The following is a 71,919-nucleotide window of genomic DNA, read 5'->3' as shown; positions in this document are numbered from 1 at the left end:
CCAGCTGTCCCACTTGAGGCATTTACCCCAGAGAAATGAAAACATGTGTCCACCCAAAGACATGGACATGAAGGTTTACAGGGACTTCATTCACAAAGTCCAAAGTTGGAAACAATGCAAATGTCCATCAATTGGCAAATGGATAAACAGATTGTGATGCAGCATAGGGCAGAATTCTACTCAGCCATAAAAAGGAATAAACTACTGATAACATGCAACAATATGGATGAATCTCGAAAGCATTATGCTAAGTGAAAACCAGATACAAGCGGCCGCATACTGTATGATTCTGTTGTGTGGCATTCTGTAAAATGCACAGCACATCAGCAGTTCACCCATACAAACAATACCCAGGGGTGGGGGAGGACTGATTGCAAAGGGACATGAAGTGTACTATTTTTTTAAATAGACTTTATTTTTTTAGAGTAGTTTTAGGTTCACAGCATATTTGAGCATAGAGTACGGAGAGTTCCATATACTTCCTGTCTCCAAACATGCACAACCTTCCCATTATTGACATTCTGCAACAGAGAGATGCATTTGTTACATTCAAAGAATCTACACTGACATCATTATCACCCTAAATCCATAATTCACATTAGGGTTCACTCTTCATTTTGTACATTCCATGGGTTGGGAGAAATGTTTAAGGACATGTATCCACCACTATAGTACCATTCAGAATTGTTTCACTGCTCTAAAAATTCTCTCTTCTCCACCTGTTCAGCCCTCTCTCCCACTAATCCCTGGCAACCACTGATCTTTTACTGTCACCGCAGTTTTGCCTTCTAGAATGTTATATACGTGGAATCATACAGTCTTGTAGCTTCTTCTGACTGGCTTCTTTCACTTAGTATCTGCATTTAGGTTCCTCTGTGTCTTTCATGGCCTGATGGCTCATTCTTTTTAGTGCTGTATAATATTCCAGTATCTGGGCATACCACCATTTATTTATCCATTCATCTATTGAAGGGTATTTTGCCTGCTTCTGAGTTTTGCAATCATGTATGAAGCTGCTGTGCAACCTGTGTGTGGGTTTTTCAGTGGACATATGTTTTCAACTCATTTGGATAAATACCAAGGAGTGTGACTGGTGGATCACATGGTAAGAGTAGATTTAGTTTTGTAAGAAACTGTCAAACTGGCTCTTTCAAAGTGGCTTTCATTTTGCACCCCAAAAAAGAGTGAAGGGGCATTCCTGTTGTCCCACAGCCTCGCCAGTGCTTGGGGCTGTCTGTGCCCTGGATCCTGGTCACTCTGATAGGCATGCGGTGGTGACTCACTGCTGTTTCAGTCTGCAGTTCCCTGATGACATCTGCTATTAAGCGTCTCTTCATGTGCTGACATACTATCTGTGTGTCTGCTTTGGTGAGGTGGGTGCTTGTGTCAGAAGACGATTTCTTAATCAGGCTGCCCATTTTCTTATTGTTGAGCCTTAAGAGTTCCTGGTACACCTTAGATAACAGTCCTCTCTCAGGTGTGTCTTGGTTGATGTTCTCATTCTCTTGACATTGTTTCTTTCAGTACATAAGTTTTTTCATTTTAATGAAGTCCAGCTTATCAATTATATCTTTCACAGATCATGCCTTCAGTGTTGAATCTAAGAAGTCATTGTCTTATCCAAGGTCCTCTAGATTTTCTCCTATGTTATCTTCTAGGAGTTTCACAGCTTTGCGTTTTTCATTTAGCTCTGTGACCTGTTTTTTGTGAGGGGTGTGAGGTCTGTGTCTGGGTTCATTTTTTTGCACATGGATGTGCAGTTGTTCCAACACCATTTGTTGAAAAGACCATTTTTGCTCCATTGTGTTGCCTTTATTCCTTTGCCACAAATCAGTTGAATATATTTATGTGGGTCTATTTCTGGGTTCTCTGTCCTCCTCCATTAATGTACTTGTCTATTCTCCCACCAGTACCACACTGTCTGGATTCCTGTAACTTTACAGTAAGTCTGAAGATATGTACTATGAGTCCTCTGACTTTGTTCTCCTTCAACATCATGTTGGATGTTCTGAGTCTTTTGCTTCCCCAAAAAACTTTAGAGTTAGTTTGTCAATATACACAAAATAACTTGCAGGGACTCTGATTGGGATTGCATCAAATCTATAGATGGAAAGAACTGACATCTTGACAATATTGAGCCTTTCTACCTATGAACATGGAACAGCTCACTATTTCTTTAGGTCTTCTTTGATTTCTTTCATTAGCATTTTGCAGTTTTCCTCACAACAGTACGGATACAGTCAGCTTCATTTATTTCTTCCCTGATGCTCTTCCTCTCCTTAGGTAAATGTGAGTTTCTGGTTTATATCATTTTCCTTCTCTCTGAAGAACTTCTCTTAACATTTCTTGCAAGGCAGGTCTACTGACAATAAACTCCCTTTATTGTATGTCCAAGAGCAGCCGTATTTCCCCTTCACTTCTGAAGGATAATTTTGCAGGGTAAAAAAATGTAGATCAGTGGTTTTTTTCTCTCAATGCTTTAAATATTTCACTCTACTCTCTTCTTGCTTGCATTGTTTCTGAGAAGCTGTATATATATAATTCTGTATATAATTATACATATATATATGTATACATACATAATTATATATATATATATATATATATATATATATATATATATATACACACACACACACACAATAAATGTATGTAATTCTTAAATTTGTTCCACTATAGGTAAGGCTTCTTTTTCCCTCTGGCCTCTTTCAAGAATCTTTATATTTTATTTTCTGCAGTCTGAATATGACATGAACAGGTGTGGGTTTTGTACTATTTTGGTTTGCCTTTATGGTACCTGGTGTTCTTTAAGCTTCCCAGATCTGTTACTTGGTGTTTGACATTAATTTGAGGGAAATTCTCATAATTATTGCTTGAAGTAGTATTCTGTTCCTCTCTTCTGCTTCTGGCACTCCTATTACGCATATGTTATACTTTTAGTAGTTGTCCATGGCTCTTGGATATTCTGTTCCCCTTTTCAGGTCTTTTTTCTTTGCTTCTCAGTTTTGGAAGTTTCTACTGAAACACCCTCAAGCATAGAGATTATTCTTCAGCTGGGTCCAGCCCACATAATGAGCCCATTAAAGGCATTCTGCATTTCACTTTACCTCTAGTATTTCTTTTTAATTCTTAGAATTTTTACCTTTCTGCTTACATTATCCATCTGCTTTTGTATTCTGTCTACTTTTTCCAGTAGAGCTCTCAGCATACTGATCGTGGTTGTTTTACACTCCTGGTCTGGTAATTCTAACCTTGCCATGTTTGGTTCTGATGTTCACTCTATCTCTTCAAGCTGTGTTTGCCTTTAATATTCCTTGTGAATTCACACATGGAATACATGGAATGCAGTTTCATATGGGTAAAAGGAACTGTGGTAAACAGGTCTCCGGTTTGTGGTGGTGAGGTGGGGGTGGGGGGAGACTCCCCCAGCCCTGTGGTTGGGTCTCAGCCTGTGGACTGGGGACTGTAGCTTCACCATAGCTTCTGATTTTCCTTCCGTAAGTGGGACAGGACAACTAGGCAGGGTATTTCCCTCCCCCAGGCCGGCTGGGCTCTGATAACACCCCAGCAATGTAAGCTCTAGTAAAAGTTTCTCTTGAGGGCAGGCCTTATTAAGAATAGAATATTCTGGTGTACTTCAAAAATAGTTACTTTTTTCCTCCCCCTACCAGAAGTATGAGGCCATTCTTCCCTAAGCTTCACTGGGCCCCCACGGAGCCTTTTGGGGTGATGGAAATGTTCTCTGTCTTGATTGTGGTGGTGAGTATCCTTTAAGGAGGTCAATTTCATTGATTTTAAAATATATTTTAATAAGCCCGATGCAAAAATAAAATAGTAGTAAGGGTGATTTTTAAAGGCTATTCAGATTTCTGCCAAATTGCCGAACAGAAGCTTTAATCAGTTTATTTCCATCATCCATATGTGAACATTCTGGTTTCACCAAACATTTACCAATGCTAGTTGTTATAATTTTTAAATGATTATCATTCTAATAGGAAAAAAATCAATTTCAAGTATAATTTCTTTACAATAAAGTTAAGTAATCCATGCCCATGTTCAGTGTAGTTTCTTGCTCTCAGAGAACGTCCTATTGTGTCCACAGCGAGCTCTCCACGGGGTGTCATTGTTTCCCACAGGCGTAAGTCTTTCAAGTCACCTCCATGGCAACTGTTAAGCCCATCTAGACCTTTGTCATGTCCCAGTTTCCGTGCTCATCGTATCCCATCTGGATCACTGCAGCAGGCACCCGGGCCTTCACAGAGTTCCACCGACGACCTCCCCCCACAGGGACACGGCGGGTACTCAGAAACACAGCGGGATTTAGGATGGCTTTGCTTAAAAACCCACCAAAGGCCTCGTGGAGCCTGTGGCCTAAAGTGCACGCTCCTGGTTCCTGAAAGCCCTGCCTGCCCACTCAGCCTCATACCTCCTGACCCCAAGCCCCACCCTCCTAGGGCCCTCTATAGCTTCTCCTCATACCCCACTCACCCTCCAAGCTCCTTTCCATGCCTCTCTCCTGCAATCCCTCCCCTGCCATGCCCCTCTCCCCTGGAGTCCCTCTCCCCTGTAATGCCTCCCCTGCATCCCTATGAGGATGATAAAACGATCTCGTCTAAGCAGAAGAATAGGGTTAATTTTGGAATTACCAGCCATCTGAACAGCCAGTTTTTAAACGTATAATTCACATGACGTAAAATCCACCAATTTAAAGTGTACAGTCCGGTGGTTTTTAATATTTCCCCCTTACCTAGGTATGGCCCATCTTGCTAAAGGTCCCATGTGCAATGGACAAGAACTGGTATCTGCTGGTTTTGTGTGGGGTGTTATATAAATGTTAATTCAGTCAAGCTGGCTGCCAATGCTGTTCAAGGCTTATCCATCCTGGCTTACTTTTGTCTATTTATCCTATCAGTTATTAAGGCAGGAATATTAACATCTCCAACAATTCTGAATTTGACTACTTCTCCTTGCAGTTCAGTTTTTTTGTTTTTTGTTTTTTTAGTTTTACTCAATTTATTTAAACTGAAAGCAAGACAACAAAACCCACCCCCTGCCTCTTGCAATTACCAATCCATGCTCTATATATGAACTTGGGTTTTTATCTTATTTTGATTTGATTTTTAGATCCCACATATACGAAGGATCATATGGTATTTGTCTTTCTTTGATTTATTTTATTTAGCATACTCCCTTGAGGTCCATCCATGTTGTTGCCGATGGCAACATTATTTACATGTTATATATGTATATATATTTCATTATATACATGTACCAAAATTTATTTATCTACTCATCCGTCAGTGGACACTTAGGTTGTTTCCAAATCCTAGCTATTATAAATAATGCTGCAAAGAACATAGGGGTACATATATCTTTCCAAGTTAGTGTTTTCATTTCTTTGAATACCCAAAAGTAAAATTGCTGGATCATATGATGGTTCTATTTTTAATTTTATGAGGAACCTCCATACTATTTTCCATAGTGGCTGCACCAATTTACATTCCCACCAATAGTATATGAGGGTTCCCTTTCTCCACATCCTCACCAACACTTGTTATTGCTTGTTTGGTTTTTCTGCTATAAGAGCCATTACAATAGCTGTAAAGTGATGCCTCATTTTGGCTTTGATGTGCAGCTCCCTGATGACTGATGATGTGGAGCATATTTCCATGTGCCTGTTGGCCATCTGTATGTCTTCTTTGGAAAAATGTCCATTCAGGTCCTGTTTTAATTAGATTATTTGTTTTTTGATACTGAGTTGTGTAAGGTCTTTTGGATATTAGCTCCTTGTAAGACATGATTTGAAATTATTTTCTCCCCATCAGTAGGCTGCCTTTTCACTTTGTGGACGGCATCCTTTGCTGGGCAGAAGCTTTTTGATCTGATGCAGTCCCACTTGTGTATGTTTGCTTTTGTTTTGGTGTCAGATTAAAAAAATCACCACCAAGACCTATGTCAAGGAGCTTACCACCTACATTTTGTTCTAGTAGTTTTATGGTTTCAGATGTTATATTCAAGTCTTTAATCCATTTTGAGTTAATTTCTGTGTATGGTGTAAGACAGTAATCCAGTAGTCATTCTTTTACATGTGGCTGTCCAATTTTCCCAACACCATTTACTGAAGAGACTGTCCTTCCCCCATTGTATATTCTTGACTTTTTTATTGTAATTTAACTGAACATATATGCATGGGTTTACTTCTGGGCTCTCTATTCTGTTCTATTGATCTGTGTGTCTGTTTTTATGCCAATACCATGCTGCCTTAATTACTATAGCTCTGTAATAGAGTTTGAAATCAGAGACCTTGATGCCTTCAGTTTTGTTCTTCTTTCTCAAGATTGTTTTGGCCATGCAGTGTCTTTTGTGGTTCCATACAAATTTTAGAATTATTTGTTCTATTTCTGTGAAAAATACCATTGGAATTTTGATCGGGACTGCAATGAGTCTGTAAATTGTTTAGGGTATATGGACATTTTAACAAATTAATTCTTCCTACTATGAGCACAGAGTATTTTTCCATTTATTTGTGTCTTCTTCAATTTCTTTCATTAATGTCATGTAGTTTTCAATATACAGGTCTTTCACCTTCTTGGTTAAATTTATCCTTAGGTATTTTATTCCTTTTGATGCAATTGTAAATGGGATTGTTTTCTTAATTTCTCTTATAGTTTGTTATTAATATAAAGAAGCACAACAGATTCTTGTATATTGGTTTCATATCCTGCAACTTTGCTGTTATTAGTTCTAACAGTTTTTTGATGGAGTCTTTAGGGTTTTCTATATATAACATCCTGTCATCTGCAAATGGCGATAGTTTAACTTCTTGCTTTCCAATATAGATGACTTTCATTTCTTTTTCTTGCCTAATTGCTCTGCCTAGGACTTCTAATACTATGTTGAATAAAAATGGTGAGAATGAACATTCTTATCTTGTTTCTGCTCTTGGAGGAAAATCTTCCAGCTTTTCGTCATTGAGATTGAGGTAGCTGAGGGTTTAACATACGTGACCTTTATTATGTTGAGGTACATTTCCTTTGTGCCTGCTTTATGAAGAGTTTTTATCATAAATGGGTGTTAAATTTTGTTAAATGATTTTTCTGCACCTACAATGATGATCCTATGGTTTTTTATCCTTCCTTTTCTTAATGTGCTGTATCACATGGATTTATGAATGTTGCACCATCCTTCAAGCCCTGGAATGCATCCCACTTGGTGGTGCTGGATGATCCTTTTGATGTATTTTCTAATTCAGCTTGCTATTTTGTTGAGAATTTTTGCATCTGTGTTCATCAGGGATACTGGTGTCCAATCTTCTTTTTTTGTGGCATCCTTGTCTTTAGTTTCAGAGTAATGCTGCCTCATAAAATGTGTTTGGAAGAGCCCTCCTCCTCCTATTTTACGGAAGAGTTTGAGAAGGGTTGGCACTAATTCTTCCTTGACTGTTTGGGAGAATTCGCCAGTGACACCATTTGTTCCAGACTTTTGTTTGCAGGGAGGTTGTTGATTACTGATACAATCCCCTTGTTTGTAATCAGTCAGTTCAGATTTTCTATTTCATCATGTTTTAGTCTTGGTAGGTTGTTTATTTCTAGGACTTTATCCATTTCTTCTATTGTCCAATTTGTTGGTGTATAATCATTCATAGTAATCTCTTATGATCCTTTGTATTTCTGTGGTATTGGTTAAAACATCTCTTTCATTTCTGACTTTGAGTCCTCTCTCTTTTCCTTGGTGTATTTTTTTTTATACTACTGAGGACTGTTTCCTTTTATTCCACTTTATAGTCGCTTTTGATATATAACTCACATACTGTAAAATTCACCAATTTAAAGTTTATGATTCCATGATTTTTCAGCAATCCACTATGTTTTGCAACCATTACCTATTTAATTCCAGAATATTTACAAATCTAGTGCCAAAAAGAAACCCTATGCCAATTGCCATGAACAGCTAGATTTTTATAAATATGGGTTGGGCCAAAACATGCCATGAGCCTCAGCCTTAAACTACTGGGTGGCACACAAAGCGGGAGGTATAACCAGACACAGGCTTTGAGGTGCCAGAAGCACGGCTCTCCCACTGCTCCCCAAAGAACCTATGGTTTCTCTTGGCCGCAAATGGAAGTCATGTGCCTTTTAGTGTAAGTCTTACAAGAGGCCCATATCCTGGGAGCAGATGTGAAATACATGATGGAATTTAACTTTTTATCTTCTTAAATTTTAAAAAAATGGACTTTTTAAATTTAAGGTTCAGGAAAGAGGCTCAATTAAGGGGTGGAAATGTTTAACCACCATAACATTCCAAGCATCTCATTTAATCCCCCTTGTTGAAGTAATAGTAAAATGTCATGCCTTAATTTGAGGAATTTACCACGGAATTTTTTAAATCTCTACTTGGGGAAAGAATAGTAGTTTCATGCTAGTTAAGTTCCAACTTAAGGGGTGTTAGAAAAGGAAGGCAGTGCAGCACAGAGGCTCAGAGCACAGGCTCTGGAGCCAGGTGGCCTGAGCCTGACTCAACATTTCTTGCTGCTGACCTTGAGCAAGTGCCTTGACCCCTCTGCCTCAGTTTCCTCATCTGTAAAATGGGAATAATGAGACTACCTATTTCAAAGGGCTACTGTGAAGATTAAAAAGGTCATTACAGGTAAAGCCCTCGCCTGCGTATACTACCAATCCATGAGTTAGCTAGTATGGAGCGAGCTTAGGTTTAAAATGTCAGCAAGCTCCAGGCAGAAAGAAGGTCCTGATACCCTGGATATCACCCAGCTTTGACTCCCTAGATATGATAAAGAAGTTGAGCTCATAGCAATTAGTTTTCCCTCCTTTGATTGGGTCTTGAGAAGAATCAGCTAAGGAGAAAGGCTCCCACTTCTGATGCCAACAGCTGATGCTGCTCTGGTGGGCAGGAGTGGAGGTAGGAACTCTGTGAAAGGCCTGGTCTTGAGCACCAACCTTGGCTGCCAATGGGGCAAAATACCCAACCTCTGCAGACAATGTCCTGAGACTGGTCCCAGCCCTTCAACACTCACTCCGCCCTAGGCACAGGGCACAGGAACCATCACACCCACCTGCCCCCAACCTCAGATGGATGGCAGCAGTGCCATCTACAAGGGACAGGGGGTGCGGAGAGGGGCAGAGGAGGTGGCTAGAGCTACTTTTCCTTTCCTGTCCTCACATGACAGAGTCAGCCCACCTTCCCCTCTGTCTTAGTTCCAGGAGAGAGGTATCAACATGACAGTGTTAGGAGACAGGACAAGCTCACACCCCCAGCCAACCCCACATTTTAGCTAGGCCCTACAGACACCAGTGAACAAAATTCACCCAGACTTCCTCAAACACACTCCCCATTTTCCCATCTTCATGTCTTCGTTCAGAGTCCTGTTCCCTGCACTGATTGACCGTACATAGCCCAGCCTGGCCCCGTTTGGGCGGTGCTCTGCCCACTGCCAGCACAGACGTAACAATATATGCTCCCTGTGGTGTGTGTCACAATCTACCTCTCCTGTGGGACCCAGGAATTCTATTTCTTGGAATTAACACTATGGACATAATCATACAAAGATTTATTTACAAGATGACAAAAGCTGTTAGCAATCATGTTTTCGAAGAATATTTAGTGATGAAAAAAGGCTAAAAATACATTAGGTAGAAAAAGGATACTAAACCATATGAGATTTAAGATTCGTTAAAATATGTGTACTTTATTAAAGAAATACTAGAAACTGGCATCAAAGAAGAACTACAAAAACACATCAAAATATTAACAGTGTTTCTGCCACTAGGTGGTAAGATTGTAGCCAGGGGCTTCTGTCACCCTTTTCCTTTGTCATAGTCAGGGCACCCACCATCACCCAACCTTTCCTCTGGCAACAGCGCCTCATTTTTTCTCTGAAAAGCCACCCCCCCTTAATGGGACATCAGCCAGGATGCCCATTCTCCCCTGGTCAAGGATCAGGCATGTGGCCCAAGCTCAGCTGGTAAGCCTCTTTCCTGGTGAATCTTGGACCGAGGAACCCACACACCATGAATGAACTGACGCTGGCATTCTGCAGACATGTGTCTGAGTCCATCTGCTCACTGCGGCTCTCAAGGCACATGTCTAAGGCCCTCTTCTGCACATCTTCCTTTGATTTTCTGAGCAAACCAATATCTTCAAAACAAATTCTACTTTTGTTTAAGTTAGCCAGATGTATATTAAAGTTGCTTGAGACTAAAGAGTCCTAAGTGACATCCTCCTCTTCTTCCATGTTCTGGGAGTCCGGGCCCTCTCCAGCTGAGGGCATGGGCGCCAGTGCACAGATCGGGACTGAGCCCCGGCTTGCACGATCATTAGGTCCAGCAGACGAGCTGCCTCACCTCTCAGCTTTTCCTCAGCTGTGAGGTCAGAAGAGTATTCTATTCCACAGGTAGCTGCTGTAAGCCTTCAAAATGATAATAAAAGGATAGTGTCTGGCAATCTTACTACACTGATGGGCAGTGACTACAAAGGGCTTTGGCTGGGGGAGGGCTTGATAATAAGGGTGAATGTAATAACCACATTGCTTTTCTTGTGAAATCTGCATAAGAGTGTACATCAATGATACCTTAAATAAATAAATAAATAAATAAATAAATAAATAAATAATCAGATTGCAAAAAAAAAAGTATAGTGCCTGGTATATTAAAGGTGTCCAAGAAATGGTAAACATTGTTACCAAAATGTGTGTGATAACTATTAAACAAATGAATCTATTCACCCAAGAGCAAGTACTTAGTGTCACAGTGACCCAGGCTCCGCGCCCGGCTGGGGTCAGCGGCAGGCAGGGCAGATGCAGCCCCTCCCTCAGGGGTCTTCAGTCCAGTGGAAGAGAGAGGGAACCAGACAGACAAAGGAACCCACTTCAGTTAGTGTTATATGGGAAGCCAGGGACTGAGAGAAAAAGCAGTGAGGCAGGGAAAGAATAGACTTCAATCTGGTCAGGAGTTGGGGTGGGGGGCCAGCTGAGCGAGGCCCAGTGGGTGAGGAGGAACCAGGCCTGCAGAAGGCCCAGCACATGGAAGCACACAAAGCAAGAACACCTGGCAACTCATGAACAGGAGTATGGGGTGCCATGGACGCGCAGGACCAGGGTGTGGGGTGCCATGGACGTGGAGGACTGGAGTGTGGGGCGCCACGGGGGCAGAGGACAGGGGCGCAGGGCACCGTGGGTGTGCAGGACTGGGGTGTGGGGTGCCACGGGGGTGGAGGACAGGGGCGCAGGGCGCCGTGGGCATGGAGGACCGGGGTGTGGGGCGCCACGGGCGAGGAGGTTGGGAACATAAGAGGCAAAAGGGGCAGCCAGGTGAGGCCTCCCAGCTTAGGGTGAGGAGTGTGTGCACGTTGTGTATGACTATTTTTAAGTGCAGTGGGAAGCCATTAGAAGGTTTTCAACAGGGGCTGGCATCATCGACTCTATGCAAGACCCCTCTGGCTCTGGGTGGGGCTGAAATGAACACACAGGTTAGGAGGCCACCTCAGTGGTCCTGGGATGAGATGCTAAGGGGGTGCGACAGAGAGGGAGAACCCAGATGTCAAATTCTTGGCAGGAAATACTCGCTGATGCGTTGGATCCGAGGGGTGTGAAGAATGGCACCACCAGGAAAGCGCCCAGACAAGCAGCCTGACAGGCCGGTAGGCAGTACTGAGGGACAGATGCGGGGTGGGGACTTCACCACCCCAGGGACACACGTCAGGTCTGAGCTGTCGGGAGCTCCGAGGAGAGCCCTGGGCTGATGGTAGGCGGGGATGGCAGGCGCAAAGATGCTCAATGAGTCACCTTCCCCAACTTACTGCAGTATGGTCAACCACCCTCACCGCCCAACTACAGCCGCAGTGGAAACACTTACTCTAGCCCAGTGGGTCTCAAATGTAAGGGTGCACCCGGAGGGCTTGTCAAAGCACACGGGGCTGCTCCCAGAGGGTCTGGGTCAGAAGGTCTTGGGAGGGGCCAGAGAAGATCCACTCAAGTGTCCAGGACACGGGTCCCACTGGTCTGGGAACCCAGCTCTGGATCACTGTTCCACCAGGAACAGCGGACCTGGCCTCCAGTCCTGATCCCACACTCACTGACGGCAAGTAAGTCATTTAACCAAACTACCGTCCAAAGCGGAGAGAGACACCCCGGAACAGCGTGCCATAAGCATGGAGTGAAGGGGTGGCCTCGCATATCACTATCATTATCGCGCAGCAAGTGTGAGCTCCCGTGCCTTTTAAAGCACACAGAGGCCACTTACATCGGCTGGCTTGTACATTTTGTTTCTCGTGTGGAGCTGGAGAGAGGAGAAGTCATGTGAAGACAGAACTCCTGCCTGAAGGTCTGTGCCAAGCCCCCTGAGTCGTGGGCTCCTAATCCTGCCTTCCTGGACTTGCAAAGGCTGCTCTGACTTCCCTGGTGGGAGGTGCCAGGCCCTGAACCCACTTCTGGTGGGAATGCCTGCCTCCTAGACAACAGACCGCTCCTATGGGTTCAGCAACCACAGGTTCCCAAAGTCCAGAAAAGTCACAGTTTTACATAATTCTATTTCTTTTCAATAAAGATGATAGAGTGTACAGCAAAATGCAACTTAACTGTTTCATCTTTGTAAGAATTTTCATGTAAATAAATTCATGTGCCCTCATATTTGGGTTTGGATTGCCTCCAGACCCTCCCCTGACCTTCTCTCTCCTTGCCCCATCCTTTACAGATGACACTGCACTAACACGAGGATGGTCAGCCTTCCCAGGGAAGCTGGCATCTTCACCAGGCTCCATGCAGAGAATGTCACAGGATTTCAGACAAGTGCGACTGAAGGTCTTTGGGAGAGGAGACCCTGGCGCAGAGATAGGAGTGATCACAAGAGAAGAGACAGAAACCGCCAGCAGCTGCACTGAGGGTCTGCGCCCTTCCCACTGGGCATGCTGAGCACCAGCACCCCTCATCTGCTACACGTGGGGCAAAGGTGAGAAGACACAGAGCATCAGGCCCTCTGTGTGTCTTACCTTCTCGTAGGGACAGTACTTGTGTGTCTTACCTTCTCGTAGGGACAGTACTTGTACATCTTGATGGGGGTCGTGCAGATGAAGACGTCAGTGCTGCAGGAAGGGAGGCAGAGTGAGTGAACAGCTCGCACCCTCATGGCTTCACTACCTGCTAACTGAGCAGGAAAACAAGTGCCCCAAGCTGCTCTCTATACCAGACATCTGCCCTGTCCACCGCCCTGAGCAGCCACATGTGACCCACCCCATCCCAGGCAACCAGCTCAGGGGTTGGCATCCGACGTACAGCAGTTCTACATGGCCGGACCCAAATGTCTGTCAACTGATGAATGGGTGACAAAATATGGTATATCTGTATGATGGAATGTTATTCAGCAATGAAGTACTGATTTGTGCTGCAGTGTGGATGACATGCTGAGTGAGGGAAGCCAGCCCCAAAAGACCATGTATTTTATGAAATGCCCAGGATAGGCAAATCTAAAGAGACAGAGAGTGGAGTGGTGGCCCGGAGCCGGAGGGAGTGGGCAGGAACAGGTACGTGCCTGCCGGTGGGCACACAGCTTCTGGGAGTGCTGACAATGCTCTGGGACTGGCTATGGTGATGGCTGCACAGCTCTGTGAACGTACTGACAGCCAGTGAATCGTACGCTTTAGGTGGGTGTATGGCAGGTGAATGGCATCTCAATGAGGCAGTTGAAGGTGAAGTCCTCAGGGCAGCACACTGTGGGTAAGGGCTGATGGATTTCAGTGGGTGTGTGCAGTGGCTAGCGGGAAGGGCTTCTGCTCACAGGACCAAACACTGCACTAGCACAAAACAAACACCACACAGTGTTCCTGCTTCCTCACAACCCTCTCCTGTGAGACCTCCTATTATACCCTTGTACACCTTACTCTTTTTCTTCCCAGCACTTATCACAATCTGTGATTATCTTCATAATTCTTGGCTGAACATCTGCTCTCTAGGGAGACTATAAACTCCATAGGGCAAGGACCATGTTTTGTTCATTTCTGTATCACTGGTGTCCAGCAGTATCTAACAGTCAATCAGTTCTCAGATATTTGTGGAAAAAATGAACTTCCAACACCCAGCTAACCAGATCAACTTAGACTCAATACTTGTTCAAGTTGCTGCATTGAAACATCTTAATAGCCTGCAAACCGAGTCTGTTTTATTCAGCTAGGCTTTTACCTAAGGTCCAGTGACTATGAAACAAGCAGAGCAGGGGTGAGGCAGGGAGGGAGGGAGGTGGGGTAGGGGGAGCAGATGCAAAAGAGAAGGGGTAATGGCAGGAAGACACACTTACTTTTTGAGGTTGGCCATCTGCTTCACAGCTTCCACAGCCCCTGGGAGAGGCTCGAGGTCAAAAAAGAAGTTCTCTGACTCCCATATGCTGATGGCCTTCTCCTGAGAAAACAGGCAGGTGACCTGCAGGGCATTCAGCACATTGCCCCCCTTCTCCCCCAGGGAGCATGTTGCAGCAGATGGGGCTACTGACAAGAAGAGGGTGGGCCTGCCACATTCTCTCCCCAAACACACCCAAGGACACATGAGGGTGGGGGGGCAGATAACAGGGAGCTTGTGCACGTTCCAGCCCCTCCCGTTCTGCAAGGATGCAGCAGAGACCAGCTCAGGTACCAGGAGCTGTAGATTCTGAAGACTGCTCTGCTAGACGCATGGATGCAGCCATCTGAAACCAAAGGTCAGTCATCATGAACCACATATGTGCTTGATTTTAATTGCCAGAGGCATCACAGAGGCTCTTAGGGTGGGCCAGATCTTGCTGTGGCACTAGCGTCCTTAAATTCAAGAGCTGGAGGAACCCAGAGGTCCTGGGAGCACAGCTGTGCCATGCAGAAGGGGCTGGGAGCCAGGCAGGAGGCCAGCTGGGCAGAGTCTGGGCTTGTCACCCACCAGAGCAGCTCTTTTGTCTGTTTTTTGTGTTTAGGATGTTAATAAATACTTTGTTTAGAAAGAAGTATCCTGCTGCTTTTAAAGCTTAAAAACCAAAAACCCAGAACCTAACGTTATATATGAGAAAAATCAAGCCTTAAAATAGGGAAGGGATTTACCCAATGTCACACAACAAAAGAGTGGCATTGCTGAGGGTAGAACCCCATCTCCCACCTGCCACGCTAGGCTAATATCAAGTCTGACGAATCCCACAGCTTTCTAGGGCCAGGGTGAGGGGGAAGTGACAAGGGAGACAGATCCAAGGGGCTGAAAAGTAAGAACCTAAGTCCCATGTGCACAGTGCAGGAAGTGTCTGTGCCAAGGGAGAAGCGTGCACTCCAGAACAAGGGCCGCCACCACGTCATGGGCAGGGTGTACTGCAGTCACACTGGCAATATACTCTTCTCAGCTACACAGGGTTAGCAAATGAGTGCTTATTGCTTATGTATGTTCTCTCCTGTTTGACCCTCACATCCCACAGGGTGCAAGAATTACTATCCCGTTTACAGATGAGGAAATTGAGACTCATAGTTTTTCAGGGCCACTTATGGGTGACATTGCTAGAACTTAAATTCAGGGTTTCTGACTCACATGGAAGCAGTGTGGAGGGTTTCCACTCACTCTGTGGAGGAGTCAGAAGGTCTGGCCCTTGCTGTGTGACCCTGGGTTAACTGCCTCACCCCCACAGTCAGCACCCAGTGACCCTCCCTCCCTCCTTCACTCTGAAGCCCCCCAGTCAAGGGACTTCCTCTCTGTGGGCTGTTCCTCAACTGTCCGAACAGTAGATTCTAAGTCAGTTAACATGAGCTTCGCCTCCCACCTCTGCCCTGCTTGCTTCAGAGGAATGTCAAGGTAAAAGGAATTTGGATAGCACCGTGTTTTATAAGATAGAAATGCTATATACGTAAGCCAGGCTGGCCAGCTGGTTGTTTCTAATCAGAGATGCTAGGCCCACTTGGCCAAGGGGAGATCCAGGGATGTCCTGCTGTGAGCTTGCTGGGGACAAAGGGCACGTGTTCAGTGATTACAATGCCACTTGCTGCAGTGTTCCCAGCAGAGGACATCAGATTTACTCTCAGAGCACCCTTCTTTATGTCTCAGGAGCTCAATTCCTTTGCCTCTACTTAGAAAATGGTGATTCCTGCACTTAGACCCAGAATCAGCACATCTGTACAAAGGAGTAGAAAAGCCACCGTCCTTTTCAGAGGTGGGGGTGGGCTTCATCACCTTAACACACTACAGGGAAGAAGTGCTGATAGGAAATAAGGTGTCAATATTGTGCGCTGTTTATGAATGAACACACACACACAGCAGGGGAGTATGTTACTGAGGCTGCAAAAATTACTAAGATGTTTTCTCTGCTTTAAAGTTTTTAATTAGGTATCAGAGCTGGTAAGTCAGCACACAGAGCTCTGAGAAAGTCACCTTCTGAATGCCTGGTGTTAATGATTAGAAACGGTATTTGATTTCCTTTTTAACACCTGCCTCTCCACAAACCAAATTATGTTGAGGTAGCTTTTTAAAGTCAAGTCACTTGTTGGAGGCAGGACAGGGAACAGGACTTTCAGGTGGGGAAAGCTGACTGTGCTTGGCAGGCTGACACACTTGGGTCTGGATCCTGCCTGAGGCCTTTACTATCCATGTGACTTGGGGGCATTTCCTCACCTGCAAAATGGAGACAGCAGTATCTACCTTGAGAGGATGCCGGCAACCTACAGCTGCAAAACAGGCTCTTAACAGCATCATCGTCGTCACCAAATCCTCTGGTTGTCTTAAGTGGACAGCTGAGGGATGCCAGAGAACACCCAGCCTCTCTAAAATTTGTGCATGGCAACATACTGTTCCTTTTAAGGAACAGTTTAAATTTACAAAGCGAGCTATTTACCTATAAACATGCCTGGATATTTCCCCTCCATCCATCACGGACTCAGAGCAGAGCACTGGGGGAGGGGAGGTAGTGAGCCCGGCTGTTCAGCAGGGCCAGTAGAGCAAGGGTAAGCCAAGAAATCGACCCCAGCCCGCCTGGACCACTGCCTCGCTGTGTGTTGTCCAGAAAGTCAGTCAACCCCTCTGGGCCTGAAATACCAGGGGGACAAATGCTTTCCATGGAAAAGGGCAAAAAAGAACAGTAAAGACACTCATCAAATTCATGAGGATGAAGAAATGGGAATGTGATTGTAGTAGGGATCAAAGAGGACTTTACTTGTAACGCTTATTTTATTTAAAAAAATAATAAAAGACTTGAGGCCAAATAGACCAAAAATTTTAGTCAGCTGAGGACGGAGAGAGGTATGTTACGCCTCAGTTCCCTGAATTTTGAGAAGCCGTCCATGACGGTGAGCGCGGCGCTGCGCCCTCAGACCTCCCAAGGACCCTGCCTTACAAGCGGGGCGCCCCGCGGCTCCAGGCGAGACCCACCCAAGGTCGCGCGGGCTCCCGGCCCCGGGCTCGGCGGGGCGCGGGGCAGAAACGGCGGCGCCCAGGGGCCGGGCCGGGGGATGCTCACGCTCAGCCCGGGCTGCAGGCGGCCATACTGCTCCGACACCCAGAAGCCGCGCCGGTCTTCCAGCGCGATGAAGGGCTGGTCAGGAAAGCGCGCGCGGAACTTCCTGAGAAAGCCGCCCTCGAAGTCGGCCAGCACGCCGTCCATGTCCACCAGCACCCGCAGGGCGCGGCCGCCCGCCCGGCCCGCCCGCCCGCCGGACGCCCAGCGCCGCCCCGCCGGGCCGCGCGGCCGCCGCGCACACCAGCCACCAACCCGAATCATGGCTCCGCGCGGTCGCTCGCCCCGGACGCCGGGGCCTGAGCCGCGCAGCCCGGCCGGGCCGGGCGGGGAGACATAACCGCCCGGAGACAAATACCCTACCGGCTGGGGAGCGCGGGGCGTGCGGGGGGCGCGAGCGCGCAGGCTCCGCCCCAGAGCGAGGTTGCGGCGCGCGCCTCCAGTGGAGGCAGGGCCCGGGGACGGGGCTTTGAGCGCCGAGCGCGGCGCCGGCTGCTCGCTCGTCTCTCCTCCCGGGCGCTGGGCCTGCGCTTCCTGCTCCCGCCGCAGCGGCGAGGAGGCAGGAGCGGCGCGCGCCGGCGGATCCAGCCTCTGCCTGAGACATTCCCGAGCCCTTACTGCGTCGGGCTGTGCACAGAATAGACACGGTTCCTGTTCTTCTGGATCTTACCGTTTAAAGGGGGGCAACTAAACGCAGGAAACCGATAATATAGACAAAATCATTGCAGGGAGTGACAATAGTAGGACGGAACCAAAACAGGTGCTGTGCACTCGGAAAGCCCGCCTGTTTTATAGTATCTGGGGAGATCAGCAGAACAAATAAATACCTTACAGACATCACAAGGCCTTTGAAAAGGTGACTTTAAAATGTATCTACAAATCCATATAGTTACGTACTCTGGTGGAGGTTGGTGGGTTTTTTTCTTTTACAGAAAACAAAAAGCAGGCTGATGGGACGATGGAGAGATGGGGATATTGGCGGGCGTTCAGGAAAGGCCGCTTAAAGGAGGCGACGCCGGAGCAGAGGTGTAGATGATGAGGAAAGGTGTACAGAACCCCAGGAGATGAGTGGTGCAGGCAGCAAGGGCGGCAAGCTCACGCGTGTGGGCAGGGAGGGAGGCCTGGGAGCCGAGGCCGACGGGACCAGTTTTCATCCTTATAATTATTTGGTACATACTTGCTGAGCATCCCCTATGTGCTCAGCTTTGAATATCTAGCCGTGAACAAAGGCCCCACCCTTGTGAAACTGATAGTTGAGGATCTTTCTGAAAGTATAGTGAAGGCGATGTTAGGTGGTCCAAACTGAGATCAGACAGACGATCAAGGGCCAGCGTGGCACAGAAGGACTAGCGCGTGGGCTGTGGCGTCCCCCTGACCCATTCCCCGACGAGGCCCAGAGTAGGCCCTCAGTGCCCTGGGGCTCCTGGCGACTCACGGCATCTCCCGGATTCAAAGGCGGAGACCAGGTCTGATGCATCCCTGCATCCTGAGTGAGTGAGTGGGTGAATGTGGTCCTTTCAATAACCTTTTCCCATTATTCTCCGACCCCCTAAGATTTCCCACTGTGCTTCTTCACCTTGATGTTCATTCTTCAATTGCATCACACGTTTTCTTCATAACTTTATTATGAATATTTTCATAAAGAAAAATAGATTTATGCAGTGAAGATACATCACCCATGTGGGTGAAATTGTAATATTTCCAGAATATCTCGCCTGGCTTTAGTGCATTTCATATCCTCAGGGGTGGAGAGAAGTTCATCTCCATATCAATGGATAATTACGGGACAACCGAGGGCTTATCTGTGGGAGGTGAGGGGGAGGGCTAGTTTTGCTTCTGCCAGAGCAGGAGAGTGAAACGCCCCGGACTGCCGTATGTAAGCAATAAACAGGTTTTAAACCTTTATTTCTCCCTTTGACTGATTCGGTTTTAAAGATATTTTGCCCCGGGATTTTCTCTCTCCAGACTTAGAACCCACCACCTGGGTTCTGAGTTAACAGTTTGCCGTATTTGCTTTAACATACGTCAGTGCATCTCTCCATCTCTCCATTGGTCCATCTCATTCTTTGAGGCATTTCAAGGTAAACTGAAGAAAGCAACACACTATACCCCCAAACACATCAGCCGAGAGAGCTTTAAGGGCATTCAATATATCTAAAGGTAAATTTTACAAATGAAATCTATAAGCCCTAATTTTACCATTTCATGAGTTTTGATACATGTATCCCTACCAAGATACAGTACAATGCTGTTCCATAGAACTACCTGCAGTGATGGAAATGTTCTGTACTGTCCAGGTACAGTAGCCACATGTGACTATTGAGTAATTGAAGTATGGCCATTGAAACTGTAGAAGCATATTTTCCGTTTTTATTTAATTTTAAATAATTTAACCCAAGTGACTGGTGACTAGTGTGTCAAAAAGTGCAGCCATGGAGCATCTCTGTTTTCCCAGAAAGTTCCTTCCTGCTCCATCAGCCCCTTCTCCCGCTGTTCTAATTTTTTTCACCATAGATAAGTTTTGCCTGCTCTAGAATTATAAATGGAGTCATACACTATTACTTTTTTATGACTTCTTTCATGCAGCATGTTTTTGAGTCATTCTTGTTGTATGTTTGAGAAGTTTGGTTTTTTTTATTGCTGCATTCTATTTAATTGCATGAATACATCCCAGTTTGTCCATTCTCCCATTGGTCAAAATTGGGCTGTTTCTAGTTTGGGGCTATTGCAAATAAAGCTGCTATAAACACTCTTACGAGTCTCCTTGTAGATGTTTTTTTTCTATTGGGCGAACACCTAAGAGTGGGATTAGTGAGTCATACAACAGGTATTTGTTTACTTTTACAAGAGACTGCCGGACATTGTTTAAAGTAATTGTGCCATTTTACACATGCACTAGTGGTATATGAGGATTCTGTTTGCTGTGCATGCTCACCAGCATTTGATGTTGGTCTTTTTAATTTTAGCCATCCTGTTGGTCGTGTAGTGATACCTCATTGGGTTCTATTTTGCATATATCACCATGTTTTGTTTTCTAATTTTTGAAGTGTAAATACAGTATTATGGACTTTTTATGGGCTACAGTTTAATGAGCTTTAACACATGTATAGGTTCCTATAATTGCTACCAAATCCAGAATACAAAACAGTTCTCGTGCTGCCCAGGTGGTCAAACACTTCCTCCACCCATAACCCTTGGGAATCACTGATCTGTTTTGCAACCCTACAGATTTCCCTTTTATAGAAGGTCATAGAAATGGAAATGTATAGCATGTTATATTGTGAGACTAGCTTCTTTCACCTAAGTTAATGCCGTTGAGAAGCTGCCAAATTGTGTGTATTGGTCTTTTGTCTCTTTTTATTACTGAGCAGTAGTTCATGACATGGGTGCACCACAGTCTGTTTACCCATTCATACACCGAAGGAAATTTGACCTGTTTCCAGATACAGATGATTATGAGTACAGCTGTTATAAACATTCAGGTACATGTTTATGTGTGAGCTTACATTTTCATTTTTGGGGGTAAATATCTACGTTCCAATCAGGGGAAGTATAAGCGAACTGAGTGAGCCCCAAAGAACAAAGGGGCCGCGAAACAAAGCAAGAGGACGATGCGTTCAGCTTGAGTTCCGCAGCAGTTTATGGAGGGGATCTTACCTGTACAAAGTTGCCCTGAGCCACAGGATAGGTATATCTCTGTGCCACTTTGGGCTGGGGACACTACTTTATAGAGGCAAGAAGGAAACGTCTACATGCAAGGGGAAGCGAGGAGGAAGGGTCTATAGGACAGCCAGTTGTGTGCACAATGGAGCAGGGACTGACGTTCCGTTTTCTCTGGAATTTGGAACAAGGAGTCTTGTCCCAAAGAACAATGTTAATTGTTCTAAGCTGGATATCATTTAAGGAACACTTTTGTGTCCAATCTGCCTGCAGTTGTCACGTGGATTTGACGCAATGGTGTTACTCTTGCTCACCGACAGTCTAGGAGTGGGATTACTGGGCCATATAGTAAGTGTATGTTTAATTAACTACATAAGAAAATGTTAAACTGGTTTCCAGAATGCCTTGTACCATTTTCATCCCGACCAGCAATGCATGAACGTCCCCACCGCTCAGCATCCTCTCCAGCACTTGCGTTGCCAGGTTTTTGTTTACTTGGTGGGCTGGTTTCTGTTCTTGCTGTAGTAACCATTCTAAATAACAGTGGCACTTGATGGTGGTTTCAGTGTGCGTTTCCCTGGCGGCCAGGGATGTTGAACCTCTTTTCATGGGATTATTTGCCACCCTTCTATTTTCTTTGGTGAAGTTTCTATTGAAATCTTTTGAAAAATTTTAGTGGGTTGTTTTTCTTACAGCATATTTTAGAAGTTCTTTAAATATTCTGGATACATGTTCTTTGTCTGATATGTGACTTTAAGTATTTTCTCTCAGTCTTGTCTTTTCATTCTACTAACAGTTTCTCTCCCTGAGCAAAATTTTAATTTTGATGAAGTTTGGTTCATCTGTGTTTTGTTTTCTATATTTTCTTTTATGAATTCCTATTTTGGTGACACAGCTAAGAACTCTTCACCTAACTCAAGGTCACAAAGATGTTCTATGTTTTCTTCTAAAAATACATAGTTTTACAAAGATCTATGATGCATCTTGAGTTAAATTTTTTATAAGATTTGAGGTTTATGTTAGGTTTCTTTTTTTTTATTAAGGTATTATTGATATACACTATTACGAATGTTTCACATGAAAAACAATGTGGTTACTACATTCACCGATATTATCAAGTCCCCCCCAAACCCCACAGCAGTCACTGTCCATCAGTGTAGTAAGATGCCACAGATTCACGATTTGCCTTCTCTGTGTGACACTCTCTTCCCCGTGACCCCCCCACACCATGTGTAGTAAACATAATGCCCCTCCATCCCCTTCTCCCTTCCTCCCCAACCGCCCTCCCACACCCCTCCCCTTTAGTAACCACTAGTTAGGGTTCATTTTTAATTGTGATAAAATACACATAACCTAAAACTCACCATTTTAAGCATTATTAAGTGTACAGTTTGGTGGCATTAAGTACATGCACATTGTTGTGCAATTATCACCACTATCCATCTCTAGAATTTTTTCATCTGCCCAAACTGAAACTCTATATCCACTAAACACTAACTCCCCATGCCATTTCCCCACAGCCCTAGAAACTACCATTCTACTTTCTGTCTATGAATTTGACTGCTCTAGGTACCTCATAAATAGAATCCTACAGTATTTGTTTTTTTGTGGCTGGCTTTTTTTCGCTTAGCATGTCTTCAAGGTACATCCATGTTGTAAAATATGTCAGAATTTTCTTCCTTTTCATGGCTGAATAATATCCCACTGTATATCACCTTTTGTTTATCCATTCATCTGTCAATGGACACTTGGGTTGCTTGTAGCTTTTGGCTATTGTAAAATAATGCTGCTATGAATATGTATACATAAACATCTGTTGGAGACTCTGCTTACAATTTTTTAGGGTATATACCCACAAAGTTTCAGTTTTACTACATCCTGTCCAACATTTGTTATCTTCTGACTTTTTTATAATAGCCTTTCTTACTAACAGGTGTGAAATCATTTTTGTTTTTGCATGTAGATGTCCAATTTTCAAACACTACTTGTTGGAAAGACTATCCTTTCTTCACTGAGCTGACTTTCAACTTCTGTAAAAAAAAAAATCAGTCAGCCATATTTCTGTGGGTCTATTTTAAACTCTATTGTGCTCTGTTGATCTGTGTCCTTTTCCCTATGCCAATACCAAGCTGTCTTGGTCACTCTAACTTTGTGGTAAGTCAGTCGTAAAGTCAGGGTTAGTCCTATAACTTCTTTTTTTGACATATCTTGACTATTCTGGTTCCATTGTCTTTCCATATAAATTTTCAAATGACCTTCTCTATACCTGCAAAAAAAAACCCTGCTGGATTTTATTAGAATTGCACTTAAACCCATGAACACACAATGTCTCTCCTAAATTTTCCTTGATTTCTTATATTGGCATTTTGCAGTTTTCAGTATACAGATCCTGCACAAATTTTGTTAGATTTTTACCAAAGTATACCAGTTTTTGGTATTTAAAATTTTTGTATTACCAAGTGTTCATTGCTACTATGTAGAAATATGATTGATTCTTGTATGGTGACCCTGTATCCTGCTAATTTTTAATTAATGAATTTTTAAATTAATGAATTTTGCTAAATTCATTAGTTTTAGGAGCTGTTTCATAGATTTCTTGAGATTTCCTGCATAGACAATTTTGCTATCTGTGAATAGGGACAGTTTTATTTATTCCTTTTTAGTCTGTATGAGTTTATTTCTTTTCTTTGCCTTATTGTACTGGCTTAGATTTCCAGTATGATGTTGAATAGGAATGATGGGAATAGGCATACTTGTCTTTTTCCCCATCTTATGGGGAAAGCATTCAGTCTTCACCACTAAGAATCATGTTAGCTGTGAGCTTTCTGCAGATACTTTTTATCAGATTAAGGAGTTATTTTCTACGCCTACTTTTCCGAGAGGGTTTTTTTAAAATCATGAATGGATGTTGAATACTGTTACATGCTTTTTCTGCATGTATCAATTTATGAGACTATATGGTTTATCTTCTTTGGGCTGTTAATATGATGGATTATATTGATTTTTAAACAATGAACAACTCATGTATTCCTGGGATAAATCCCACTTAGTCAAGGTACATGACTTTTTTATATATTTCTGAATTCATTTTGCTAATATTCTATTAGGGATTTTTGTTTCTAAGTTTATGAAGAATATTGGTCTGTAGTTTTCCTGGGAGTTTAGATTGTTGATTTAATAATTCTTTTCTAATATAGCCTGCAATACTACATGATTTCCTCTAAGCACTGCTTTAGCTGCATCCCACATATTTTGAAATATTGTGTTTTAATTTTCATCCTGTTCAAAATATTTTGTAATTTTCTTTGAGACTCCTACTTTGACCCATAAACTGTTTAGAAGTATTCTTTAATGTCCAAGTATTTGAAGAGTTTCCAGTTATCTTTTTGTTCTTGATGTCTTCTTCTATTACATAGTTTAGAGAACATGCTTTATATGACTCCAACTGTTTTTAATTTGTTAGGGCTTGTTTTATGGCCCCCAATATGATATATGATGGTGAATGTTCCATAAGCACTTGAAAACAATGTGTATTCTGTTATTGGGTGAAGTGTTCTATACATGTCAGTTAGAAACAGTTGTTGATGGTGTTCAGTTTTGTTATTTCCATGATTTTCTATGTATTTGTGCTACCAATTACTCACAGAGGAATATTAAAGTCTCCAACCCTAAGTATGGATTTGTCCATTTCAGTTTTTTGTCAATTTTTGCTCCATATATTTTGAGGTTCTCTTAGGTTTATACACACTGGAGATTGTTATGTCCTGTTGGTGAATCAATTCTTTCATCATTATGCAATGTCCCTCTTCATCTCTGTCAATTGTCCTTGTAGGATCACTGTGAATCTACAAATATAATAAGAATAATTAGGGAATACTATGAACAACTCTACATCATATCTGATACTAATACAGCCATCTCCAACTTTCTTTTGATCAGTGCTTGCACAACATATCTTTTCACATCCTTTTATTTTTTATCTTTGTATTAGTTTGAGGTGAGTTTCTTACAGAAAGCATATACTTGGATCTACTTTTAATTTATTCTGGCAGTCTCGCTTCTCTAAATGGTGTGTTTAAATAATTTATATTTGATGTAATTATGTGTATGATTGGGTTTAGGTCTACTATTTCATTATTTGTTTTCTGTTTGTTTCCTCTGTTTTCACTCCTTTTTTCCATTTCCTGACTTCCTTTGGATAAGGGACCCTACATTTTTTCAAGTACTTTTAATGTATCTCTTGAACTTTTTTAAAATTAATTTTGTTATCAATCTACAATTACATGAAGAAACATTATGTTTACTAGACTCCGCCCTTCACCAAGTCCCCCCCACAAACTCCATTACAGTCACTGTCCATCAGCCTAGTAAGATGCTGTAGAGTCACTAATTGTCTTCTCTGTGTTGCACAGCCCTCCCCATGCCACCCCCATGTTATACATGTTAATCGTAATGCCCCCTTTCTTTTCCCCGCCCTTATCCCTCCATTCCCACCCATCCTCCCCAGTCCCTTTCCCTTTGCTAACTGTTAGTCCATTCTTGGGTTCTGTGATTCTGCTGCTGTTTTGTTCCTTCAGTTTTCCTTTGCTCTTATACTCCACATATGAGTGAGATCATTTGGTACTTGTCTTTCTCCACCTGGCTTATTTCACTGAGCATAATACCCTCTAGCTCCATCCATGTTGTTGCAAATGGCAGGATTTGTTTTCTTCTTACGGCTGAATAATATTCCATTGTGTATATGTACTGCATCTTCTTTATCCATTCATCTACTGATGGACACTTAGGTTGCTTTCATTTCTTGGCATTTTTAAATAGTACTGTGATAAACATAGGGGTGCATCTGCCTTTTTTCAAACTGGGCTGCTGCATTCTTAGGGTAAATTCCTAGAAGTGGAATTCCTGGGTCAATAGGTATTTCTATTTTGAGTTTTTTGAGGAACCTCCATACTGCTTTCCACAATGGTTGAACTAATTTACATTCCCACCAGCAGTGTAGGAGGGTTCCCCTTTCTCCACAACCTCACCAGCATTTGTTGTTGTTGTCTTTTGGATGGTGGCAATCCTTACTGGTGTGAGGTGATATCTCATTGTGGTTTTAATTTGCATTTATCTAATGACTAGCGATGAGGAGCATCTTTTCATGTGTCTCTTGGCCATCTGAATTTCTTCTTTGGAGAACTGTCTGTTCAGCTCCTTTGCCCATTTTTTAATTGGATTATTTGCTTTTTATTGGTTGAGGTGTGTGAGCTCTTTATATATTTTGGATGTCAACCCTTTAGTGGATCTGTCTTTTATGAATATATTCTCCCATACTGTAGGGTACCTTTTTGTTCTATTGATGGTGTCCTTTGCTGTACAGAAGCTTTTCAGCTTGATATAGTCCCACTTGTTCATTTTTGCTTTTGTTTCCCTTGCCTGGGGAGATATGTTCATGAAGAAGTTGCTCATGTTTATGTCTAAGAGATTTTTGCCTATTTTTTTTCTAAGAGTTTTATGGTTTCATGACTTACATTAAGGTCTTTGATCCATTTCGAATTTACTTTCGTGTAAGGGGTTAGACAGTGATCCAGTTTCATTCTCTTACATGTAGCTGTCCAGTTTTGCCAGCACCATCTGTTGAAGAGACTGTCATTTCCCCATTGTATGTCCATGGCTCCTTTATCATATTTTAATTGACCATATATGTTTGGGTTAATGTCTGGAGTCTCTATTCAGTTCCACTGGTCTGTGGCTCTGTTCTTGTGCCAGTACAAAACTGTCTTGATTACTGTGGCTTTGTAGTAGAGCTTGAAGTTGGGGAGTGAGATCCCCCCCACTTTATTCTTCTCAGGATTGCTTTGGCTATTCGGGGTCTTTGGTGTTTCCATATGAATTTTTAAACTATTTGTTCCAGTTCATTGAAGAATGCTGTTGGTAATTTGATAGGGATTGCATCGAATCTGTATATTGCTTTGGGCAGGATGGCCATTTTGATAATATTAATTCTTCCTAGCCACGAGCATGAGATGAGTTTCCATTTGTTAGTGTCCTCTTTAATTTCTCTTAAGAGTGTCTTATAGTTTTCAGGGTATAGGTCTTTCACTTCTTTGGTTAGATTTATTCCTAAGTATTTTATCTTTTTGATGCAATTGTGAATGGAATTGTTTTCTTGATTTCTCTTTCTATTAGTTCATTGTTAGTGTATAGGAAAGCCACAGATTTCTGTGTGTTAATTTTGTATCCCGCAACTTTGCTGAATTCCGATATTAGTTCTAGTAGTTTTGGAGTGGAGTCTTTAGGGTTTTTTATGTACAATATCATGTCATCTGCAAATAGTGACAGTTTAACTTCTTCTTTACCAATCTGGATTCCTTGTATTTCTTTGTTTTGTCTAATTGCTGTGGCTAGGATCCCCAGTACTATGTTGAATAACAGTGGGGAGAGTGGGCATCCCTGTCTTGTTCCTAATCTCAGAGGAAAAGCTTTCAGCTTCTCATTGTTAAGTATGATGTTGGCTGTGGGTTTATCATATATGGCCTTTATTATGTTGAAGAACTTGCCCTCTATACCCATTTTGTTGAGTTTTTATCATGAATGGATGTTGAATTTTGTCAAATGCTATTTCAGCATCTGTGGAGATGGTCATGTGGTTTTTGTCCTTCTTTTTGTTTATGTGGTGGATGATGTTAATGGATTTTCAAATGTTGTACCATCCTTGCATCCTTGGGATGAATCCCACTTGGTCATGGTGTATGATCCTTTTGCTGTGTTTTTTAATTTGCTTTGCTAATATTTTGTTGAGTATTTTTGCATGTATGTTCATCAGGGATATTGGTCTGTAGTTTTCTTTTTTGGTAGGGTCTTTGCCTGGATTTGGTATTAGGGTGATGTTGGCTTCATAAAATGAGTTTGGGAGTATGCCCTCCTCTTCTATTTTTTGGAAAACTTTAAGGAGAATGGGTATTATGTCTTCTCTGTATGTCTGATAAAGTTCCGAGGTAAATCCATCTGGCCCGGGGGTTTTCTTCTTGGGTAGTTTTTTGATTACCGCTTCAATTCGTTTCTTGGTAATTGGTTTGTTTAGATTTTGTGTTTCTTCCTTGGTCTGTCTTGGAAGGTTGTATTTTTCTAGGAAGTTGTCCATTTCTAGTAGGTTTTCCAGCTTGTTAGCATATAGGTTTTCATAGTATTCTCTAATAATTCTTGTATTTCTGTGGGGTTCGTCGTGATGTTTCCTTTCTTGTTTCTGATTCTGATGATGTGTGTTGATTCTGTTTTTCTCTTAATAAGTCTGCCTAGAGGCTTATCTATTTTGTTTATTCTCTTGAAGAACCAGCTCTTGGTTTCATTGATTTTTTCTATTGTTTTATTCTTCTCAATTTTATTTATTTCTTCTCTGATCTTTATTATGTCCCTCCTTCTGCTGACTTCAGACCTCATTTGTTCTTCTTTATCCAATTTTGATAATTGTGATGTTAGACTATTCATTTGGGTTTGTTCTTCCTTCTTTAAATATTCTTGGATTGCTATGTACTTTCCTCTTAAGACTGCTTTCGCTGTGTCCCACAGAAGTTGGGGCTTTGTGTTGTTGTTGTCATTTGTTTCCATATATTGCTTGATCTCTATTTTAATTTGGTCATTGATCCGTTGATTATTTAGGAGCATGTTGTTATGCCTCCATGTGTTTGTGGGCCTTTTTGCTTTCTTTGTACAATTTAGTTCTAGTTTTATACCTTTGTGGTCTGAAAAGTTGGTTGGTAAAATTTCAATCTTTTTGAATTTTCTGAGGCTCTTTTTGTGGCCTAGTATGTGGTCTATTCTGGAGAATGTTCCATGTGCACTTGAGGAGAATGTTTATCCTGTTGCTTTTGGGTGTAGAGTTCTATAGATGTCTATAAGGTCCATCTGTTCTAGTGTGTTGTTCAGTGCCTCTGTGTTCTTACTTATTTTCTGTCTGGTGGATCTGTCCTCTGGAGTGTGTTGAAGTATCCTAAAATGAATGCATTGCATTCTATTTCCTCCTTTAGTTCTGTTAGTATTTGTTTCACATATTCTGGTGCTGCTGTGTTGGGTGCATATATATTTATAATGGTTATATCCTCTTGTTGGACAGAGCCCTTTATCATTATGTAATGTCCTTCTTTGTCTCTTGTTACTTTCTTTGTTTTGAAGTCTATTTTGTCTGATACTAGTACTGCAACACCTGTTTTTTTCTCCCTATTGTTTGCATGAAATATCTTTTTCCATCCCTTGACTTTTAGTCTGTGCATGTCTTGGGTTTCAGGTGAGTCTCTTGTAAGCAGCATATCGATGGGTCTTGTTTTTTTATCTATTCAGTGACTCTATATCTTTTGATTGGTGCATTCAGTCCATTTACATTTAGGGTGATTATCGATAGGTATGTACTTATTGCTATTTCAGGCTTTAGATTCATATTTACCAAAGGTTCAAGGTTAATTTCCTTCTATCTAAGAGTCTAACTGAACTCACTTAGTATGCTGTTACAAACACAATCTAAAGGTTCTTTTCTTTTTCTCCTTCTTTTTCTTCCTCCTCCATTCTTTATATATTAGGTATCATATTCTGTACTTTTTGTCTATCCCTTGATTGACTTTGGGGATAGTTAATTTAATTTTGCATTTGCTTAGTAATTAGCTGTTCTACTTTCTTTACTGTGGTTTTATTACCTCTGGTGACAGCTATTCAACCTTAGGAACACTTCAATATATAGCAGTCCCTCCAAAATAGACTGTAGAGATGGTTTGTGGGAAGTAAATTCTCTCAGCTTTTGCTTATCTGGAAATTGTTTAATTCCTCCTTCAAATTTAAATGATAATCTTGCTGGATAAAGTAATCTTGGTTCCAGGCCCTTCTGCTTCATGGCATTAAGTACATCATGCCACTCCCTTCTGGCCTGTAAGGTTTCTGATGAGAAGTCTGAAGTTAGCCTGATGGGCTTTCCTTTGTATATGATCTTATTTCTGTCTCTGGCTGCTTTTAATAGTCTTTCCTTGTCCTTGATCTTTTCCGTTTTAATTAGTATGTGTCTTGGTGTTGTCTTCCTTGGGTCCCTTGTGTTGGGTGATCTGTGGATCTCCATGGCCTGAGACACTATCTCTTTTCCCAGATTGGGGAAGTTTTCAGCAACTACCTCCTCAAAGACACTTTCTATCCCTTTCTCTCTCTTCTTCTTCTTCTGGTACCCCTATAATGCGAATATTGTTCCATTTGGATTGGTCACACAGTTCTCTCAATATTCTTTCATTCTTAGAGATCCTTTTTTCTCTCTGAGCATCAGCTTCTTTGTATTCCTCTTCTCTAGTTTCAATTTCATTTGTCATCTCCTCCACTGTATCCAACCTGCTTTTAATACCCTCCATTGTGCTCTTCAACGATTGAATCTCTGACCTGAATTCATTCCTGAGTTCTTGGATGTCTTTCCATACCTCCATTAGCATGTTGATGATTTTTATTTTGAACTCCCTTTCAGGAAGAGTCACGAGGTCCATATTATTTAAATCTTTCTCAGGAGTTGTATTAATAATTTTTCTCTGGACAAGTTCCTTTGGCGTTTCATGTTTGTATATGGCGCCCTCTAGTGTCCAGAAGCTCTATTCTGGAGCTGCTGAGCCCCTGAAGCAATGTCAGGGGTTGCAGGGGAGCCGTACTGGGGGTAGGAAAGAGCTGTTTCCTGCCTCCTGGCTCCTGTGCCTGTCTCCACTGCCTGAGCCAGTGGGCCAGGCACACAGGTATAAGCTTTTGTCCCTGAGCAACTGGATATGGATCCCTGCTTTCCACAAGTGGCTGGAATCCCAGTCTCCCCAGGAACTCTGCCTTTATTAACTTTCCAACCCAGTAGTCATGCCAGTCTCATGAAAGCACCATGAAATGTAGGTTTGTGCTCCCAGAGCAGATCCCTGGAGCTAGGTATTCAGCAGTCCCAGGCCTTCCACTCCCTCCCTGCTCCGTTTCTCTTCCTCCCGCCCATGAGCTGGGGTGGGGGAGGGGCTTCTTCAAACTGTAAATCTAAATCTTTTGCAAAACTTGGGAAGTTTTCAACCATTATTTCTTCAAAAAAATTTTTCTGCACTGCGCTCTTTCTTCCATCTTTCTGGAGTTCTAATGATATGAATGTTAGATCTTTTGGTATTGTTCTACAGGTCCTTGTTTTATAATTTTTTTTTCTGTCTTTTCTTTAGTTTGAACAATCATGCTCACCAACCCTTTCCTCTCTCATTTCCATTCTATGTGTCTCATGCAGCATCCCCCCCACCCCCAGTTATTGTGTTGATTTTACAGTTTCTAGGGGTTCTCTTCCCTATCTTCTATTTCTCTGCTGCAACTCTCTGTCTTCCCATTTGTTTCACGGTGCTCACCTTATTTCTTGGGGCATGGTGATGATCGTCTTAAAGTCTGTCTAATGTTCCCGACGTCTGTGTCATGTCCTGGTTGGCATATGGTTGTCTTTTCCCTTGTGAGAATTTCACATTATCTGAGTCTTTAATACATTGAGTAATTATGGATTGAATCCTGAACATTTGAACATTGTATTATAGATGCGGGGTCTTACTCAAATCCTGCGGAGAATGTTGATATTTTTTGTTTGTTTTGCTTTGTTTTAGAAGGCAATTGACCCAGTTAGCTCCAATTCACTATTTCCTAGCAGCCTTTTGTGGACTATAGCTTCGTTAGTTCAGTTTTCAGAGCTGTTGCTGTGCACTTCAGATCTGCCTTGTACGTGTACTACTACCCAGTGTGTCAGTCTCAGACCTGGGAAGTGGTTTACCCCATAGTTCAGTTCCCAAAGCCTCTGGTGTGCAATTTAGGGTACACTTCATAGCACATTACTTGGAGCTGAGACCATGAATTCAAACAGCTTTATGGAATCACGTTTTTGACATATCTGATTTCCTTAATACTTTCAGTCGCAGGGGATACATCCTGATGTAGTGTTCTTCCGCTTTCTTATGTTTGGAGTTTGTTGAGCTTCTTGAATCTGGATTTATAGTCATCATCAAACTTAGAAGGTTTGGGCCTCTCTTTCTTCAAATATTCTTCTGCTTCCTGACTACAGGGATTCCAACCCTATGCTGTAAATTCTGATATTGTTTCTATGTTATGTATGATTGGTGCTCCCATTGTTGGGAAAATTGAGACACATCATAATCACATTGCTCAAAACCAATGATAAAGAGAAAATCTTAAAAGCTGCCAGAAAAATAAAGACACGTTATCCACAGAGGAACAAAGGTAAGGACGACAGCAGACTTCTTATCAGAAATAATGCAAGTGACATTTTAAAAATGTGCAAAGGACTGGAATAGACATTTCTCCAAAGAATACATATACATAGATGGCCAATAAGAACATGAAAAGATGGTCAGCATTGCTGATCATTAGGGAATTGCAAATCAATGAAATACTACTTCACACCCATTAGGATGGCTATTATAATTATTTTTTTAAAAACAGAAAATAGCACATGTTGGTGAAAATATAAAGAAATCAAGACCCTTGTGCATGGTTGGTGGGAATGGAAAATGGTATGGAAATGCATCAAGAAATTAAAAATTACTGTATAATCCTGCAATTCCATTTCTGGGCATGTACCCAAAAGAATTGAATGCAGCAGCTTTAACAGGTATTTGTACATCTATGATCATAGCAGCATTATTCACAACCACCAAAAGGTGGAAGCAACCCAAGTGTCCATCAATAGATGAATGGATGAAGAAAATGCAACATATACATACAATGGAATTTTACTCAGCCTTGAAGAGGAGGGATATTCTGACACAGGCTACAACATAGATGAACCTTGAAGACATTATGCTACGTGAAATAAGCCAGTCACAAAAGACCACATAATGTAGGATTGCATTTACATGAAATGTGCAGTATGTAGGCAAATCTATAGAGACAGAAAAAGTAGAGAAGTGGTTATCAGGGATTGTGGGGAGGATAGAATTAGGACTAACTGCCAATAGGTGTGGGATTTCTTTTTGGGGTGATAGAAACTCTGTGGAATTAAGTAGCGGTGATGGTTGCACAACATAGTGAATATATTCAAACCCACTGAATACACTAAATATATTTTAAAATAGTGAATTTTGATATGTGAATTATGTATAGAAAATAAGTATAAGGGTAAAATAAAAGGAAATAGCCTTTTAAAATATATAAGTCTACAAGGAGAAATAGACAAAATCAAAATTACTGTCAGAGATTTTAATTTCTCTGTCTTAAAAGCTCATAGAACTAGTAGACAAAAAGTGTGAAAGCCGTCGACCAAAATGACCTCACTCGCATCTGCACAGCACTCCATGTGACGATGGCAGCAGATGCATTCTTGTCCAGTGCACATGGAACATTTACCAAGATGGGCCATATTCAGGGCCATAAATAAACCTCAACACATTTAAAAGGTTCCAAGTCATACAAAGTAGATTCTCTGACCACAGTGGAATTAAATTAGAAAATGAGGACTCAAAGATCTCTGAAAAATCCCCAAATGTTTATAAACTGAAATCACACTTAAAAATAACCCAGGGATCCCTGAAAACTACAAGACACTCTTAAGAGAAATTAAAGAGGACACTAACAAATGGAAACTCATCCCATGCTCCTGGCTAGGAAGAATTAATATTGTCAAAATGGCCATCCTGCCCAAAACAACATACAGATTCGATGCAATCCCTATCAAATTACCAACAGCATTCTTCAATGAACTGGAACAAATACTTTAAAAATTCATATGGAAACACCGAAGACCCCAAATAGGCAAAGCAATCCTGAGAAGGAAGAATAAAGTGGGGAGGATCTCGCTCCCCAACTTCAAGCTCTACTACAAAGGCACAGTAATCAAGACAAGTTGGTACTGGCACAAGAACAGAGCCACAGACCAGTGGAACAGAATAGAAACTCCAAACATTAACCCAAACATATATGGCCAATTAATATACGATAAAGGAGCCATGGACATACAATGGGGAAATGACAGTCTCTTCAATAGATGGTGCTGGCAAAACTGGACAGCACATGCAAGAGAATGAAACTGGGTCACTGTCTAACCCCATACACAAAAGTAAATTCGAAATGGATCAAAGACCTTAATGTAAGTCATGAAACCATAAAACTCTTAGAAAAAAACATAGGCAAAAATCTCATGGACAGAAACATCAGTGACTTCTTCATGAACATATCTCCCTGGGCAAGGGAAACAAAAGCAAAAAATGAACAAGTGGGACTATATCAAGCTAAAAACTTCTGTATGGCAAAGGACACCATCAATAGAACAAAAGGTACCCTACAGTATGGGAGAATATATTCGTAAATGACTGATCCGATAAAGGATTGACATCCAAAATATATAAAGAGCTCACACACCTCAACAAACAAAAAGCAAATAATCCAATTAAAAAATGGGCAGAGGAGCTGAATAGTTCTCTAAAGAAGAAATCCAGATGGCCAACAGGCACATGAAAAGATGCTCCACATTGCTAATTATCAGAGAAATGCAAATTAAAACCACAATGAGATATCACCTCACACCAGTAAGGATCGCCATCATCGAAAAGACAAACAACAACAAATGTTGGCGAGGTTGTGGAGAAAGGGGAACCCTCCTACACTGCTGGTGGGAATGTAAATTAGTTCAACCATTGTGGAAAGCAGTATGGAGGTTCCTCAAAAAACTCAAAATAGAAATACCACTTGACCCAGGAATTCCACTTCTAGGAATTTACCCTAAGAATGCAGCACTCCAGTTTGAAAAAGAGAGATGCACCCCTATGTTTATCACTGCACTATTTACAATAGTGAAGATATGGAAGCAACCTAAATGTCCATCAGTAGATGAATGGATAAAGAAGATGTGGTACATATACACAATGGAATATTACCCAGCCATAAGAAAAAAATCAGATCCTACCATTTGCAACAACATGGATGGAGCTAGAGGGTATTATGCTCAGTGAAATAAGCCAGGTGGAGAAAGACAAGTACCGAATGATTTCACTCATATGTGGAGCATAAGAACAAAGGAAAACTGAAGGAACAAAACAGCAGCAGAATCACAGAACCCACGAATGGACTAATAGTTAGCAAAGGGAAAGGGACTGGGGAGGATGGGAGGGAAGAGAGGGATAAGGGCAGGGAAAAAGAAAGGGGGCCTTACGATTAGCATGTATAGTGGGGGGGCATGGGGAGGGCTGTGCAACACAGAGAAGACAAGTAGTGATTTTATAGCATCTTACTATGCAGATGTACAGTGACTGTGAAGGGGTATGTGGGGGGACTTGGTGAATGGGGGAGCCTAGTAATCATAATGTTCTTCATGTAATTGTAGATTAATGATACCAAAATAAAATAAAAATAACCCATGGATGAAAGAATGAATCAAAAGAAAAATTAGAAAATATCTTAATCTGAGTGAAAAGGAAATATAACATATCAGGATGTAACAAATACAAAAATTTTCAGGTTTCCATTAAAACAGTGGTACTTATTTAAACAGACATTTCACTAAAGAGAGCATGTAGAAGGCCAATAAGCACATGAAAACATGTTCATTGTCATTAGTCACCAGGGATATGTAAAATAAAGTCACAATTAGATATCACTTTACATCCATGAGGACAGCTAAAATTAAAAAGACTGAACATTGACAAAGATGTGGAGGAACTGGAACTCTCATACACTTCAGGTGGGAATGTAAAATTTCTCAAACACTTTAGAAAACAGCTCAGCAGTTTCTTAAAAAGTTAAATATACACCTACTGTTATTATCCAGCTATATTATTCCTGGCTATGTCCCAAGAGGAAAGAAATATATTCATATGAGGATTTGCACATGAATGGTTACAGAAGTTTTATTTATAGTAACCAAAAAGTAGAAACAACCCAGATGTGTCTATCAATGTATGACTAAAAAACAAATTATAATAGGACTGTATAACAGAATACTATGTAGCAAGAAAAAAGGAACAAACAAATGACAATTGCAAAACATGGATGAGTCTTAATTATGGTGAGCAAAATAGACCAGTCAAAACAGTAGGATTCCATTTATATAAAATTCTAATGAAAACTAGTCTATAGTGATGGAAGCCTATCAGTGGTTTCCAGGGAATTTGGGGTGTGGGGAGGAGAGAGATTACAAGACGACACAAGGGAACTTTTCAGGGTGATGGATATATTTACTACCTTGATTAAGGAGATAGTTTCACAGGTATGTATATAGGTCAAAACATGTCCATTTTTATCAAATTTTTATCAGACTTTGTGTGAAATTTTTTGAATGTCAATTACATCTCAATTTAAAAACAAAAGTTTTACCCAAGAAATAGGGAGAAAACATGAGTGAAATGGAGATGATGTTCAGATTGCTATTCATATTCAACTTTTCCCAAATCTGCAATCAGTTCATCCCTTGAATTTTCCAGTGACATGGGCTGATAAATTCCTTTTACTTAAACCGGTTTAAATTGTGCTTTCTGTCACTTGCAACTTGGAGTCCTTAATAGTACAATCCTGACCCCTGAGCAATTGGGATGCAGCCTAAAATGGGAATTGGTATAGGTCTGAAGGAATCTGAGGCATCAGATATTTTTTTGAATTTTAAAAGTAGAAGTGGAAGGACCCAGGAATTCCCCTCCTAGAAATTTACCCTAAGAATGCAGGAGCCCAGTTTTAAAAAGACATATGCACCCCTATGTTTATCACAGCATTATTTACAATAGCCAAGAAATGGAAGCAACGTAAGTGTCCATCAGCAGATGAATGGATAAAGAAGAGGTGGTACATATACACAATGGAATATTATTCAGCCATAAGAAGAGAACAAATCCTACCATTTTCAACATGGATGGAGCTAGAGGGTATTATGCTCAGTGAAATAAACCAGGCAGAGAAAGACAAGTATCAAATGATTTCACTCATCTGTGGAGTGTAAGAACAAAGAAAAAACTGAAGGAACAGAACAGCAGCAGAATCACAGAATCCAAGAATGGACTAACAGTTACCAAAGGGAAAGGGACTGGGGTGGGAAGGGAGGGATAAGGGGGAAAGGGGCATTACAATTAGCACACATAATTTAGGGGGAGTGCACAGGGAAGGCTGTATAACACAGAGAAGACAAGTAGTGATTCTATAGCATCTTACTATGCTAATGGACAGTGACGGTAATGCAGTATGTAGTGGAGACTTGATAATGGGGGGAATCTAGTAACCACAGTGTTTCTCATGTACTTGTATATTAATAATACCAAAATAAAAAAAATTTTCTAATTGGCTTTTAACTCTGAAAGAATAAAAAAGTAGAAGTGGAAGGAAAATCCTCCAGAAAACAGGTGTGAAGTTTCTTGAGTGGTCTCAAGTGTCCTTGATTCTGTCCATCTTCCCAAGAAACAAGTTCAACGTGGCTGTGGATAGAAGCATGGACCTGCTGAGATGATAGGAGAAAGATAGTGAACCTGGGAATATAAGGTATTTTGAAGCCAGTAATTTAGATCACTACATTGTAGAAAATGAAAACTGTTGGAAAACAGATTGCAAGATGGTATGGCATGTTTCTGTCTGGTTTCCTTTTTCTCACCCTCTCACCTCACATGGTCTGTAAACCCTTGCTCCTGTGGAGGGTTGCAGCTGTCCCACTGACTGAAATTGAGTGCTCTTTCCATCCCTGCATTTCTAGCCCAACCAATGTATACAGTGAATAAAAGTTCAGGCTCTGGAGTCAAAGAGAAATAGGTTTGAATCCTAGTGCTGCCAGTAACTAGTTGTATCTTTGGCCAACTCCTTAAATCTCTCTGAGCATCAGTTTCTTCTTCTGAACAATTGGGAATAAAAATTGTATCAAATAAGGATAGGCTAGGTTAAGGTGCAGCAATCATCTACCCCAATATCTCAGAGACTTAATAAAATTAATGTCTCACTCTTTGTAGTAGGCAGCCTTTAACCTGGCTCCTGGCCAGCCCTGCCTCCTGGGAGTCACACATTTGAAAAATTCCTGCTCTTGTGTATCAGCTGAACCCAGGTTACAGAAAGACTGTGACATGAGTGTTGCTTCTCTTTTCTCTGTCACTCTCTCTCTCTCTCTCTGCCGTGTTGTAAGCAACAGCCTCATTGAGAGGCCCAGGTGGCGAGGAACTGAGAGAATCCCCAGCCAACAGCCATCAAGTGACTGAGATCCTGAAACCTGTGAGTAGCTGAATCCTTCCGAGAATCATGTGAATGAGCTTGGAAGGCAACGGTTTCCCTGTCAAGCGTTCAGATAAGACCACAGACCTGGACAACGCTTTGAGTGTATCCCTTTGAGAGACTTGAGGCACAGGCACCCAGCTACACCTGGTCCACAGAAATTGTGAGATGATAAATGTTTCTGAAACTTAAATGTCAAGCCTCTAAGTCTGGGAGTCACTCGCTACGTAACTACCTGTCCAATGTGGGTTGGGAAGGGGTGCTTGACCTACCCTAATCAGGGTCCCAGGCTGATGGAGGCTCTATCCCAACCCTGGAAGGAAGTCCACACTGGCACTTAAAAGTACCACACCAAAACGACACATGCCACTTCTACTTGTGTTTCATTGGCCAAATGATGTCACACAGTCATACCTAACTTTAAAGGGGGACGGCAGGAAAAGAAATGGAGTATTTGTGAATAGGTCCTTTGACTCCCGCCATAAAATCTGCCTTGAAGGATTGTTGTGGGGACACTGGTGTTAAATGCTCTATCACAATGCTTGAAGCTACAAGTGAGAGAAAACAGCACAAGGACTTAAACAATAAAAGCATAAATGTAAAGGGAATTTGTTGGCTCATATCCTTTGGCTAAAAGGTCTAGAGGCAAGACTGCTTTAGATGAGACTGGATTCAGTCACTCAACAATACAAAAGACTGGTTTCTTTCTGTCTCTGTTTTCTGTATTTTGCTATATTAGCTTCATCCTAATCCTTGCTCCCCTCAGGGCCCCAGGGTGGCTGCCAGAAGGCTCTGTGACTGTGCACTTTCTTGCTTAACCCAGCAGGGAAGAGCAGTCACAAAAGTCCTGAGCTTTCCTCTGATGGAACCAGCCTAAGTCATATGCCCACCATGGCCTGAGGGGGATGGTGAAGTAATGTGAGGGTGGTTTCACTAGATCACCTGCTCAGATCTCCAAGTCAGGTTCCCTGGAACTGATTGGATCTCCAAACAGAAACAGTGTGTGGAAAGTGTTTACACTGGTATCTGACACTGCTCTTTTCTCCCTCAGTATTATCTATTACTCCTTTCTTTCAAGTGACTTCACTTGGTAAAGGTATTTCAGTGATAAATTTGTAAATATCTATGGGATCTGAAAATTGAAAAAGCTGGACAAATCTAAGAGATCAACAGTATTGTTATAATTAGCAGCACTCAACTGAGACATGCCAGGATCCTCCTCATTCAAGGTATCTGGCAACACTGGCATTTTTCCTTTCCCAGAAACGCACCCAGCTTGTTTGGGTCTTAAGATCTTCACACACCACACTTGTTCCTCTTTCTCTGGAAATCTTGTCCCCCAGATCTCTTTTAACTGGCTCCTTTCCATCCTTCAGGTATCAGAAGCATTTCTTGACCTCCTTACACCCCATCATCATGTGATTTTCCTCATAGCATGTATTAGTTATCTGAAACTATTTTGTTTATGTGCTTGTTTATTGTTCTACTTCTCAAAACAGAACTTTATGGAAGCAAGGACTTACTGCTTGCTCACAGATACACTCCCAGCATCTGGCACAGGGCTTGACACATATTAGACACAAAATAAATATGTGTTCAAAGAATAAAAGAATAAATGATTAAATATAGCATCTCTACTGCTGTGAAACTGTTTGTTGTAAAGTGTCTGGAGTAATTGCCAGATTTTACAAATGACTGGCTTAAAAAAATACAAATTAGAATACATTTGGTTATCCTTGTTACCACATCTCTTTCAGTCACTTCATTCTTGAGTGGGAGAGAGAAGGGTGCAACCACTGTTAGCTGTTTTTAAATGAGTGTAATAGGTATCCAGGCTCCTCTGCATCACAGTCCAGATGTTCTCAAACTTCAGTGTATCTCAGAATCACCTGCAGGGCTTGCTAAAGTCAGATTTCAGGGCACCAATCTCAGAGTTTCTTATGCAGTAAATCTAGAGTGGGGTCCAATAATTTTCATTTCGAAGAAATTCCCAGTGAACACTGATGCTGCTGGTTGGGGAACCACCCTTGGAGCTTGGAGAACAGCTTCCACAATCTAAATAGGTAACAAATTTTAAAGTATGATTAGTAGCTGCGGCTACTTTGAATTACTATAATGCTTTACTTCTCTGCAACACTTTTGACTTTCATTGAAATCCATCTACATCCATGGAAATGTGTCCTATAAGTCAAAATGTCTATCTCACATGTTCCAAAAGATCAAAGATTGAGGACCAAATGCTATCACAGAACATTCAGGGGTATCTTCATCTTACAGTACAAGTCTAAAGTCATTAACCTAACCATGTCCTGAACTCACCAATTTATTTCTATCTCTCCTTTCACGGTACAATTATTACTATTATTATATTTCATGTCAACTATTGCAATAGCTTTGTAAATGGCTCTCTGAAGTTATTCTTGTGAAGCTAGACAATTTTTTCTAAATGTAAATCCAGTCATGCTATTTGCTTACATAAAACTCTCAGTGGCTTCCCAGTCTTCTCAGGGAAAAGCCCAGTATCTTTAACAGCTTACTTGACATGGTCTCTCTCTACCTTGCAGCCCATCTCATACCACTCCTCTCCGATCACCATGACCTCCTCTCAGTTCCTCAGTCTCCCTTCCAACACAGGGTCTTAGCACATACTGTCCTCTCACTTAGAAAAAGTTCTTCCCCTTATCAACTTGTACTCTTTCTTCAGAGCTCAGCTCGTGTCATTTCCTCAAGAAAGCCATCCCTGTTGTTCCCAGGCTAAGTCAGTTTCCTCTCTATACAGGATCCTACAGAATGTTGTTGCTTCCTTCAGAGCACTACACTTATCGAGGGTCTTTGTTCATTATCTGCAAGCGAGAAGGATAATGACTGTTTTTACTCTGGTGTATCCTTAGCACCTAGCCCAGCACTTTGTAGATGCTCAGTACACATACGTTGGATGAAAATTTAAAAGCATGTTGTTTACTCATTTTTACTATGCACCAAATCCTGTGGTAGGCCCTGAAGGGTACGGAGATAGTAAGACAGATGCTTGACCTCACGGGACTCCATGCCAAGTAAGCACAATGGATATGGTATGGATTCTGCAGACAAATTTCTACAACAGAGTGGCTATAGGAGAGGAACAAAGTGTTTTCGGAGTCAAGTGGAGGAGGGACAGATCTATTCCGGATGGGGAAATCAATTCATTCCACATATGTATCTTGAACGAAGATAAAGTTTTAGGTGCTAAACAGTGTTCTGTTTTATGTGGTTGAAGTCATTATAAGAATTTTTACAGAGGGGAAAACAAGGCAGAGGACGGCCAAGTAAATTGTCCAAAGTCACACAGCTACAAAGCGGTTGGAAAAGGATTTGAACCCAGGCTGCTTACCTGGCTCAATCTACATTCTTCTGCTTCACAAGAAAAGCCTCACGGAAGAGGTAGCAATTAAACTGTACTTGGAGAATTTGGCAAATCCTAGCAAAATGACTAACAAAATCCGAATTCCCAGTAGAATCGGAACATTTTGTGCCTGACCATGAGTTTAGCTTCCTCGCTGCCCACCAGCCCCATTAACCAGAGAGAGGGTCGTCTCAGGTGCAGAGGACAGAAAGCTAACTTCCGGCTCCGGCTACTAGCGGAACTGTTTCCATAGAAACAGAAACTCTTTCTCCGGTAGGTGAGATATCGCGGTGGTTGACCGGCGGAAGTGATGTAGGACGCTCTTAGGGGCCTGCGGGGGAACGACGCGGCCCCTCCTCCCAGAGCGGCTGCATTTTCCCGCGCGAGGTGCATTTGCCGCTCGGGCCGCCGGGGGGGAAGCATGGCGTCTGCCCTGGAGCAGTTCGTGAACAGTGTCCGACAGCTCTCGGCTCAAGGTGAGGCTCTGGGCAGCTGGGTGGGTCCTCCGGGCGACGGGGACGGGTTCGGGGTGGCGGCGTGAGGCCGCGGCGGGATCGGGCGCGGCTGAGTTTGGGCAGCCCTCTAGCGCTCGGGCTCCGCTGCCCCAGCCGTCGGCCCGTGCACCGGGCGGCCCGGCTGCCTTCCCGCCCTGGGGCCGCCCAGACTCTCCCCGGCTCGGGCCCCTTCCGTCCCGGAGCTCTGCTTGACAGTTTGGGGGCGGTGACTTCCGCTGGACGCCTTCCGAGCGCCCGTTGGTTCCTCCGGCTCCCTTGTCCGCTGGGATTGGTGCAGCGTCTGGTCCTTCTCGGGCCCGCCGGGCCGCGCCGGCCTAGGCCGCGGCACGGGCGGCAAGCGAATCCTTTCTGGGTGGCTTGGCCCCGAGGCAGCTGGCGGCCCTCCGTTGCCTCATTCCGCTTGGGAGGCCTCCGCGCCTGTTTCAGTCCCGCGGAATGAGCGGGGAGCTCTCCCTCGCAGGGCTCCATTTCTGGGGGTAGAATTGTGACCGTGATTACTTTGCCGTTAATTTTCATGCTGTTTGGTTCATTCATCTCATCACCTGAATAGAGAGCCCTGGCCTCATAATTAGTAACTAGCTGCTGGCTGTGGAGGCCTCTCTAACCGCTCGGTTTCTTCAGCTGTGAGGTAAAAATTAATCCCTACTTCACATAGAGTTGTTAGGACTGAACGAGAGAAACCATGTAAAAGCATTTGGAACAGTACCTATTAGATGGGGCGCAATAGATACAAGTTACTGTTAACGGTCATTGATATAAAGTTCTAGGAACTGCTTGACCTTGGACATCGCCTTTAATCTGTTGAGTCTTATCTCCCATTTGTAAAAATGGAGGGGTGCTGTCCACCTCACTATTGTTGTAAGGCTTAACTGATCAGGTGTGGAGCGATACTTATTGAAATACTTCTCCCTCGTTTCCTTTATTATTAATAGAAACTAGGTTCACGGGTAAGGCAGAGACTTGCAGTCTCTATGAGTGAAGAAACCATTCATTCATTCATTTATGCCATGAACACTTAGTTTCTACCCCCGGGATGTAGTGTGTTTAGAAGATTTGGGTTGGGGTCCTGTCTCAATCACTCCATGTGCAGAGCCACTTACTTTCCCTGGGCCAATTTCTCCTTTGCAAAATGGAACTAGGGCTGTTGAGCATCAAATGGGGTCACTTACCTAAAAGCTTCTATATACATGCTCTGTGCAAGACACTGTTTTAGGAAGAGTCTGCCAGGCAAAGATAAATATCTTACTTTAACTGCCTGTGTCTTCTGTGCCTCATGCTCACTGCATAGTAAATGCTTCCAAGTTTCTGTTTTCTCTGCTTTTATTCGGAGTTTCCTAACATGGACCTTTTTGGTGAGGGGGCATCACAATCTCCAACTTTCTCTGGAGGAAATTGTCATTGGTCATGTCTCAGGTTGGGCTCATTTCAGATGCACCCTGTGGCACTTAAACTTACTTCTGACTCTCTTCTCTTGGCCTGCACTAGCTAGCCTGTGATTTCACAATGACCCAGCTTTTAAGTCTCAACTCTTCATTGGTTATTTAATTGGGGAAAAATAATGAACTGAAATGTTTATGTCTGGGTGTCTCATATTGATGTAAGTGTATTTAGAGTAGTGAGTAAGAAGAAAAAAGGGCAAATTATTCAACTGGAAGATGCTAGTTCATGCCTACCAGTGATATCTGTAATACAATGATGGTGAGTTGGCATTTCCAGTTCAACTTATGTTACTATCTTGAAAGATGATACCTAATAAGATGATGGATTTTTAAACTTCTTGTTTTGCAATGCAGGTGATAATGAGTAGTTATTTTTGGCAAAAATTTAAAGGTGTAGCATAGAAGTCCCATAAGTTAAATTAATCAAAGCTCCTAGCTAGTCACTTGGATCTTAAACATTATACTACTAAAGTGTTTTTTGATAAGGAAAAAAATCACTCAGGTCTAAATAGAATAACTGATAGGTAGCTTGGAGTTCAAAATGTGAAAGAGAACTGTTGAAGGAGGAAACTTTAGAGGTTGGTATCCACGGAATTATGTATACCGTTTTCCCAGCACTATCAGTAAGGCAGCTAGTGGGGTTTGGAAGTGTGGAATGGAATGTGGCCACAGAGTCTGTCGTGAGACCTAAGGTATAGAATCTAATTATGCCAGAACTGATACTTTGGAACTCATCAAAATCAGTGAGTCTATATCAAAGTACCAGTTCCGTCCTAATTAAATCCTATACTTTAGTTATTAAAATAAAACACTGCTATAGGGAAAAGATCAATGGATCAGTTAAGAGATAAGCCAATTCACCAAGTGGCTTGTTGATTGCTCAGTGACCACTGTATTCTAAAGGTGGAGAAATGAGACCGTCCCTCCACCTGAGCTTACACTGAATTACCTACCACCACAATCCCAGGTGAGTGCAGAGAGGGCACAGAGAGAACAGATATGTGAAGTAGTCATGGAGAAGCAGAGGTGAAGTTAGGGTCTAGGGAAGGCCCAGGCTGACTGTAAAGTGAAGAGCTTAAGTCGGGTAGTAAAAGCTGTGGGAGAGGGGAAGTGAAGGAGGGAACACTAGCATGGGGACAGCATGTGCAGAGGCATGTAGCTGAGAGAAAGTGAACGTTAATTGAATTTTCTGAGGTTGGTTTGACCAAAGAGGTATGTGAGGGAAGTAGCCGAAGTGATGCCGGGGATGCACAGGGACCAGTTACTGGCCTGAGGTATTTGGACTTCTTAAAGCCATTGGAGTAATTTGATTGAATTTTGCATTTTAGAAAAATCACACAGCTACCAATATGGAATAGGGATCGGAGGAAAGACTGAAATAGACCATTTAGAAGATTTAGGATGTCATCCAATTGGGAAATGATGAGGATCTTAATTAAGGCAAGGGAGAGAGAAAGGAATGAAGCTGAGAGACTTAGGAAGTAAAATTATGTATTTGGTGATATTTTGGATATATAGAGAGATGTGGGTGGTGGTGATAGTAACGTGTACATTCCTGGCATGGGATCCTGGAAGAGAATGAAGGAAAAGAAAGTTTTGCAGGGGGTGCAGAGGAAATGGGAGTTTCAGTTTTGAGTCCATGGGCAGGATGTTTCACTTCTCTGGCCCTTCTGGGTCCTCATCTGCAATGTAGGAAATTATCCTGAGGTATTTATTGCTCTGACGTAGTCTGTCATTAGGCTTCTTATAGTTTGCTTAGTGTTATAACTGAATGATAATGTTATTCCTGTTTTCCAGGGCAAATGACTCAGCTTTGTGAACTGATCAACAAGAGTGGAGAGCTCCTTGCAAAGAACTTATCCCATCTGGACACTGTGCTTGGGGCTCTGGATGTACAAGAGCATTCCTTGGGCGTCCTTGCTGTTTTGTGAGGGCATTGTCTTTTATAGTTTTGTGCTTGCTAAAACTGACACTGTGCACTTTCTGACTTAATTTTCTGGTGTAGAAAGTAAACCACGTAAACAACATTGAACTCTTTTGTACACTAAAGTCACATTGTAATGGTAGCATTTTATTTGTCCCAGCTAAACATTGTTATAGTTTGTTCAGTTTTATCATTTTTCAACTTTTTCATGTTTATACAGATTTTGAAATTTATTTTAAAAAAATGAATGGCCCTCTCAATTTCGGACAGCATAGTTTGCATTTATCTGAATAGTTATATTCATATAATCTATCAGATTGTCCACATTTTCACTTGGAAAGAAGATAGGAATGAGGGACAGAAGAGGGCACAGTAGAATATATTGAGTGAAGTTACTCGTGATCCAAGGCCTTTGGATTCCCTCCAAACAAGTTTAAGCTGTTTAAGACCAAATTAAATAGACCTTATTTCAGTTGGGGTTCCTTGTAACTCTGTGTACTTGACAGTAGCATTCTTTTTGCTGTTTTAGTGTTTTAAGTTTTGTTGTGACAAAGTCGAAATAATATAAGTAAACAGAAGAAATTGACCTAAAGTGAGGCTCTGGTTTCACTCATACTGGGATTCCTGAGTCAAAGATGTGTGTCAGGAATAGACTTTAGAGAAGAAACTTTGTCAGAATGTAAGAGTCTAGAGCCGTGCTCTGCAATACAGTAGCCACTGGCCATATGTGGCTATTTAAATCTAAATTAATTGAAATTAAATAAAGTTAAAGATGCAGTTCTCGGTTGTACTAGCCACATTCCAAGTGCTCAGTAGCCTCATGTAGCTACCTTTTTGGACAGCACAGATACAGAACATTTCCACCGTTGCAGAAAGTTCTGTTGGATGGTGCTGTCTGGTAAAGATTTTTACTGTGTTTGCTGGTTAAAGAAATGGATTGCATGCATATTTTATACACACATAAACTTACAGGTACATACATCAAGTGAGGTAACATACATGAAAGCATTTTGAGGCTTATCAGGTATTTTGCCATTGTATGTCAGTAAAAGAAACCTTGTTTCCTGTACCCTGGATTTCAGTTATGTTTTTCTAATGGCTACAGGATGTGGGCCCTGAGCTTCATATTTTTATTTATAAAATAGAAATCACAGTGCCTTACTGAACTACTGAACTATTCTGAAGCCCAAATGAGACTGACACATTTTGATAATTAGACAGTGTAATTATAGATGTAAGATTGCATTAAATTGAATAATACTATATAAATGGAAGTACAGATTGAAAGATGTAGGAGAAATTGTGATTAGGCAATAATGTCCATTTCCTTTCTCTTGAAATTAGTTTCAACAGTTCATTTAAAGAAAAAAAAAAAGATCTGGAAGCTCACTTGTAAGCAATGCCTGAGTCGTGGTAGTTCATGATTCCTTCCCCAAAACCTGTCTCCAACCCTCTCAGTATTTATTGTGGCATTTGAAAGGCCTATCTGCCAGGTGGCTCAGGAGAGTCAACAGAGTCTGCCCTCTTCTTCTTCTCAGCACCCCCAGCCCTTCCTGTGCTGCCGATCAGCTAGTTTTTCTCCCAGATGGACCACAGAGTTGTCTGAATCCTGGTGGAAGCTTTAATCTGAACCACTGCCACAGCCTCCAGGCAGTCCATAGCTCTCATTCTTTGTCCCCTGCGGCCTGCTGTCCTCAGAGCAGGAAAAGCAACAACTGGCTTTTAAATAAGTAAATAGTCCTAGCCTCAATGGTGCTCAAAAGAAAAATATTTCTTAAAATTTTTGGTTAAGAGTTTATATTCAGTTCCTTCACAAGTATTAGACAACCTAATATTGATTTTTGGCCTTTTAAATTTAATGGAATTTTCTCTTGAAAGTTTTTTTTTTTTTTTTTTTTTTTAAGCATATTTTTCTTAATCTCTGTTTGTGTCTGTGTTCTGTGTCTTGATTGTGCTAAGAACCAGGCCAGGAGAATCCTATAGACACTGCTTCTTAATTTTTAAATGCTGTGACTATTTAGTTTCACAGCATTGGAGGTAGGATGGATTTCTGGCTTCAGTTGCTTCTACATTTTCCCTTTTGAAATATAAGGATAAATTGATTCTTTTGTCTTTATTCCAGATTTGTGAAGTTTTCTATGCCCAGTGTTCCTGACTTCGAAACGTTATTCTCACAGATTCAGCTTTTCATCAGTACTTGTAATGGGGAGCACATTCGATATGCAACAGACACTTGTAAGCAAGTAGCATTTTGTTATTTTCTGTTGAATGTATTTTGCCTGTGTAGTTATTTATATTTTCAATGTTTTGTTGTTATCTCTAGTTGCTGGGCTTTGCCATCAGCTAACAAATGCACTTGTGGAAAGAAAACAGGTAAGTAATGTTATCCAGGCATTTATAATTCTGTCTTGATACATCTGACTTACAGAGCGAATTATAAATATGTTAAGTTCCAGGTTGGTACTAAGTATCCTAACAGATACATGTGGTCGCTTCAGGGCACTCAAAGCATGTGCTAAAGACAGCCAGCCCCTACGTCAGGGAGGACTCGCGACATGGGGAAGTGCCTTCCGGTGCCTTCCGGGAGGTTGGCGGTGATCATGGTGGTTTTTGAAACTACCATTCCAGTGCCCTTTATGTTGTGATATGCTGGGGTTTTGTTTGTTAAAACTTTTAACTTTTAATTATGACATAATTTTATCTCTAATCAAAGTTGTAAGAATAATATAAAGAATTACTATATACCTTTCACCCATATTCTCCAGATGTTAATATTTTACCACACTTGCTTAAATTTTCTGTTTTTCTGAGCCATTGGAAAGTAAATTGCAGATATGATGTCCCTTGCCCTAAATACTTCAAAGAGTGTTTTCCTAAAAATCAGGCCATTCTCTTACATAACCACAATACAGTGATCAAGGTCAGGACATGAATGTTGATATAATTCTTTCACAAATCTGACCTTTTTCAGATTTTGCTAGTTGTTGCCATAATGTCCTTTATAACAAGAGAACTCTTAGATCGTGGGTTCTATTATGTTCTTATATTCCTTCATCTCCTTTAACCTCAATGGTTTTTGGTTGGTCTTTAACTTCTGTGATACTGACACAAGTTATAATTGGGTGTTTCTTCTTTATTTGAAATAGACCTTTAAGACGAGTGACTTGAAGGAGACCGAAAACAGAAGGAACCATTTGTCATTTTGTAGGACTACTAAATAAATTATGGTTTAAAGGAGATGGTTTAAAAAAATTTACTCTTCTTTGAACAATCTATGCAAGTTATTCAGCTATTTTATAGTCTCATCTCCTGTGCAGAAACTGACTATACCATTTGAAACTTGTTATTATTTGTAATCAGGGCAGGAAATGGTCCGTTTGTAGCTTCTGGGGTAAGAAAATATTGTTGGAGAGAATTTACAAATGATATCTAGACTGGCTTGTCGAAAAATGCCAAATCCTTACACACAATTAAATTTACTAAACATAGGCTCTCATCTATTGCAGGTGATTTGGAAAATTGTTGTTCGTTTAGATGGAAATAAAATGAGCTGTTGAGAAAGCAATGCTGCTTTTGTTAGCTGCTCTTCATTGTAAAGTAAACTGTATGATTTAAACAGTGGTACTGAATTACTTTAAATATCACAAGAAAAAGGCTTAAGAAAACAGTTTCTGGTTTCTGACTGAAGAGAGAGAGAAGTTTCCTGAAAGAGTATGGAAACCTCAGATTGTTATGTAAAGGAACCTATCAATTAGTGTTATTTTTTGTTTGTAAGTGACAACCTAAGATCCAATTTGCTGCCACCTTTGAGAACTTATCTGAAAGAGATGTCATTTCCGACAGCCCCTGCGAGGAATTGGCATCCTTAAGCAAGCCGTAGACAAGATGCAGATGAATACAAACCAGTTGACCTCAATACATGCTGACCTGTGCCAGGTAAGCAGCCAAAAAGTGAGTCACGCTGAGTCAGAGATGGAAGGTTGGTTGTGTGTTTGCTTAACACTGGGTAAGCTAAGTGAAGGCATTCTGGGGGAGCCTGATATGTTCTAGAAGTTGAAATGTGTAAGTACATCTGTTATCTGTAAGGGAATTTTTCTGTAGGCTACTGAATACGAACTGTGAATGGGGCTCAACTAGTAGACTTGTGATGTGAATAGAACAGATAGGGTTCTAATTAGTGTTTACAATGTTAAAAAAAACCTGAAGTCATTTTCTTTTTAAGGAATTGTAGAATTTGAGAGTAAACACAGGTAACGTCTTACACCTTAAAATGTTACCCATTTAATTTTATATGGTTCAAAATCCAGAAACTAAGAGGGAGGGCATGTAATGAAGTCTCCTTACCACCCTGGGCACTAGCCGCCTATCTCTTCTCTCCAAAGAAAACCAGTGTTAGGAGCTTCTTGTGTATCCTTCCAAAGCTGTTTTATGTATGTGCAAACACATATGTGTTTTTCTTTTTTTCCACAATCTAGTGAAGTCTTATGTATCTTGCTTTTTTCTACTTCCTGTATCTTGGCGCAGATCGCATTATCAGTGCTTTCTAGTTGAAGAGAATGCCATAATATGGGTTTAGTCAGTCCCTGTAGGGTATTTAGGTTATTGCCTTAATAAATAACTTGGCACATGGATTATTTCACACACATGATCTAGTTCACATGGAGATATGCTTGCTTTTCTTCCTGTGTTGTTTTTTGTCTTTTAAAAAACTTTTGTGATTGAGGTGTAACATGGATGCAGTAAAATGTACTGATCTTAAGTGTACAGCTCTGAGTTGTACCTGTGTCTCACCCATGGCCCCATCCTCCATGTACAGACATTGCCATGTGCCTACTTTCTTGTGTTGCATAGTTTCCTACACTTACCTAAAGCATTCAGAAATTGAAAAGGAATTGAGGAAAATACTTCCATTTAATCATATCATGCTGGTCTACTTCCATTTAATCATATCATGCTGGTCTATTTCTTTTCCACTGGTCAGCAGAGGGAATAGGACTCGCTTGTTTGTGCATCTATGCACAGAATGGGTCCTCGGTGAGCCGAGTGAGAGCTGAGCTCTAATTCATCTGTGGAGTGCCTTATCTCATTGCTGACTAATCTTTTATAAAGAAATGCTGTTTTGTTTTGAATACTTAAGAAAATGGAGTAAAGTGTTGACATTTAAATTATTTTAATAAGATGTAAAACAAAGTACTATTTTCTTGAACTTCCTGGAATCTGTGAATTTGCTGCTTCTGCTAAATCCTGCCAAAGTGTAATTAAAATGACAATTTAAAAATTTTTCACAGCTTTGTTTGCTAGCTAAATGCTTTAAGCCTGCGCTCCCATATCTTGACGTGGACATGATGGATATCTGTAAAGAGAATGGAGCTTACGATGCAAAGCACTTTTTATGTTATTATTATTATGGAGGGATGATCTATACTGGGCTGAAGAACTTTGAAAGAGCACTCTACTTTTATGAACAGGTAATCATCTCTCTAGGTGCCCTTGAGACTGTATGGAACTTGTGTGATCAAAGTGCACATCTGGAGTGGGTTGATCCTGGCCTCTGAGGGTCAGGTGGCTGTCCTTCCCAAAGGCTATCTGTCTGTGATCACGTAGGCAGTGGTAGTCTGTTCCTTCCATTGAAGAGCAGTATCTGTGGGGGGAGGTGCACTAGGGAGTGGGCTCTGACCTAGCCTGCCACTTACATCTGTCTGATTTGGGTTAAGTTCTGTAACTCTCCAGAGCCTTAGAGCTTCTTTTGCATATAGGGAAGAGGTTGAACTGAATGATCTTTGAAAGGTGGTATCTATTTATTGTAATAAGTAAAGCATTTTCACTTCAAAATACAAAGGGCATTAAGGAGTCCACAGTAAAAATCCCCTCCAAGCTTTATGTCTTTGTAATGGCCACTGGTCTGTGTGATGAGACATATGACACACTCAGAATCTGAAAAACAGTACTGGCTAATACTTAGTATAAATTTATCAGATTTTTATAAAGTCCTATCTTATTCATAGCACATACTAAGTAATATAGGAGATGCTAAGCCTTCAAGGAGCTTGCAGTTAGTTAAAACCCTGGCACGTGTACACACAGGCATGTGTGTGTGACTGAGCGTTGCCTCAGTGAGTGGGGTGACAAGCATGACGAGGGGATCTGGGGAGGGTCGCCAAGGGTGCTGGGGAGCAGGAACGGGTCAGCAGAGGATGTGTCTAGTCAAATAAGGTCTTCAAAGTGACTTCTCTCTAAGAGTACACAGTCAAAAAGTTTAATTCTTCAGAGAATTATAAACACACACTTCATACCACTGAATGCATTATTGTTTACAGCCCGATAGAGTAACCAGTAAGCATACTGATGATCTAGAAATATCACGATGATGTGGGCATTAAAAAGTCAGGGAAGTATGCAGTGTGCTTAGAAAAATATTTCTATCACAAATAACTAAAAACAAAACTTTTTTGATGTTTACAGATAGGAGCCTTTTGCCTGAAAATGTACTCGTGCCCTAATGACAAGCATTGTACAGTGTTAGATTACTTCATGCAACTATGCTTTAATAATATGTGTGAAATTAATACCTTAATTTCAAAGGTGATAACATTTTTTTTTTACTGCTTTGAAAATCCCAAAGGAAGGGTGTACTTACTGAAGAAATTTCAGATCACTCAGTATTATGTAAAGCAAGAAGTGAAAGGAGCTCCATCTCCCCATGTGGCATGCAGATCAGCCCTGTGGTCTGCTAGAGGTCTGGTGTGACGGCGTGGGCTGGGCCTAGTGCAGTGAGGGTCACTGTCCATGTGTCCTTGTGCTTATATGAGTATTTCTGCAGAATGATTTCAAAGACATATCTTACAGGCTCAGTGGTTTGGGTTTTGATTTGGAATATTTGGGCTGATTTGGGTATGGTACTTTCAGCTCTTAACCTCCATAAATCCAGGTGAAAGAAAATGAAAAGGCAGCCACAGAATGGGAGGAAGTATTTGCAGGTCATAAACTTGACAAGGGATTTACATCCAGAATATAACAAACACCTCTTATAACTCAATAATAAAAATACTAAAATTTAAAAATGGGCAATGGATTGGAATAAACATTTCTCCAAAGAAGATACACACATGGCCAATAAGATACTCATCATCAGTCGTTACTGAGAAAATGCAAATTGAAACCACAGCGTGACGCCAATTCCCACCCATTAGGGTGACTAAAGTTAGAAAGAGACAGCTAATCTGAAGTGCTGATGATGAAAATTTGGAACCCTCATAACTGCCAGTAGGATTGTGAAATGGTGTGGTCACTTTGGAGAACAGTTTGGAATTCCTTGAAGTGTTAAACATAGTTATCACACGACCCAGCAATTCCACTGCTACTAATATACCTGAGAGAAATGCGACACGTGTCCTCACAAAAATAAATGTGTGTGCCAAATGTTCATAGCATCCTTATTCATAATGACCGAAAGGTGGAGACCACCCAAATGCCCAGTTGAAGAATGAATAAACAAAATGCTATACATACAGTGTAATACTATTCCACCATAAAATGGAGTGAGGTACCAATATGTGCTACAACATGAATGAAAGAAGCCAATCACAAAAGACCACATATTTATGATGCCATTTATATGAAATGTCCAGAATAAACAAATCCATAAGGATGTAAAGTAGATGAATGGTTGCCTGGGGCTGGAGGGAGGAGAGAATGGGACTGCTAATGGGTGTGGGTTTCTTTTTGGATAGATGAAATTTCTGGACTTAGATAGTGGTGGTAGTTGTACAATATGGAGAATATACCAAAACCACTGAAAGGTGTATATTAAAAGGGTTATTATAGTATGTGAATCATATTTCAATAAAGATGTTATTTTAAAAAATAGGACACCTAATATGAGTATTTTTTCGTTAAAGTAATCCACGTGGTTGATTGCTCTTTTTTGCTGTGATGTGCTCTCTACGTGAAACATTCTTCTCTTGTTTAGGCTATAACTACTCCTGCCATGGCTGTCAGTCACATCATGTTGGAATCATATAAAAAGTATATTCTAGTTTCTTTGATATTACTTGGAAAAGTACAACAGCTACCGAAATACACGTCTCAAATTGTGGGTAGATTCATTAAGGTGAGTTTTCCAGTCCATACACCATCTGATCAGGAGTGTTTCTTAGGAATCTGTTTTCAGACTTTTGTTATAGATGTCTTTAAAACTGTAGCTATAGATGGGTAAGTATAGCTATAGATGTTTAAGCTCTCATATGGGTTGATTTTTTGTTATCTTCCTCATAATTTAGTGAAAGTACTGAAAAGGAGTACTTTTGAACTCTCAGGAGTGGATTTTTTTTGAACTCTCAGTTTGCCCAGGTGCTGGGAAATCTTAGTAAAACCCTTGCATATAAAGACCACAAGTTCTCACTAAACTTTTGTGTGTTTTCCTTGAGGACCCAGGTTTGGGATCACATTAAAAAATGAATTAACTATTTTAAAAATATGTTTTTTAAAGACATGCTCCTGGTTTAAAGTAAAATTGAGTAGTCCAAAAGTTATGAAGTCACTGTCATTTTGACAACAGTTTTACCCTGTTACTCCTTACATAAAACTCAAAATTTGAGAATGTCAATTTGAAAATGTTCCTAATAAGATTTTTGTGCCATCTTGTTGAAGACAGCCAAGTGTCCTTGGCCTAAGAGCCCTGTCGTGGCTGCCTAGTCATAGACGAGGTGTGAAGGGAAGGTAGTTGAGAGAGGTCCCTCGAATCTCATGGAAGGTGGTAGGCAGGGTAGGTTTAGGGTAGCCGTTCTCAGATCATTTTGGAGAACCCCCATGGTTCTTTCAGGTGGCTCTTGAGCTGACCTGTTTTAGAAGGAATGCTTCTATAAAGTGAGGTTTTCATGCCTGGCAGGCATCATTTTCAAGTGTTAGTATGTTTATGATGATATCATAAATGGTGAAAAGAACACAGACGTCAGAGCATCCAGTTTCTGCCTGTGTTCCTCATGACCGCTCTTAATCTCTTGGACCTCTGTCCCAATTTCTCAGTAGTTAAAATAGAGGATAATGTGTTTAAAATGCCTAAAAGAGCTCAAACTCTTAGTAGGCCCTCAGCCACTGTTCTCTTATTCCTGTCTTCCTGCTGCTTATCAGAAGTAACTGACTGTCCCGTTGCATTTGGTGAGGCATATATGTGTGTGAGAACCCGTAGGGGAGTTGAGAATGATGGATGTTTTGCCTGCCTTCTCCCAGTGTAATTTATCAGTGGAAAAAGAGCCACTAATAGAGAAGAGACATGCAGCCTTTGCTCATTATAGTGCACTTTTACCTGCTGTGTAGTTATTTGCTCTGTATTACAAAGACTTGTTTCACAAGTTACCCCATAGTGAATTTCTGTCTTTGGTCTTAAAAACTAGGCATTTGCTTTGGGAAAATTGTAATTCATTATTAGATAACAATAAAAGGTATTGAGTGTACTGGCTACAAACACAGTACTGTGTTTTCTTTGGCTTCCTATACAAAAGATATTCCTCTAATATTCTAATCTGACTTTTGTCTCACCTTCAAACCTTTAGCCTCTAAGCAATGCGTACCATGAGTTAGCACAAGTTTATTCAACCAACAACCCCTCAGAACTCCGAAACCTGGTGAACAAGCACAGTGAAACCTTTACTCGTGATAACAACATGGGACTGGTGAAGCAATGCTTGTCCTCTCTTTATAAGAAGAACATTCAGAGGCTAACCAAGGTGAGGCAGGCGCTGTCCTCAGATGCATCTCCTGATATCCCTGACTCCCTCTTCTTCCCTTCTTGGTGCTGAGGAGAAAAGTGAGGGATGAAGTGCAGCAGGACACCTGTGATAAGAAGGGACCCTCGCAACTGATTTACCTAGAGTTTGACTTAGACCTTCTGGTCTTTTCAGGGCTAGAGTAGGGTATTCGAGAAGAGAAACATGGGAAGAGGAAGCCCGGTAGAAGGTACGGATGCACTGGGAGGCAGAGAAAGGTAGCCTGAGAAAGGAGAACAGTTCCATGGGCAGATGGGGGTGATCCCAGCCATGTAAACGGGAGTCCGGTGACCAGCCTGGGAACGTCTAAGGCTGTGCTGGCCTCAGTTTGAACATCTTACTTTGTTGCTATTACTCTGACATCCCCGTTTAGGCAGGATTAAATGAGCTGAATACAGTTGAACTGCAGGAGGTTAGCCAGTTACAATTTTTATTTTCAAAATGAAAATAACCTGATGGATTTTGATTATGGGAAATAGGCTTATCAAGTGTTCAAACATTACAGAAAAGTATGAAAGAAAAATGAAATCCCAAGTGAGCTAGGAAAGCAAATGCTGCAAGTAAAAGGAAACTGACAGGGAGCAGCTTGCTTTTTTCTCTTGAGAAGTAGTCTGGTCACATGCTGCAGTTCACAGCTGTTAAGAGTGTGGGCAGTCGGTTCCTGCGTGCACCCTCTGCACCGGGTCAGCATGTGAGGTGGGTGAAGCAGCAGCAAGAATAGAAGGTGTCTGCTGCTAGGCAATAACAGGGCGGGCCCCTGTGCCCTGGAGGAGGATGGTGGGCATGACAGGTGAGGGCCTGGAGAAGCCCAGAGAGTGGGGAGCAGGGGGTCGTCGTGGGGACAGGCAGACCATGCGGGGGGAAGAGGAAGGAAGGTGAGGAGATGGTCACTGACCAAGAGAAGGGAACACCTCCTAGACACTTGAGAGAGAGTAACTAGCTTCCTGACACCAGGTAGTCAGCATAGAGTTTGTAAAAAGTTCATTTGTAAGAGGAAAGTGAAGGGTATAAAAGAGAAAACAACTCAAAAAGAATAAAAAACAAATGTAACCTCTCAGCCAGAGAAAAACCAACTTGACCCACAGGCACAAAAGATGAGGTTCTGAGACTCAAGGTGATTGGCAGCCTAATTTTCCCCACAAAATTTTCTGTTTGGTTCAGGTACCAGTAGAGCCACTCTAGGTGAAATCCTATCTCACCATCAAGAGGTAGCCATTGAAAAATAGCTGTACCTCATTTGTGACTAGTACTTAAGGTTTAGATAAAAAAATCAAACTTTTTATAAAGGTAAAAGTGCGTTTCAGAAAAGTATTGAATTGCAACACAAGAAAAGTGAAAAATTAGAACTTAAGAATCCAATTAGTAGACATCACTGCAGAAGCCATCAGTTAGCTGTCTTGTGAAATAGTCAACCACAGCTCCTCACTTGGAAATAAGTTGATAGCTTATACTCTGAGAAGTCAGTACAGGAAAGTGCAGTTCTGGATTAGATAAAGCCAGAACAAGAGTTTGACCCAACAGGAAGGGCCTCAAGACACTGGCCCGGGGCAGTGTCTCCATGGTCATCAGTGTCCTGGGTCCTGCATGGCCGACTCAGGGTTGATTGGGGTCTGCTGGACTGGTAAACACTGCCTAGGGCCCCTAAGGGAGGGCCACCATAACTGCTTGTCATCAGGACACTGTCATCAAAGGACATGTCTAGACAGAAGGTCGAATTTTTGATGGTGGCAGTTACACTTTTTGGCACCATGTCCCAATGCCAGAATAATAGAAGGGGGGGAAAAAATGAAAGGATTTTTCTAGCTACACTAATCTCTTTTTTTTTTTTAATTTTATTTTGGTATCATTAATCTACAATTACATGAAGGACATTATGTTCACTAGGCTTCCCCCCTCACCAAGTCCCCCCGACATACCCATTCACAGTCACTGTCCATCAACATACTAAGATGCTGTAAAATCACTACTTGTCTTCTCTGTGTTGCACAGCCCTCCCTGTGCCCCCCTGCACACTATACATGTTAATCGTAGTGCCCCCTTTCTTTTTTCCTGCCCTTATTCCTCCCTTCCCACCCGTCCTCCCCAGTCCCTTTCCTTTTGGTAACTGTTAGTCCATTCTTGGGTTCTGTGCTTCCGCTGCTGTTTTGTTCCTTCAGTTTTCTTTTGCTCTTATACTCCACATATGAGTGAAATCATTTGGTACTTGTCTTTCTCCGCCTGGCTTATTTCACTGAGCATAATACCTACCCTCTAGCTCCATCCATGTTGTTGCAAATGGTAGGATCTGTTTTTTTCTTATAGCTGAGTATTATTCCATTGTGTATATGTGCCACATCTTCTTTATCCATTCATCTACTGATGGACATTTAGGTTGCTTCCATATCTTGGCTATTGTAAATAGTGCAGCAATAAACATAGGAGTGCATTTGTCTTTTTCAAACTGGAGTGCTGCATTCTTAGGGTAAATTCCTAGAAGTGAAGTTCCTGGGTCAAATGGTATTTCTATTTTGAGCATTTTGAGGAACCTCCATACTGCTTTCCACAATGGTTGAACTAATTTGCATTCCCACCAGCAGTGTAGGAGGGTTCCCCTTTCTCCACAACCTCACCAACATTTGTTGTTGTTTCTCTTTTGGATGGTAGCCATCCTTACTGGTGTGAGATGATATCTCATTGTGGTTTTAATTTGCATTTCTCTGATGACAAGCGATGTGCAGCATCTTTTCATGTGTCTCTTGGCCATCTGAATTTCTTCTTTAGAGAACTGTCTATTCAGCTCCTGTGCCCATTTTCTTACTGGATTATTTGCTTTTTCTTTGTTGAGGTGTGTGAGCTCTTTATATATTTTGGATGTCAACCCTTTATCGAATCTGTTATTTACGAATATATTCTCCCATACTGTAGGATACCTGATGGTGTCCTTTGCTGTACAGAAGCTTTTCAGCTTGATATAGTCCCATTTGTTCATTTTTGCTTTTGTTTCCCTTGCCTGGGGAGATATGTTCAAGAAGAGGTCACTCATGTTTATGTCTAAGATTTTTGCCTATGTTTTTTTCTAAGAGTTTTATGGTTTCATGACTTACATTCAATTCTTTGATCCATTTTGAATTTACTTTTGTGTATGGGGTTAGACAGTGATCCAGTTTCATTCTCTTACATGTAGCTGTCCAGTTTTGCCAGCACCATCTGTTGAAGAGACTGTCATTTCCCCATTGTATGTCCGTGGCCCCTTTATCGAATATTAGTTGACCATATATGTTTGGGTTAATGTTTGGAGTCTCTATTCTGTTCCATTGGTCTGTGGCTCTGTTCTTCTGCCAGTATCAAATTGTCTTGATTACTGTGGCTTTGTAGTACAGCTTGAAGTTGGGGAGTGAGATACCCCCCACTTTATTCTTCCTTCTCAGGATTACTTTAGTTATTCGGGGTCTTTGGTGTTTCCATATGAATTTTTAAACTATTTGTTCCAGTTCATTGAAGAATGCTGTTGGTAATTTGATAGGGATTGCAACGAATCTGTATATTGCTTTGGGCAGGATGGCCATTTTGATGATATTAATTCTTCCTAGTCAAGAGCATGAGATGAGTTTCCATTTGTTAGTGTCCTCTTTAATTTCTCTTAAGAGTGTCTTATAGTTTTCAGACGATAGGTCTCTCACTTCCTTGGTTAGGTTTATTCCTAGGTATTTTATTCTTTTTGATGCTATTGTGAATGGAATTGTCTTCCTGATTTCTCTTTCTATTAGTTCATTGTTAGTGTATAGGAAAGCCACAGATTTCTGTGTGTTAATTTTGTATCCTGCAACTTTGCTGAATTCCGATATTAGCTCTAGTAGTTTTGGAGTGGAGTCTTTAGGGATTTTATGTACAATATCATGTCATCTGCAAATAGTGACAGTTTAACTTCTTCTTTACCAATTTGGATTCCTTGTATTTCTTTGTTTTGTCTAATTGCCGTGGCTAGGAACTCCATTACTATGTTGAATAACTGGGGAGAGTGGGCATCCCTGTCTTGTTCCCGATCGCAGAGGAAAAGCTTTCAGCTTCTCGCTGTTCAGTATGATGTGGGTTTGTCATATACTGCCTTTATTATGTTGAGGTACTTGCCCTCTATTCCCATTTTGCTGAGAGTTTTTATCATGAATGGATGTTGAACTTTGTCAAATGCTTTTTCAGCATCTATGGAGATGATCATGTGGTTTTTGTCTTTCTTTTTGTTGATGTGGTGGATGATATTGATGGACGTTAGAATGTTGTACCATCCTTGCATCCCTGGGATGAATCCCACTTGGTCATGGTGTATGATCCTTTTGATGTATTTTTGAATTCGGTTTGCTAATATTTTGTTGAGTATTTTTGCATCTACGTTCATGAGGGATATTGGTCTGTAGTTTTCTTTTTTGGTGGTTTCTTTGCCTGGTTTTGGTATTAGGGTGATATTGGCTTCATAGAATGAGTTTAGGAGTATTCCCTCCTCTTCTATTTTTTGGAAAACTTTAAGGAGAATGGGTATTATGTCTTCTCTGTATGTCTGATAAAATTCCGAGGTAAATCCATCTGGCCCAGGGATTTTGTTCTTTGGTAGTTTTTTGATTACCGCTTCAATTTCGTTGCTGGTAATTTAATTGGTCTGTTTAGATTTTCTGTTTCTTTCTGGGTCAGTCTTGGAAGGTTGTATTTTTCCAGGAAGTTGTCCATTTCTCCTAGTTTTCCCAGCTTGTTACCGTATAGGTTTTCATAGTACTCTCTAATTATTCTTTGTATTTCTGTGGGGTCCATCGTGATTTTTTCCTTTCTCGTTTCTGATTCTGTTGATGTGTGTTGACTCTTTTCCTCTTAATAAGTCTGGCTAGAGGCTTATCTATTTTGTGTATTTTCTCGAAGAACCAGCTCTTGGTTTCACTGATTTTTGCTATTGTTTTATTCTTCTCAATTTTATTTATTTCTTCTCTGATCTTTATTATGTCCCTCCTTCTGCTGACCTTAGGCCTCATTTGTTCTTTTTCCAATTTCAATAATTGTGACATTAGACCATTCATTTGGGATTGTTCTTCCTTCTTTAAATATGCCTGGATTGCTATATACTTTCCTCTTAAGACTGCTTTTGCTGTATCCCACAGTAGTTGGGGCTTTGTGTTGTTGTCATTTGTTTCCATATATTGCTGGATCTCCATTTTAACTTGGTCATTGATCCATTGATTATTTAGGAGCATATTGTTAAGCCTCCATGTGTTTGTGAGCCTTTTTGCTTTCTTTGTACAATTTATTTCTAGTTTTATGCCTTTGGGGTCTGAAAAGTTGGTTGGTAGGATTTCAATCTTCTGGAATTTACTGAGGCTCTTTTTGTGGCCTAGTATGTGGTCTATTCTGGAGAACGTTCCATGTGCACTTGAGAAGAATGTGTATCCTGTTGTTTTTGGATGTAGAGGAGTTCTGTAGATGTCTATTAGGTCCATCTGTTCTAGTGTGTTGTTCAGTGCCTCTGTGTCCTTACTTATTTTCTGTCTGGTGGATCTGTCCTTTGGTGTGAGTGGTGTGTTGAAGTCTCCCAAAATAAATGCATTGCATTCTGTTTCCTCCTTTAATTCTGTTAGTATTTGTTTCACATATGTTGGTGCTCCTGTATTGGGTGCATATATATTTATAATGGTTATAACCTCTTGTTGGACTGAGCCCTTTATCATTATGTAATGTCCTTCTTTATCTTTTGTTACCTTCTTTATTTTGAAGTCTATTTTGTCTGATACTAGTATTGCAACACCTGCTTTTTTCTCTCTTGTTTGCATGAAATATCTTTTTCCATCCCTTTACTTTAAGTCTGTGCATGTCTTTAGGTTTGAGGTGAGTCTCTTGTAAGCAGCATATGGATGGGTCTTGCTTTTTTATCCATTCTATTACTCTGTGTCTTTTGATTGGTGCATTCAGTCCATTTACATTTAGGGTGATTATTGAAAGGTATGTACTTACTGCCATTGCAGGCTTTAAGTTTGTGGTTACCAAAGGTTCAAGGTTAGCTTCTTTACTATCTTGCTGTCTAACTTAAGTCGCTTATTGAGCTATTATAAACACGGTCTGATGATTCTTTATTTCTCTCCCTTCTTATTCCTCCTCCTCCATTCTTCATATGTTGGGTGTTTTGTTCTGTGCTCTTTTTAGGAGTGCTCCCATCTAGAGCAGTCCCTGTAAGATGCCCTGTAGAGGTGGTTTGTGGGAGGCAAATTCCCTCAACTTTTGCTTGTCTGGGAATTGTTTAATCCCTCCTTCATATTTAAATGATAATTGTGCTGGAAACAGTATTCTTGGTTCGAGGCCCTTCTGTTTCATTGCATTAAGTATATCATGCCATTCTCTTCTGGCCTGTAGGGTTTCTGTTGAGAAGTCTGATGATAGCCTGATGGGTTTTCCTTTGTAGGTGACCTTTTTTTTCTCTCTGGCTGCCTTTAATACTTTGTCCTTGTCTTTGATCTTTGCCATTTTAATTATTATGTGTCTTGGTGTTGCCCTACTTGGATCCCTTGTCTTGGGAGTTCTGTGTACCTGTGTGGTCTGAGAGGCCATTTCCTCTCCTAGTTTGGGGAAGTTTTCAGCAATTATTTCTTCAAAGACACTTTCTCTCCCTTTTTCTCTCTCTTCTTCTTCTGGTACCCCTATAGTGCGGATATTGTTCCATCTCGTTGGTCACACAGTTCTCTTAATATTCTTTCATTCTTGGAGATCCTTTTATCTCTCTCTGCATCAGCTTCTCTGCGTTCCTGTTCTCTGTTTTCTAGTCCATTAATGGTCTCTTGCATCTCGTCCATTCTGCTTTGAAATCATTCCAGAGATTGTTTTATTTCTGTATTCTCCCTCCTTAGTTCTTGCATATTTGTCTGCAAGTCCCATCAGCATGGTTATGACTTTTGTTTTGAATTCTTTTTCAGGAATATTGGTTAAATCTATCTCCCCAGGTTCCTTCTCAGGGGAAGATGTAGAAGATGTCGAAGATGTCTGGGTTAGTCTTTTCTGGATCAAATTTTTTTGCCTTTTCATGTTGATAGGTGCAATGGTGAGCTATTGACTGGTCTGTCAGCTGGGAGAGCCAAGACTTTTTCCACTTGCTCCTGGCCTTTCTTTACTGGGACAACTGCGACCCCTAGTGGCTTGTATTGGGCAATTGCGTGTAGACTGGGTCTCTGTATCTTGCCTGGCGGTATGGAGGAAGCTCCATTGCTGTGGGCGTGGCCAGCCTCAGGTTGCTGCTCTGCTATGGTGGGGCCCCGGAGGGGTAATGGACGGGGGACTGTTTGGGTATTTACCTCCGTGAGGGGTCTCAGAGCTGTTGCCCAGGGGGTTAGTGTGCCCGGTGTTCCCTGGAATTTCCAGTGGCTGGACTGTGACCCAGGATGCTTCCATCCAGTTGTGAGGTCCCTGTCCCTTTAAGACTTTCAAAAAGCACTCACTTTTCTTTGTCCCAGAGGCACCGGCAACAGGACCTGTTCACAGGTCTTACTGTCCTGCTTCCCTAGTTTCCAGCACCCCACGCATATACTGTGTGTCTGCTCTCTGGTCCGGATGGCTAGGTCTGGGTGTTTAGGAGTCCTGGGCTCCCTCTCCCTCCCCGCTCTGAGTCCTCTCCTCTCGCCGGGAGCTGGGATGAGGGGCCTCGGGTCCCGCTGGGCTGCGGCTTGTATCTTACCCCTTACACCAGGTGCTGAGTTCTCGCAGGTGTGGATGTAGTCTGGCTGTTGTCCTGTGTATTCTGGTCTCTCTTTTAGGGATAGTTGTATTTGTTGTATTTTCAAAAATATATATGTTTTTGGGAGGAGATTCCCACTGTCCTACTCACGCCACCATCTTGGCTCCGCCCCACTAATCTCTTTCTTATTCAAGTTAGAAAATCAAAAGCTTTTCAAGAAGTCTCACCAGGTAGATGCATATCAGCGTTGGTGACGTCTGATGGCCCTGCTGGCTGAAAAGCAGCTAGGGACAAGACCATCACATGGACATCAAACGTGCTCCATACCAACGTTTTCTGGATCCCTCTTGCTTTGTCTCTTTATAAGCAGACACTTTTAAATACAACTGGGATCATATTCCGCATGCTATTTGGTACCTTGCCTTTTCTGTTGAGAATGTCTTAAACCACTCTGCATGGCAACAGTTACCCTAGTCTGTTGAATGATGGATCATAATTTGTTCACCCAGTTCTCTACTGATAGACATTCATGTGGAAGTTTATATTTATTTTGAAATAGGAAAATGATAATTCTATGTATTTAGAAATTTTCACTTCTAAGTCTCTATATTATAAAGACTATTAATATACTTATTAAAATTAATAATAATTTCATTGGTGCTAAACTAAAGCATATGTAGATTTTTTGGCCATTCCCTTATCAAGAATTTTCAAGATCAAGAGTTCTAACATGCCCTGCTCTGAAAATGCCCTTGTGGTATAGGTGTCAACTTCCCTAATAAAGAGTTTTTTTATTTTGTTTCTAAAAGGAGACATTTTAATCAGTTCCCAGGTACAGCAGAGGTAAACACTGGTTTCTGTTGAACTCCCCATTTGTTTACTCATGTTAGCTTTGAATTTTGATGGATGAATGCAGTATTCTCAATTTTATTTTGTTTTAATAGGTAATACATTTACCATACAAAATTAAAAAATTCTAAAATCTCCAGCCAGTTCCTATATCCCAGCTACCCTTTTTCTTTCCCCAGAACCAGCCCAATGTTGCCAGTTTCTTGAGTAGTTATCTAGTCATCTAGAGATTGTTTTGCACATATAAGCACACATATGTGTGCTCTTGCACACTCTTGTACATTCTTTCCCTTTCCTTTACATGGATATTAGCATGCCATATACCCAGCTCTGCATCTTCCTTTTTTATAGTTCATGGTATGCATATTTTGGATTCTTTGAGTTCATAAAAAGTGTCCCCACTTTTTAATTTTTTTTACAACTGTAAAGTAGTCCATTTATATAATTATACTATACTGTACTTAACCAGTCCTATTGATGGACATTTAGATGGTTCCCATCTTTTGTAATCACAAACAGTGCTACAGTGAATAACTTTGCAGGTATGTCATTTCAGATGTATAGGAAAATACATGTAGGATACATTTCCAGAAGTCATTACTCCTCTGGAAAATGGATGACTAAAGCCACTGGGTTCATTCATTTCAATTGCTTTCACAACAAAAATTATTTTGTACAGTAATGAAAAGCAAATTTTCAGTGATTCAGTAGAACTCTGCTTGTGTTTAATAAAATGTATTTCCTTATTTGCTTCTACCTGTGATAATTCTAAATTTCAGACCTTTTTAACACTGTCGTTACAAGATATGGCAAGTCGTGTGCAGTTATCTGGACCTCAGGAGGCAGAAAAATACGTCCTGCACATGGTAAGTATATACATACAAAGTGAATTAGTGGATATTTGTCCTTTAAAAAGTATCAGATGTTCACTATGGAGAATATAAAAAAGGAGAAATGGGGGTCATCCAAAATCAACCTCTGGACATTTGGTTTATTTCCTTGATCTATGGGGTTTTCCAGTCTTACATACTCATATCTTATATACCATGAGTCCTGTTTGTGCTCTTAATTCATTCCATTGTGAGAGCTTTTGTAAACATTATTTAAGGTACTCATGAAATATTTCCAATACACAAAGAGGCATGAAGCTACTCAAATGTGCTGGTCCATAACAAGGCGACAAACTTGTGCCCTCATGTAGGTCAGGGCACTGCTACATTCAGAGAGAGCCCTGTTTAGCCAGACAGTGTACTTAGGGGCATCATTGAATGCAGTCTGACTTTCACCCCTTAACCTTGTGGACCACTGTCAGTCCATGCCTGTGCTTTAGGTAGTTGAAGTAAAAAGGGTGCTGGAGCAGGCACCCACATGCTCAGCAACCAGCTTCAGGAATCAGCTAGTCCAGTGTACTTGAGACCTTTATTTATCACTTCCCAGTTGTATCTCCCCACCCTCCAAATTTGGGTAAGCATCATTTAAATGACTATATGGTATCCCACCAAGTTGACATACTGTAATCTACCTACCTATTCAGTTATATAAATAAATGGCTCTGTCTGATCTGATCCACCAAAACACACCTCTGTCTTCAGCCCAAGTCAGGCAGATTTTCTTTCATGTAGTAAATCAACATTCTCTTTTTCTGCTGGGGATCTCCCCTTTGATTTCTATGTAAATAAAGAACACAGGATTAGGAATTATAAAACTATTTGCCTTTGTGGTACTGGAGTATTTTATTTACATAGTTCAATTTACAAATGTTTTGAGGTTTTTTGTTCCTTCAACCTAACTTAACCCTCAAAACACAAACACACATCCCAAACAAATAGAACCTGTCTGACTTGACCAACCTTGGAATGCCTGCTAAGAGCACCTTTCCAACCCCCTAGGAGTTATCCAGACTGAATAAGCTGCAGTGCCTGCCCCCGGGGAACTCGATATTTAGTGGTGGGTAAGATGAAATCTATGAATTAGGTTATGACACCAGCCAGGACACGTGAGCTAGAGAGAGGTTTTGAGGGGCCAGAGGAGAGGGATTGGTTTTAAATCTGGGTGACCAACCCAGACAGAGCCTGACAGGTTCTGGATCACCCCAGGGGACATTTGTCAATGTCCAAAAACATTTTTGTTGTCACAGTTGAAGGCACTACTCAGCTAGTGGGTAGAGGCCAGAGATACTGCTGAACATCCCACAACACAGAATTCCCTGGCCCAAAATGCCCATACTGCCACACTTGGAAACCCTGCTCTGGAGTGTAAGATCTGTGCGTAAGGATTTTGTTTTTAATCAAGACTTAATTTTTTTAGAGCAGTTAGAGGTTCATCGCAAAATTGAGGGGACAATACATAGATTTCCTGTATACCCCCTTCCTTGACACATGCATAGCCTCCCCAGTTATCAACATCCCTGACCATAGCAGGACAGTTGTTGGGCCTGATGAACCTGCATTGACAGATCATCACTCAAAAGTCTAGGTACACAAGGGGTACCTGGGTGTGGTTTATTCTGTCGGTCTGGACAAGTCTGTGATGACATGTTACCCATCATTAGGGTAGTAGTTCCGTTCATACGGAGTAGTTTCATTGCCCTAAAAACCCTCTGTGCTCTGCCTTGTCATCCCATCCCTGGCAACAACTGGTCTTTTACTATCCCAATGGTCTGCTTGTCCCTGAATGTTGTATGGGTGGAATCACAGCGTGTAGCCTTTTCAGACTGGCTTCTTTCACTTTGTATCTGCATTTAAGTTTCCTCCATGGCTTTTCATGGCTTGATGGCTCATTTCTTTTCGGTGCTGAATAATACCCATTGTCTGAATGTAGCACAGTTTATGCATTCACCTAGTGAAGGACATCTTTGTTCCTTCCAAATTGTGACAATAACGAATAAAGCTGCCATAAATATCCATGTGCAGGTTTTTGCATGGGCATGTTTCCAACTCCCTTGGGTAAATACCAAGGAGCTTGATTGCTGGGTCATATGGTAAAGATTATGTTTTGCTTTTTAAGAAACCTGTCTTCCCAAGTGTCTGTACCATTTTGTATTCCCAACAGCCTGAATGAGAGCTGCTATTCCTCTACATTCTCACCAGCATTTGATGTTGTCAGTATTCCAGATTTTTGCCATTCAAGTAGGTGTGTAGTGGTACCTCATTTTAATTCGCCTTTCCCTGGTGACATCATGTAGAGCATCTTTTCATAGGCTTGTTTGCCATTTGTATATCTTCTTTGGTGAGTTGTCTGTTCAGGTCTTTGGCCCATTTTTAATCTGTTTTCTTATTTTTTAGTTTTAAGAATTCTTTGTGTATTTTGTGTAACAGTTGTTTGTATCTTTGCAAATATTTTCTCCCAGTCTTCTCATTTTTTGACATTGTCTTCTGCAGAGCAGAAATTCTTCATTTTAATGAAGTCCAGCTTATCAATTATTTCTTTCATGGATTGTGCCTTTGGTGTTATATCTAAAAATTCATACTCATACTTAAGGTCATCTGGATTTTCTCTTACATTTATCTTCTAGGAGTTTTAGTGTTCTGCAATTTACATTTAGGTCTGCAAACTATCTGAATTAACTTTTGTGAGGGCTGTAAGGTCTGTGTCTGGGTTCATTTTTTTTTGCACGTGTATGTGCAGTTGTTCAAACACCATTTGTTGTTAAGACCATCTCTGCCCCATGGTGTTACCTTTATTCCTCCCTCACCAAAGATCCAATGTGTGGATCTAGTTTTGAGAACTCTATTCTGTTCCACTGATCTGTTTGTCTTCTTTTTTGCCAATAACATACTGTCTTGATTACTGTAGCTTTACAATATCTTATAGTCAGGTATTATCAGTTCTTCCAACTTTGTTCTTCTCCTTTAATACTGTGTTGGCTATTCTAGATCTTTTACCTTTTCATGTAAATTTCAGAATCAGTTTGTCGATATGCATAAGATAACATGCGGGGATTTTGACTGAGACTGTTGAATCTGTAGATCATGTTGGGAATAACAGACATCTTGATAATATTGAGCCTTCTATCCATGAACATGGAACATCTCTCCATTTATTTTTTTGATTTCCTTTATCAGAGTTTTGTAGTTTTCCTCATACAGATCTTGTATATATTTTGTTAGATTTATTCCTAAGTATTTCATTTTTGAGGGGATGCTAATATAAATGGCATTGCTAATGTAAATGTTATCTCTCATGAGAGATAACTGTTCTGTAGTCTTCTTATAATATCTCTGCCTGTCTAGTTTGGTATTGGGGTAATACTGGCCTCAAAGAATGATTTGGAAGTGTTCCCTCTGCTTCTATCCTCTGAAAGAGATTGGTATAATTTCTTTCTTAATTGTTTGGTAGAATTCACCAGTGAACCCTTGTGGACCTGGTGCTTTTTGTTTCAGAACCTTAGTTATTGATTCAATTTCTTTAATAATAGATTTAGGCCCATTCAGATTGTTCTAGAGACTTTTTTAAGTAAACATTGTATTGAAGTATAACCTACATAGAAAAATGTACATTTAAGTGTATAGCGAAATACATTTTAACCAAGTAAAGACACGTGTACAACCAACACCTAGATCAAGAATCAGAGTATTACCAGTACCCGGAAACATTTCTTGTGCCTGATCCCAGCCCTACTTCTGGCTGGTGAAGTTATCATCTTGACTTCTAATATCCTATTTTAGTTGTATTTGCTTTTGAGCTTTATATAAAAAGGAAACATGTAGTATATTACTCTTTTGAGTCTGACTTTTTTACTCAACATAATGAAATTCATGTACAGTGTTGAATGTAGTTTTAGCTCATTCATTTTCAGGGCCACGGTGCTCCACTGTGTGAATATAACCTTTCTGCTCTAATTAGATGGGTCTGTGGGTTTCTAGTTGTTTCTAATTGTTTCTGGTTTGGTGATTACAGAAAGTGCTACTTGGTGCTTGTGGGTTTGCATTTTATTTGGATGTATCCCATCTGCTTTTTAAAGAGACACCTCTCTATAGTCACAGAACCTAAGAATTATGCATTCTATTTGATGTGTGTTGGGCTGGCTTCTCTCTCATTAAATAGCATGTATCCCTAACCAGGCTAGAAGGGAGAAGGCTGCTCAGTTCCACTGTAGCAAATGGACTAATAGCTGTCATCCAGTGGAGCAATTTGTTCAGAATAACAAGACCTGTTTGGGACTTTTATTGGCTTTTCACTTTTTGGCTTCATGGACAGGATTTGTCTCTGAAGATCAATCAAATTCCATTAATTCAAATAAAGAACATAGACCTTGAAACTACTTTGGAATCAGCATTGGCAGAAAAGTTTTCTTGATGGATTAGAAGATCATTTCTACTGTGATGGGACAGAAATTTGTTAGCATTTCACTTTTTAAATGCAAGGGCATGTAAATTGAATCTCAATGAAATTGATGTTTAAAGATGCAAGGGAAGCACTATGCTAAGAGAGGCAGGATACACAGCGCATATTGTGTGGCTCCATTCACAGGAAACACGTTGGACAGGCAAATCCTTAAGCCGAAAGTAGATGAGTGGCTGTCAGGCTGTGGGTGTGGGCGTGGGGAAAGAGGGATAATTGCTTAACAGATATGGGGTTTCCTTTTGGGGTAATGAAAATGTTTTGGTTCCAGGTAGAGCTGGTGGTGGCACACTGCAAATGTATGAATGCCAGTGAATTGTTCACTTTAAAATGGTTAATTTATATTATATGAATTTTACCTCAATAAAAAATGTTAGGGCAAGGATTTGTTTGTGTATGTTATTTTTGCCCCCTTAGCATCCATAATATTGCCTACACATAGAAGTGTTTAATAAATACTCGTTGGGTAAACAGATGGCACTTAAAAATATACATTTGTTTATTAATCGCTCTTTGCTTTCCTCTGATTATATTGAATCACTGTGTAATCACATAGTGTTCAGGTCTAAACTGCTTTTCTGATTTCTTTTTTAATAGATAGAGGATGGAGAAATTTTTGCAAGTATTAATCAGAAGGATGGTATGGTCAGTTTCCACGATAACCCTGAAAAATATAATAACCCGGCCATGCTTCATAACATTGATCAGGAGGTAAATATGAGTGCCAGGTTTTGATTTTTCTAATTAATGTTTGGGGTGCTGTATTTGAAATACTGCCCCTATTCTTCAGGATAATTTTAGTTTTAAATACAGGTAGTTCCCAACTGGTTTCTAGGAACCTCTTAGTTCCTAGAAAGTTAATTTCAAAATGGGCTGCCTAAAACTCTTCCAGATTGTATGGTTATAAGTAAATGATGGGTTAGCTTTCCCATCTTAACTCACCAAAGCCTATTAACTCCTGAAACATTTGAAGGATCTTACAATTAGTGTAATTTTATCCACACCCAATCACCACATCTAATGTAGAGCCTCATGTCTGTGGTAAGGTGTACTCAGAGTTCAAGGACAGGAGGTCAGAAAATGCCTCTGGCGGGCATGGGGGCTGCTGGGGTGGCTGGGGAGGAAAGGTGTTCCACGGTTCCCTGTCAGGGGGCAGTCGCAGGCCACAGAGCGGCCACCTCTGCAGCTTCTGAGGCCATGCTGCTCCGGGGGCTTCTGTGGCTCTGGACAGGAGTGGGATGGTGTGGGCAGTCTGTGCCTCACACCTCTGATTAAGGAGATGGGTTAAACCAAACATTAAATCTCAGAAACCTAAAAGCAATGCATAGTAGTGTAGTATACTTCCAACAGCCCCTTTTTTGCAATTCAAAATCCACAAACCCCTGAGAACTGCAAGTTTTCTTGGTAACTCGCTTGATGGCAAAGGTCACCTGAAATTATGTATAGTCAATATAGTCTTAACTTTGAATCACCATGTTTTGGTTTCACTGCAAAAGATACCTATGTGTTTGATTATGAGGCACTACCCTAGATCCTACTGGGATGTTAGGTAGTAAATAGTATTTGTACTGAATTCACTTTCTGAATTCAAAAATTCTGACTCCAAAACCTGTCTAGCCCTGGGGTTTCAGATCAAGGGCCTGTGAACCTGTGGCTCCCATGTCAAATGTAAAAGAATGTAGTTGGCCTAAATCCACTTACTGACCATCTTCAAACATGTCTGTCACTTAGATGCTGAAGTGCATAGAGCTGGATGAACGGCTGAAGGCTATGGACCAGGAGATCACAGTAAACCCCCAGTTTGTGCAGAAGGTGATGAGGGTTCCTCTGTTAACTAGGAGTGGGCTGGATGGAGAAGGACTTGTATTCCTACATCAGGAATGTGAACTTGATTTCAGATTAAATGTTTAGATGCCAGTTCTTGAAAACCTTCATCACTGGGTTCACAGAGAGACTCCGAGTATTTTCAAGCCACAGCCTGAATGCACAGGGTTGTTATTAGGGGGATGATAGGATGGCCCCAGGAGTCGCCTCCTCTCCTCTGTGCACAGGACAATGTTCTCCAGGAGGAATGGGCTGTGCTTGTTGGGGGCTGACGAGAAACCCTTGACAAGGACAGATAGAAACATACTACCTCACTTTCTCCTTTACAGAGCATGGGATCACAAGAAGATGATTCAGGAAACAAACCATCCAGTTACTCTTGAAACCAACATCCACCCTGAGTTAAAGGGGAGAAGCTGTCTCCTTGGCCAGTGGTGGTAGGAGGGCAGCAGGGAGGACCAAGCCTATTTCACCTGGACACTAAGAAATTATATTTTGTTTGACATCTTCAGTCCTATGTGCTTTCAGAAAACCATTCTCTCTGCAAAGAAAAGAAAAAAAAATCTCAAACTTTAAAGTCTGTTATGGATTTATTTATCCTCAGATTAATGTTGTTATTGCATTAAATCTACCTTTTTGTTTTAAATTATTTGAACATTGATGTGTCTTCTGTATCTGTATCACTTTTCCTTCCAAATAGCTTTTAAAGAACACATTCATTGTGAACAGACACAGATTTTAGGACGTTTTGGAAGATTTAAATCTTTTAAAAAAGGCTGGGAGAATTCCTAAGGCAGAAGCTGATTTTTCAGTTAAAATTAAAGTGTGTTTTAGTGACTGACAGTGTGCCCCGTGAGCTCAAGGGGTGCTGTTGTGTTCTTCTGAACCCTGGGTGAGTGTTACACTCTCTTGT

At 41.2% G+C, this 71,919-nt stretch overlaps 2 protein-coding genes across 6 annotated transcripts in view; one reads left to right on the top strand and one right to left on the bottom strand.

The window, feature by feature from the left end:
- NT5M (5',3'-nucleotidase, mitochondrial) overlaps nt 1-17,729 on the bottom strand; it is a 24,426-nt gene extending 6,697 nt beyond the window's left edge. The window contains exons 1-3 of one of the 2 annotated variants that reach the window (XM_036894015.2): nt 17,454-17,729; nt 14,301-14,401; nt 13,032-13,092 (exon numbers count right to left, since the gene is read on the bottom strand). In XM_036894015.2, the coding sequence (XP_036749910.2) occupies nt 13,032-13,092; nt 14,301-14,401; nt 17,454-17,714 (423 nt within the window). In that variant the 5' untranslated portion in view covers nt 17,715-17,729. The remainder of the gene's footprint in view (nt 1-13,031; nt 13,093-14,300; nt 14,402-17,453) is intronic. The other variant, XM_036894014.2, reaches the window with a different exon arrangement.
- A 24,268-nt stretch (nt 17,730-41,997) lies between these two features.
- On the top strand, nt 41,998-71,655 carry COPS3 (COP9 signalosome subunit 3). Of its 4 annotated transcripts, XM_036894009.2 has the most exons (12): nt 41,998-42,149; nt 45,425-45,554; nt 47,674-47,786; nt 47,875-47,924; nt 49,395-49,487; nt 50,840-51,019; nt 53,521-53,661; nt 55,103-55,276; nt 64,619-64,705; nt 69,780-69,893; nt 70,914-70,994; nt 71,336-71,655. In XM_036894009.2, exons 1-12 carry the CDS (start codon nt 42,095-42,097, stop codon nt 71,387-71,389), a joined length of 1,272 nt encoding a protein of 423 aa, XP_036749904.1. In that variant the 5' UTR covers nt 41,998-42,094; the 3' UTR covers nt 71,390-71,655. The 4 variants fall into 4 exon arrangements, with proteins under 4 accessions (XP_036749904.1, XP_036749907.1, XP_036749905.1 ...); XM_036894012.2 differs by lacking the exon at nt 55,103-55,276 and having other exon boundaries at nt 42,006-42,149; XM_036894010.2 differs by lacking the exon at nt 64,619-64,705 and having other exon boundaries at nt 42,007-42,149.
- Nucleotides 71,656-71,919: the final 264 nt, after the last annotated feature.

This window comes from Manis pentadactyla, chromosome 4, assembly GCF_030020395.1.
Source record: "Manis pentadactyla isolate mManPen7 chromosome 4, mManPen7.hap1, whole genome shotgun sequence".
NCBI classification, from domain to species: domain Eukaryota; kingdom Metazoa; phylum Chordata; class Mammalia; order Pholidota; family Manidae; genus Manis; species Manis pentadactyla.
Note: the sequence above shows the minus strand (reverse complement) of the source record. Positions and strands in the feature narration are given on the sequence as shown.

What these genes read in the sequence shown, in the direction of transcription:
- COPS3 (XM_036894009.2), top strand. Translation starts at nt 42,095, where the DNA reads ATGGCGTCTGCCCTGGAGCAGTTCGTGAACAGTGTCCGACAGCTCTCG. An exon ending in CACTTGTGGAAAGAAAACAG is followed by an intron (nt 47,925 to 49,394) that starts GTAAGTAATGTT and finishes CATTTCCGACAG; the next exon opens with CCCCTGCGAGGAATTGGCAT. An exon ending in TTGTGGGTAGATTCATTAAG is followed by an intron (nt 53,662 to 55,102) that starts GTGAGTTTTCCA and finishes TCAAACCTTTAG; the next exon opens with CCTCTAAGCAATGCGTACCA.